At 48.3% G+C, this 71728-nt stretch overlaps 1 protein-coding gene across 1 annotated transcript; it reads left to right on the forward strand.

The window, feature by feature from the left end:
- Positions 1 to 4623: 4623 nt before the first annotated feature.
- On the forward strand, positions 4624 to 47227 carry chmp6b (charged multivesicular body protein 6b). The gene is made up of 8 exons (XM_070858229.1): positions 4624 to 4883; positions 36966 to 37075; positions 39275 to 39362; positions 40771 to 40857; positions 41026 to 41091; positions 41207 to 41287; positions 42898 to 42961; positions 45067 to 47227. The coding sequence occupies exons 1-8, from the start codon at positions 4821 to 4823 to the stop codon at positions 45117 to 45119; spliced, it is 612 nt and encodes a 203-aa protein (XP_070714330.1). The 5' UTR covers positions 4624 to 4820; the 3' UTR covers positions 45120 to 47227.
- The last annotated feature ends 24501 nt before the right edge of the window (positions 47228 to 71728 follow it).

Consider the following 71728-nt stretch of genomic DNA (forward strand, 5'->3'; position numbering starts at 1 on the left):
CTCCCGAGGCTGCTTGAAGTCTCCATACAGAAACAGCTGATTGAAGTTCCTTGAAGACCTGACTTTGCCTAAAATCAGCAGAGCTTTTAAATTGGTAAGCTTTGAACTGCACTAAATAGCTGATGTGCTTAACACATTTTGAGCAGCACCTTGGAACTGACTCCGACAGTACTCACAAATGGTGAGCGCCATTTGCCTGACATAGGCGGCTGTCTGTGATAAGTGTAGAGGGTGTGAACGCTGAGGACTGTACTTGGCTTTGACTAAGTTCTCCCAACTCAGTCTCCAAGGTGCGTTGCGCTATTTCTCATGGTGCTGCTAACTGCCTGAGGGTTTAAAGGTTGGGCCTCTCACCTGACACTTTGCGCTTGCCTGCTGCTTTCTGCCTCTCCCCTGCTCCTCAGCCCCATGGGCCCTGAAAGAAAGAAGAAAGAACGAACTTTACAGCCAATAAAGTACTTTTGGAGTGCAGTCCCTGTTGTAATGTCGGAAATGCGGTAGTCAATTTGTGCACAAGCAGAAATCAAGCACAGGCAGCGGAAAGAGCGTGCGGCAAACCAGTCCCACCCTCCCTTACCCTCAATGACTATCTGTCCCACCTGTGACAGGGACTGTGGACTGTTCAGTCACCTAAGGACTCATTTTAAGAGTGGAAGCAAGTCTCCCTCGATTCTGAGGGACTGCCTATGATGAATGACCAAATAATCTGATTTTTTTGTTATGTTGATTGAGGGATAAATATTGGCCAGGACACCGGTGATAACTCCCCTGTAGTGCCGCGGGATCTTTTACATCCACCAAAGAGGGCAGACAGGCCCTCGGTTTAACATCTCATCTGAAAGACGGCACCTCTGACAGTGTGGCGCTCCCTCAGCACTGCACTGGGAGTGCCAGCCTGGATTTATGTGCTCAAGTCCCTGGAGTTTTTGCCCAAGCCACTCTCCTGCCATCTCTTGCCACTCCTGCACCTCCCCATCCCTGGTGCCTGTGCTTTCCCTCAAAATAATTACATAACAACATAAGAAATAGGAGCAGGAGTCGGCCATTTGGCCCCTCGAGTCTGCTCCGCCATTCAATAAGATCATGGCTGATCTGATCCTGGCCTCAACTCCACTTCCCTGCCCGCTCCCCATAGTCCTTGACTCCCTTATTGTTCAAAAATCTGTCTATCTCCACCAGCCCAGCCTTCGGTCACCTGAGGAGGAGAATGTTCGAAGATCAGGCCCTCATCTGGCACCAAGGTCATGGTCTACAGGGCTGTCATAATACCCACCCCTCTGTATGGCTCAGAGACATGGACCATGGACAGTAGACACCTCAAGTCGCTGGAGAAATACCACCAACGATGTCTCCGCAAGATCCTACAAATCCCCTGGGAGGACAGAAGCACCAACATTAGCGTCCTCGACCAGGCCAACATCCCCAGCATTGAAGCACTGACCACACTTGAACAGCTCCACTGGGCAGGCCACATTGTTCGCATGCCAGACATGAGACTCCCAAAGCAAGTGCTCTACTCGGAACAACTTCATGGCAAATGAGCCAAAGGTGGGCAGAAGAAACGTTTCAAGGACACCCTCAAAGCCTCCTTGATAAAGTGCAACATCCCCACTGACACCTGGGAATCCCTGGCCAAAGACCGCCCTAAGTGGAGGAAGAGCATCCGGGAGGGCGCTGAGCTTCTCGAATCTCATCGCTGAGAGCATGCAGAAAACAAATGCAGGCAGCGGAAGGATCGTGCGGCAAACCAGACTCCCCACCCACCATTTCCTTCAACCACTGTCTGTTCCACCTGTGACAGAGACTGTAATTCCCATATTGGACTGTTCAGTCACCTGAGAACTCACTTTTAGAGTGAAAGCAAGTCTTCCTCGATTTTGAGGGACTGGCTATGATGATGATGTAGCAGGATTTCCCTACTTTTCTACTCCATCCCCCTTACAACAAAGGCCAACATTCCATTTGCCTTCCTAACTACTTGCTGTACTTGCATGCTAACTTTTTGTGCTTCATGTACAATTACTGTAGCAGTAAAAGCACAAGGAATGTTTCAAAAAACTTAAAGCCTGTTCCTGGTCCACAGCTGTAAACACAACTTAAAATGCTTTTCTCAGTGACTGGGGGGAGGGTGGGGGCAGGATTTCATTCAATTATTGACGGGGTTTGCAGAAAATTAATAAATAAATGATGGCTGTAAACCTCCATGCATTCGACCCCCATTCCCAAAGTTTTGAAAGAGTATTTTCCCAGCTGTCTTTGTTAGTTATTTAGAATTCAGGGTGCTTGTGCTTACACTATAAACCCAATAATTTGTTTAAATAACAAAAACCCTGTGCTGGGAAAACACTTGTAAAACCTCTGAGTGGGAGATTCAGTGAGACCTAGAGCCTTCATTGCCCTCTGTTCCCCGCCCCCCCCAAAAATACTATGGACACAATATTTACGGGGAGTCGGGGAGGGAGCGGGGATGAGTGTTTGTGAAAATTCTTACAGGGCTTGACAGGGTAGATGCAGGGAGGTTGTTTCGCCTGGCTGAGGAGACTAGAACCAGGGGTCACAGTCTCAGAATAAGGGGTCAGCCATTTAGGACTGAGATGAGGAGAAACTTCTTCACTCAGTGGCTGGTGGATCTTTGGAATTCTCTACGCCAGAGGGCTGTGGAGGCTCAGTCATTGAGCATATTCAAGACAGTGATCGCTAGATTTTTGGATATTAAGGGAATCAAGGGCTATGGGGATAGTGCAGGAAAGTGGAGTTGAGGTCGAAAATCAGCCATGATCTTATTGAATGGCGGAGCAAGCTCAAGGGGCCGAATGGCCTACTCCTGCTCCTATTTCCCTATTTCTTATGTTCTTAAATGCCTGAAACACGGAGGTCCTGCTGAATTTGGGGGACCGAGAGCAATCGCTGGTTTGGAGGGAAGGAGCCAGCGTATCTTGTTCGGCCTCAGCTGGAGTATTATGTCCAATTCTGGGCATTGCACTTTAGGAAGGATGTGAAGGCCTTAGAGAGGTGCAGCAAAGATTTACGAGAATGATTCCAAGGACGAGGGACTTCAATTACGTGGATAGACTGGAGATGCTGGGGCTGTTCTCCTTTAAGCAGAGACGATTGAGAGGGGATTTGATAGAGGTGTTCAAAATCATGAGGGGTCTGGACAGAGTAGATAAAGAGAAACTGTTCCCATTGGCAGAAGGGTCAAGAACTAGAGGATACAGATTTAAGAAAAAACATTTTTACGCGAGTGGTTAGAATCTGGAATGCACGGCCTGAGAGGGCGGTGGAGGCAGACTCAATCGTGGCTTTCAAAAGGGAATTAGATAAATACCTGAAGGAAAAATATTTGTGCAGGGCTACGGGGAAAGGGCGGGGGAGTGGGACTGGCTGAGGTGCTCTTGCAGAGAGCCGGCACAGGCTCGATGGGCCGAATGGCCTCCTTCTGTGCTGTAACCATTCTATGAGTCATACTCTACTTCTAAATCCTAGTTTTCAAATGTATTAAAATTAATATTGGTTACGTGATGTTAATTTGTATTTCTAATTATTTTCATTCTGATTTTGGCACCCGAGTACTTTCTCCAATTGTCACATCTTTGCTGATCCTTTAGAGTTTTATGCAAGTTTCCTTTCTATTTTGAGTCAACATTGGACAGTTTAATTTGTCTGTTTCTCATAGTTCTCAGTCCAAATTCAACTGCCCAAACCAGTGTTGGGCACCCAGTGAATTTGATTATTTCTCTCGTCCTACGCTGCACTCCGCTCCCAGCTCTGTGCAACAGGTGAGTGTTTCCAAATGGGGATAAACCAAAAATAGTAACCGTTACTTTTGCTTGGCGTACAAGTAAAGGAAGCCACCAGACACTGCGGAAACTTTTCCAACTTTTTAAACTGTGACTGGTTTGATTTGAAAGAAAAAAGAAAGCTTTGGAAATCAGGTGAGATGTGAATAGAAGCCTAATAGAGGCTTTAAAATTATGAAAGGTTTTAATAGAGTGGATACAGAGAGAGTGTTTCCACTTGTGGGGCAGAGCATAACTAGACGCCATCAATATAAGATAGTCACCAAGAAATCCAATAGGGAATTCAGGAGGAATATCTTCACCCAAAGAGTGGTGAGAATGTGGAACTCGCTACTACAGGGAATGGTTGAAGTGAATCGTATAAGAGGTATTAAAGGGGGTGGCTAGACAAGCATATGCGGGAGAAGGGAACAGAGGGTTATGCTGATAGATTTAGATGAGGAAAGATAGGAGGAGGCTCGAATGGAGCATAAATGCCGGCATAGACTGGTTGGGCCGAATGGCCTGTTTCTGTGTTGTGTATCCTACGTAAACAATGCAATGGATAGACAGAGAACACACAGAAATGCCTAGACAGCCTGATACTCTATTACTGTAAATTTGCAGAGCAAAAATCACTTAAAATAATCAGAATAAGTGCAAACTACTCCAAAATATATAATTGGTCTCACTCTTGGAATCCTTTCACCTCTTCTTTTGTCATATATAAAAATTGTAAACTACAAATGCAGCAATCCTTTATCACAAACAATGTAAACTACATATGCCCACAGTGACAATCTGTTGATGCTGATGCAGGTTGCGCGGTGGGGACGGCAGGGGATGATTTCGAGTTGAGGTGCGCGGTACAGTTTGTCCGGGGCGGCTCTCCGTCGGCCGGCCGGCCGGGGCTCCCGGGCGTGGTTACCGTGGGGACGCCGCGGCCGGGCCGGAGCCGCCAGTCAGTCAGTGAGAGAGACCCAGGCCGTGGCTCCCTCTGCACGGGCATGCGGCAGGCCTGGGGTCGCCAGCACCGCACTAATGGGTAACTTGTTCGGGCGGAAGAAGCGGTCCCGAGTGACCGAGCAGGATAAAGCCGTGCTGGTGAGTGAGTGAGAGGGGGAGGGGAGAGAGAGAGGGAGAGGGGCCGGGGATAGGGCTCGGGCCCGGGGCAGGGGGAGAGGGCCCAAAGTCCCCGACTCGAGGCTTTCCCGATCGCTGCATCTTCTGCTGTTCCTCTCACCCACCCGGGCCTGGGATTTAGGCTTCCTGCCGGACCTGCTGCTCAAAAGCTTCCCTCCCCTACACCAGAGGCCCCTATTTGCCCCCCCCGCCCCTCCTCCCGGTCTCTTCCCCCCCCCCCCCGGTCTCTTCCCCCCCCCCCCCCGGTCTCTTCCCCCCCCCCCCCCCCCGGTCTCTTCCCCCCCCCCCCCCCCCCCGGTCTCTTCCCCCCCCCCCCCCCCGGTCTCTTCCCCCCCCCCCCCCGGTCTCTTCCCCCCCCCCCCCCGGTCTCTTCCCCCCCCCCCCCCGGTCTCTTTCCCCCCCCCCCCCGGTCTCTTTCCCCCCCCCCCGGTCTCTTTCCCCCCCCCCCCCCCCGGTCTCTTTCCCCCCCCCCCCCGGTCTCTTTCCCCCCCCCGGTCTCTTTCCCCCCCCCCCCCCCCGGTCTCTTCCCCCCCGGTCTCTTCCCCCCCCCCCCCCCCCGGTCTCTTCCCCCCCCCCCCCCCGGTCTCTTTCCCCCCCCCCCCCCCCCGGTCTCTTTCCCCCCCCCCCCCCCCCCCCCCCCGTCTCTTTCCCCCCCCGGTCTCTTTCCCCCCCCCCCCCCCGGTCTCTTTCCCCCCCCCCCCCCCCCCCGGTCTCTTCCCCCCCCCCCCCCCCCCCCCCGGTCTCTTTCCCCCCCCCCCCCCCCCCCGGTCTCTTTCCCCCCCCCCCCCCCCCCCCCGGTCTCTTCCCCCCCCCCCCAGTCTCTTTTCCCCCCCCCCCCCAGTCTCTTTTCCCCCCCCCCCCCCCCGGTCTCTTTCCCCCCCCCCCCCCGGCTCTTTTCCCCCCCCCCCCCCCCGGTCTCTTTTCCCCCCCCCCCCCCCCGGTCTCTTTCCCCCCCCCCCCCCCCCCCCCCCCGGTCTCTTTCCCCCCCCCCCCCCCCCCCCCCGGTCTCTTTCCCCCCCCCCCCCCCCCCCCGGTCTCTTTCCCCCCCCCCCCCCCGGTCTCTTTCCCCCCCCCCCCCCCCCCCCCGGTCTCCTTCCCCCCCCCCCCCCCCCCCCCCCGGTCTCTTTCCCCCCCCCCCCCCCCCGGTCTCTTCCCCCCCCCCCCCCCCCGGTCTCCTTCCCCCCCCTCTTTCCCCCCCCCGGTCTCCTTCCCCCCTCCCCTTCCCCCCTCCCCTTCCCCCCTCCCCCCTCCCCTTCCCCCCTCCCCCCTCTCGGTCTCTTTCCCCCCCCCCGTCTCTTTTCCCCCCCCCCCGTCTCTTTTCCCCCCCCGTCTCTTTCCCCCCCCCCCCCCCCCTCCCGGTCTCTTTTCCCCCCCCTCCCGGTCTCTTTTCCCCTGCCCCCTCCCCTCCCCCTCCCGGTCTCTTTCCCCCCCCCCCCCTCCCGGTCTCTTTCCCCCCCCCCCCTCCCGGTCTCTTTCCCCCCCCCCCTCCCGGTCTCTTTCCCCCCCCCCCCTCCCGGTCTCTTTCCCCCCCCCCCTCCCGGTCTCTTTTCCCCCCCCCCGCCCGGTCTCTTTCCCCCCCCCCCTCCCGGTCTCTTTCCCCCCCCCCCCTCCCGGTCTCTTTCCCCCCCTCCTCCCGGTCTCTTTCCCCCCCCCCCACCCCCCCCCCCGGTCTCTTTCCCCCCCCCCACCCCCCCCCCCGGTCTCTTTCCCCCACCCCTCCCCCCTCCCGGTCTCTTCCCCCCCACCCCTCCCGGTCTCTTTCCCCCACCCCTCCCGGGTCTCTTTTCCCCACCCCTCCCGGTCTCTTTCCCCCACCCCTCCCGGTCTCTTTCCCCCCCCCTCCCGGTCTCTTTCCCCCCCCCTCCCCCCTCCCGGTCTCTTTCCCCCCCCCTCCCCCCTCCCGGTCTCTTTCCCCCCCCTCCCCCCTCCCGGTCTCTTTCCCCCCCCTCCCCCTCCCCCCTCCCGGTCTCTTTCCCCCCCCTCCCCCCTCCCGGTCTCTTTCCCCCCCCTCCCCCCTCCCGGTCTCTTTCCTCCCCCCTCCCGGTCTCTTCCCCCCCCCTCCCCCTCCCGGTCTCTTTTCCCCCCCCCTCCCCCCTCCCGGTCTCTTTCCCCCCCCTCCCCCCTCCCGGTCTCTTTTCCCCCCCCCCCTCCCCCCTCCCGGTCTCTTCCCCCCCCTCCCCCCTCCCGGTCTCTTTCCCCCCCCTCCCCCCTCCCGGTCTCTTTCCCCCCCCTCCCCGTCTCTTTCCCCCCCCCCTCCCCCCTCCCGGTCTCTTTTCCCCCCCCCTCCCCCCTCCCCGGTCTCTTTTCCCCCCTCCCGGTCTCTTTTCCCCCCTCCCGGTCTCTTTTCCCCCCTCCCGGTCTCTTTTCCCCCCTCCCGGTCTCTTTCCCCCCCCCCCTCCCCCCTCCCGGTCTCTTTTCCCCCCTCCCGGTCTCTTTCCCCTCCCCCCTCCCGGTCTCTTTTCCCCCTCCCCCCTCCCGGTCTCTTTCCCCCCCCCTCCCCCCTCCCGGTCTCTTCCCCCTCCCCCCTCCCGGTCTCTTTCCCCCCCCCTCCTCCCCCTCCCGGTCTCTTCCCCCCCTCCCCCTCCCGGTCTCTTCCCCCCCTCCCCCTCCCGGTCTCTTCCCCACCCCCCCCCCCCTCCCGGTCTTTCCCCCCCCCCCCCCCGGTCTTTTCCCCACCCCCCCCCCCTCCCGGTCTTTTCCCCTCCCCCCTCCCGGTCTCTTCCCCCCCCTCCTCCCGGTCTCTTCCCCCCCCTCCCGGTCTCTCCCGTCCCACTTCCCCCCCCCCCCCCTCCTCCCGTCCCACTTCCCCTCCTCCCGTCCCACTTCCCCTCCTCCCGTCCCACTTCCCCCCCCCCCCTCCTCCCGTCCCACTTCCCCCCCCCCCTCCCGTCCCACTCCCCCCCCCCTCCCGTCCCACTTCCCCCCCCCCTCCCGTCCCACTTCCCCCCCCCCCCTCCCGTCCCACTTCCCCCCCCCCCCTCCCGTCCCACTTCCCCCCCCCCTCCCGTCCCACTTCCCCCCCCCCTCCCGTCCCACTTCCCCCCCCCCTCCCGTCCCACTTCCCCCCCCCCCTCCCGTCCCACTTCCCCCCCCCCCTCCTCCCGTCCCACTTCCCCCCCCCCTCCCGTCCCACTTCCCCCCCCCCCCCCCCCCCGTCCCACTTCCCCCCCCCCGTCCCGTCCCACTTCCCCCCCCCGTCCCGTCCCACTTCCCCCCCCCGTCCCGTCCCACTTCCCCCCCCCGTCCCGTCCCACTTCCCCCCCCCCGTCCCGTCCCACTTCCCCCCCCGTCCCGTCCCACTTCCCCCCCCCCCGTCCCACTTCCCCCCCCCCGTCCCACTTCCCCCCCCCGTCCCACTTCCCCCCCCCCGTCCCACTTCCCCCCCCCCGTCCCACTTCCCCCCCCCCGTCCCACTTCCCCCCCCCACCCCGTCCCACTTCCCCCCCCCCCGTCCCACTTCCCCCCCCCCCCCCCCCCACTTTCCCCCCCCCCCCCGTCCCACTTTCCCCCCCCCCCCCCCCCGTCCCACTTTCCCCCCTCCCCCCCGTCCCACTTTCCCCCCCTCCCCTACCCACTTCCCCCCCCCCCTACCCACTTCCCCCCCCCCCCCTACCCACTTCCCCCCCCCCCCCGTCCCACTTCACCCCCCCCCCCGTCCCACTTCACCCCCCCCCCCCCTGTCCCACTTCCCCCCCCCCCTGTCCCACTTCCCCCCCCCCCCGTCCCACTCCCCCCCCCCCCCCGTCCCACTCTCTTCCCCCCGTCCCACTCTCTTCCCCCCGTCCCACTCTCTTCCCCCCGTCCCACTCTCTTCCCCCCGTCCCACTCTCTTCCCCCCCGTCCCACTCTCTTCCCCCCCGTCCCACTCTCTTCCCCCCCGTCCCACTCTCTTCCCCCCCGTCCCACTCTCTTCCCCCCCGTCCCACTCTCTTCCCCCCCGTCCCACTCTCTTCCCCCCCCGTCCCACTCTCTTCCCCCCCGTCCCACTCTCTTCCCCCCCGTCCCACTCTCTTCCCCCCCGTCCCACTCTCTTCCCCCCCGTCCCACTCTCTTCCCCCCCGTCCCACTCTCTTCCCCCCCGTCCCACTCTCTTCCCCCCCGTCCCACTCTCTTCCCCCCCGTCCCACTCTCTTCCCCCCCGTCCCACTCTCTTCCCCCCCGTCCCACTCTCTTCCCCCCCGTCCCACTCTCTTCCCCCCCGTCCCACTCTCTTCCCCCCCGTCCCACTCTCTTCCCCCCCGTCCCACTCTCTTCCCCCCCGTCCCACTCTCTTCCCCCCCGTCCCACTCTCTTCCCCCCCGTCCCACTCTCTTCCCCCCCGTCCCACTCTCTTCCCCCCCGTCCCACTCTCTTCCCCCCCGTCCCACTCTCTTCCCCCCCGTCCCACTCTCTTCCCCCCCGTCCCACTCTCTTCCCCCCCGTCCCACTCTCTTCCCCCCCGTCCCACTCTCTTCCCCCCCGTCCCACTCTCTTCCCCCCCGTCCCACTCTCTTCCCCCCCGTCCCACTCTCTTCCCCCCCGTCCCACTCTCTTCCCCCCCGTCCCACTCTCTTCCCCCCCGTCCCACTCTCTTCCCCCCCGTCCCACTCTCTTCCCCCCCGTCCCACTCTCTTCCCCCCCGTCCCACTCTCTTCCCCCCCGTCCCACTCTCTTCCCCCCCGTCCCACTCTCTTCCCCCCCGTCCCACTCTCTTCCCCCCCGTCCCACTCTCTTCCCCCCCGTCCCACTCTCTTCCCCCCCGTCCCACTCTCTTCCCCCCCGTCCCACTCTCTTCCCCCCCCGTCCCACTCTCTTCCCCCCGTCCCACTCTCTTCCCCCCCGTCCCACTCTCTTCCCCCCCGTCCCACTCTCTTCCCCCCCGTCCCACTCTCTTCCCCCCCGTCCCACTCTCTTCCCCCCCCGTCCCACTCTCTTCCCCCCCCGTCCCACTCTCTTCCCCCCCGTCCCACTCTCTTCCCCCCCGTCCCACTCTCTTCCCCCCCGTCCCACTCTCTTCCCCCCCGTCCCACTCTCTTCCCCCCCGTCCCACTCTCTTCCCCCCCGTCCCACTCTCTTCCCCCCCGTCCCACTCTCTTCCCCCCCGTCCCACTCTCTTCCCCCCCGTCCCACTCTCTTCCCCCCCGTCCCACTCTCTTCCCCCCCGTCCCACTCTCTTCCCCCCCGTCCCACTCTCTTCCCCCCCGTCCCACTCTCTTCCCCCCCGTCCCACTCTCTTCCCCCCCGTCCCACTCTCTTCCCCCCCGTCCCACTCTCTTCCCCCCCGTCCCACTCTCTTCCCCCCGTCCCACTCTCTTCCCCCCCGTCCCACTCTCTTCCCCCCCGTCCCACTCTCTTCCCCCCCGTCCCACTCTCTTCCCCCCCGTCCCACTCTCTTCCCCCCCGTCCCACTCTCTTCCCCCCCGTCCCACTCTCTTCCCCCCCGTCCCACTCTCTTCCCCCCGTCCCACTCTCTTCCCCCCCGTCCCACTCTCTTTCCCCCCCGTCCCACTCTCTTTCCCCCCCGTCCCACTCTCTTTCCCCCCCGTCCCACTCTCTTTCCCCCCCGTCCCACTCTCTTTCCCCCCCGTCCCACTCTCTTTCCCCCCCGTCCCACTCTCTTTCCCCCCCGTCCCACTCTCTTTCCCCCCCGTCCCACTCTCTTTCCCCCCGTCCCACTCTCTTTCCCCCCCGTCCCACTCTCTTTCCCCCCCGTCCCACTCTCTTTCCCCCCCGTCCCACTCTCTTTCCCCCCCGTCCCACTCTCTTCCCCCCCGTCCCACTCTCTTCCCCCCCGTCCCACTCTCTTCCCCCCCGTCCCACTCTCTTCCCCCCCGTCCCACTCTCTTCCCCCCCGTCCCACTCTCTTCCCCCCCGTCCCACCTTTCCCCCCCCCGTCCCACCTTTCCCCCCCCCCCGTCCCACCTTTCCCCCCGCTCCGTCCCTCTCTTCCCTTCCCTGCCCCGTCCCTCTCTTCCCTTCCCCCCGCTCCGTCCCTCTCTTCCCTTCCCTGCCCCGTCCCTCTCTTCTCCTCCCCGCTCCCCCTTCTCTTCTCCTCCCCGCTCCCCCTTCTCTTCTCCTCCCCGCTCCCCCTTCTCTTCTCCTCCCCGCTCCCCCTTCTCTTCTCCTCCCCGCTCCCCCTTCTCTTCTCCTCCCCGCTCCCCCTTCTCTTCTCCTCCCCGCTCCCCCTTCTCTTCTCCTCCCCGCTCCCCCTTCTCTTCTCCTCCCCGCTCCCCCTTCTCTTCTCCTCCCCGCTCCCCCTTCTCTTCTCCTCCCCGCTCCCCCTTCTCTTCTCCTCCCCGCTCCCCCTTCTCTTCTCCTCCCCGCTCCCCCTTCTCTTCTCCTCCCCGCTCCCCCTTCTCTTCTCCTCCCCGCTCCCCCTTCTCTTCTCCTCCCCGCTCCCCCTTCTCCTCTCCTCCCCGCTCCCCCTTCTCCTCTCCTCCCCGCTCCCCCTTCTCTTCTCCTCCCCGCTCCCCCTTCTCTTCTCCTCCCCGCTCCCCCTTCTCCTCTCCCCCCCCCCCCAGTCACTGCTTCGCCTGGAAGGAATGTTTGGGGCCCTGGACAGTGGGAAGGGAGGTGGTAAAAGGGCAGGTGTTGCATCTCCTGCGCTTACATGAGAATGGGAAAGGTTGTTGGGTGATTGAGGAGTGGACCAGGGTGTCGTGGATGGAGCGGTCCCCTTGGAATGCTGAAAGGGGACGGGAGGGGAGGAGAAGATGTGTTTGGTGGTTGGATCAGGCTGGAGGTGTTGGAAATGGTCGAGGGGAGGAAAGAACAAAAGGGAAGATCTGTGGTAGGATGGAAGGCAGGAGAGATTAAAAGACAAAAGGAATGAATGTGGAGACTTATGAAAGATGAGGACAGGTTCTGGTTCTAGGAGGGCGGGGTAGGGGTGATGGCAGAAATGCTGGAAACGGAACGAACATGGTCGAGGGCCAAGTCAACCACAGTGCCTCATGCATGCCGAGTTTTGAGCTGCTAGATCTGCTCTGAATATATCCCATTTAGCACAGTGGTAGTGTCACAACATGATGGAGTGTGTCCTCAGTGTGAAGACGTGACTTTGTCTCCACAAGGACTGTGTGGTGGTCACTGTTACCAATGTTATCATGGACAGATGCATCTGCGACAGGTAGATTGGTGAGAACGAGGTCAAGTAGGTTTTTCCCTCATGTTAGTTCTCTCAGATAGAAACATAGAAAATAGGTGCAGGAGTAGGCCATTCGGCCCTTCGAGCCTGCACCACCATTCAATGAGTTCATGGCTGAACATGCAACTTCTGTACTCCATCCCTGCTTTCTCGCACCACCTGCACAGGCTCAGTCTGGCAGCTATGTCCTTCGGGACTTGGCCAGCCTGGTCAGCAGTGGTGCTGCCGAGCCACTCTTGGTGATGGACATTGAAGTCCCCCACCCAGAGTGCATTCTGTGCCCTTGCTACCCTCAGTGCTTTTTCCAAGTAGTGTTCAACATGGAAGAGTACTGATTCATCAGCTGAGGAAGAGCGGTAGGTGGGAATCTGCAGGAGGTTTCCTTGCCCATGCTTGAGCCGAAGCCCTGAGACTTAATGACGTCCGGAGTTAATGTTGAGGACTCCCAAGGCCATTCCCTCCCGACTTGTATACTACTTCGCCAGCACCTCTGGTGGGTCTGTCCTGCCAGTGGGACAGGACATACCCAGGGAGGAGTCTGAGACATTGGCTGAAAGGTATGATTCTGTGAGTATGGCTATGTCAGGCTGTTGCTTGACTGGTCTGTTGGCTAGCTGTCCCAATCTTGGCACAAGTCCCTAGATATTAGCGAGGAGGACTTTGCAGGGTCGACTGGGCTGGGTGTGCCATTGTTGTGTCCAAAGCCAAGGTCGATGCTGGGTAGTCCGTCCAGTTTTATTATTCTTGTTTTTCGTAGCAGTTTGTTACAACTGCTTGCTAGGCCATTTCAGAGGGCAGTTAAGAGTCGACCACATTGCTGTGTGGATCTGGAGTCACATATAGGATGGCAGTGAAGGATGGGTTTCATGGTCACCATTACTGATACTAGCTTTTTATTCCAGATTTATTTAATTAACTGAATTTAAATTCCTCAATTGCCGTGGCGGAATTTGAACTCGTGTCTCTGGATCATTAGTCTAGCCTAGTCTTTGATCTTCCATTCACCACAATATTTCTGTAGCTGTCGATCTGCCAACCCAATCCCTTGCCCCAGTAATACCTTTAATCTCTGCCGCTCTGATTGTTTCACATGATTTGTCCCTCATAACATAAGGAATAGGAGCAGGAGTAGGCCATATGGCCCCTCAAGCCTCCTCCGCCATTCAATACGATCATGGCTGATCCAATCATGGACTCGGGTCCACTTCCCTGCCCGCTCCCCATAACCCCTTATTCCCTTATCATTTAAGAAACTGTCTTAAATTTATTCAATGTCACAGCTTCCACAGCTCTCTGAGGCAGCGAATTCCACAGATCCACAACCCACTGAGAGAAGAAATTTCTCCTCATCTCAGTTTTAAATGGGCGGCCCCTTATTCTAAGATTATGCCCCCTAGTTCTAGTCTCCCCCATCAGTGGAAACATCCTCTCTGCATCCACCTTGTCAAGCCCCCTCATAATCTTATACGTTTCGATAAGATCACCTCTCATTCTTCTGAATTCCAATGAGTAGAGGTCCAACCTACTCAACCTTTCCTCATAAGTCAACCCCCTCATCTCTGGAATCAACCCAGTGAACCTTCTCTGAACTGCCTCCAAAGCAAGTATATCTTTTCATAAATATGGAAACCAAAACTGCACGCAGTATTCCAGGTGTGGCCTCACCAATACCCTGTATAGCTGTAGCAAGACTTCCCTGCTTTTATACTCCATCCCCTTTGCAATAAAGGCCAAGATTCCATTGGCCTTCCTGATCACTTGCTGTACCTGCATACTAACCTTTTGTGTTTCATGCACAAGTACCCCCAGGTCCCGCTTTACTGTGGCACTTTGCAATCTTTCTCCATTTAAATAACTTTCTCTTTGATTTTTTTCTGCCAAAGTGCATGACCTCACACTTTCCAACATTATACTCCATCTGCCAAATTTTTGCCCACTCACTTAGCCTGTCTGTCCTTTTGCAGATTTTTTGTGACCTCCTCCCATCTTTGTATTGTCAGCAAACTTGGCTACGTTACGCTCGGTCCCTTCCTCCAAGTCGTTAATATAGATCTTTTCTTCCAGTCCAAGGGGTGTAGATGAGCGTAGCGTATCTGGCACACAACGGGTTTAGCCAGTCATCACCAGACCTGGCTGGACCACATCGAGCACGATCGGGCCTCACTCTCCCCTGCCAAAATTGACCATTATTCCAGGATGATCTCGGCTTCTTTTCTCCACTATCAACCATCTCCTTAAAAAATTGCAGTTCCCGTACCTTCCACCTTCACCCCCAACAAAGTGCGAGAAGCTCATGGACTTCTTTGTCAGCAAGATTGAGACCATATACAGGTTGAACTTCCCTTATCCGACACCCTCGGGACCTGGCCTGTGCCGAATAAGAGATTTTGCCGGATGAGGGGAGGTCAGCGGCCTGAGGTCGGGGTGGAGGGGGAGGAGGTCGGCGCCCCGGGCAGGTGTTGGCGGGCCGCAGAGGAAATGTCCGCGGGCCAAGTGTCGGTGCGGCCCCAATGGGTGTCGTCACTGGCCAGGTGCCGTCGCGGCCCCAAAGTCGAGGTGGAGGTCGGCCGCTTTCTGCGCATACGCCCCAGACCGCCGAAATCTTGCCGGACGAGGGGTAGTGCCAGATAATGGAGTCCCGAATAAGTGATGTCCAACCTGTATTTAGCTGCCTGTACCCTTCCCCAACAAGGCAATATTCCCTCGTCTTGCCATGATCCCACATATTTCTCTAACTCTCTCCACGCTCATCTTGTAAATGAGCCCAACTTCCTGCTACTTTGATCCTTTTCCGACTAAACTGCTGACCACCCAACTTTCCTTTCTGGTCCCCATGCTAGCTGACAATGTAAATGTTTTCCACTTCATGGGCACTGTTGCCCCTTCCTTCGAAAACCACTGTAATCGCCCTTTCCCCCTCTGAAGACACTGGATCAGCTATCCAGGTGTACGCTGATGATGCGCAGCTCTAACTCTCCACCACCTTTCTCGCCCTTTCCGCTGCCTCTGTGTTCACAGACTGCTTGTCTGACATCCTGTCCTGGATGAGCCGCAGTTTCCTCTAGTTGTGCAGTGGGGAAGTGCACAGCCGTTGTCTTTGGCCCCCACTGCAAACTCCATACCTTTGCCACTGATGTTGTCCTCCTCCCTGTTACTGGCAGAAGTGAAGCCATTGCTAGAAATGTTCTGCCTATGAATGGATAGGTAAGATTGGAACCAAGCAAGGGCAGTCCCACTGAGCTGGGCAACAAAGGGGCGGTGTGGCGCTGGATTTGGAGGACAAGGGGAAAATGCATCACGGTCGTAGCCACAGAATATGTAACATGTCTTTGTAACACAACTTCAGCTTAATCAGCTTCGAGCTGAGCTTCTGACCCTGCGTCCTCTCTATCACAAAGGCCGCTTACTTCCACCACCGACATTGTCCGCCTCCGACCATCTGTTGAAACATCCCATCAATGCCGTTGTCATTTCCAGACCCGGCTATTCCTGTGCCATCCTGGCTAGCATCCCATCCTCTGTAGGCTGTAAACTTCACTTTTGGCTCATCCAAAACTCAGCAGCCCATATTGTAATCCGCTGCAAGTCCCACTCACTCATCACCCTCTGTCCCAGCTGACCTACATTGGCCTCCGGTTCCCCAAAGCTTCCAGTTTAAAATTATCAATTCATGTTTAAGATTTTTAAATTATTTTTATTGTATCAAATTTGTGCGCTTGTTAGCATCTCATCAACAGCAACTTGTATTTATATAGTGACTTTAACAGTGAAACATCCCAAGGCACTTCACAAGAGCATTATCAAACAAAATTTGACACTGCGCTGCATAAAGAGTGTTAGAAAAGATGCACAGATTGGTTAGCACCTGGAATTCTCTACCACAAACCATTGTTGGAGCAAAGTGTTAACCATGTGGCTCAGTGATCTGAATCCAGGCCTCTGGACAGTCCTGCTGAGTGCTCTGCTTTTTCTTCACCATGTGAGGAGATTAAACCTCTCTCCATGCATTCTGTGCTATTGTGTATTGGTGCTATAATATGCGGTGATCATCATCATCATAGGCAGCCCCTCGAAGCGAGGATGACTTGCTTCCATGCCAAGGGATGAGTTCACAGGTGTTTCAGTGAAGGACCTAATATTCCAGATCCCGAACAGACATCTTGAAGGGTGGAAGATGTGTCTGCGTGGATTTTTTTTAACGTGTGGTGGCCATTGCACACCAGCCACCACACGGGCTTGACAGAGCTAGGTCTTTATCCGGTAGCAAGGATTATCCAGCTCTGCTGCACGGACCTAGTGCACGCATACATCGCAGTGTGAAGTCTATCACTATCCACCTCATTTACATTCCAGAATGACAAGTGTGGATGCTGTGATACAGTGCTGCTAAACAGGTTAATTGTTTTTCTTTATACTTCCTAAAGTGTTAGTTGTGTTGCACTCTGAGTCCTCTGTAAAAGTTCTGCAGGCCCATAGTGTACTTGGGGCAAAAATTGATTCTGTTTCCCTGTGTTGGTAGTTTTAACCTGTAAATTGTATTGCTTAGAAACTGTGTGTAAAGGGTTACAACAGTGACTACACTCCAAAAAGTACTTCATTGGCTCTAAAGCACTTTGAGACATCCGGTGACCGTGAAAGGCGCTATATAAATGCAAGTCTTTCTTCTTTCTTTCTTTTTGTAGCGCCTTTCATGACCACCAGATGTCCCAAAGCGCTTTACAGCCAATGAAGTACTTTTGAAGTGTAGTCACTGTTGTAATGTGGGAAACGCAGCAGCCAATTTGTGCACAGCAAGCTTCCACGAACAGCAATGTGATAATGACCAGGTAATCTTTGTGATGTTGGTTGACGAATAAATATTGGTCAGGACACTCCCTGCTCTTCTTTGAAATTGTGCCATGGGATCGTTTACATCCATGTGAGAGAGCAGACTCGATTTAACGTCTCATCCGAAAGACGACCCCTCCGACAGTGCAGCACTCCCTCAGCACGGCACTGATTTTCTAGTCCGCCTAGATTTTCGTTCACCAATCTCTGGAGTGTTGAACGCACAACTTTCTGACTCAGAGGCGAGGGTGCTACCACTGAGCAATGTCATCATCATCATCATCATAATAGGCGGTCCCTCGAACCAGGGTGACTTGCTTTCACGAGTTCACAGGTGTTTCGATGAAGGACCCGATGTTCCAGTCCTGAACTCCAATTGAGTGGGTGGAAGATGCTTGTGCGTGAATGTTTTTAACGTGTGGTGACCGTTGCACACCAGCCACCACACGGGCTTGGCAGAGCTAGGTCTTGTTCCAGTGGCAAGGATTAACCAAGACGACTGGAGACCTGCTCTGCTGCTCGGACCTAGCGCACACATATCTCAGTGCGGGCTGACCTGTGCTGCCCCGGGCCCTCTGCTCTTCTGGGCCCCGTACCTTCATCTGTCGCACCTCCGCCACGATCTCTCGCCGCTCCTCTGCCACAAACATTCACCGCATCTCGCCACAAACACGTGCCGCTCATCCGCCCCGACCTTCCCATTCCTCTGTACCTGGGTCCTGCCGATGTTCCTGCCCACGCTCCAAAACGGCGACCAGGATTTTGATACCCAGTCGCCCATCTCAAAATCAGCTGTTCTCTCACAGGTCGGGGGGCCACGATGTTCCAAGGCCCGTCGCTCCAGCTCTTATACTTGCCGACCATTATTAAGGAACATTTGAAAAAACATGATTCAATCAAGCAGAGTAAGCATGGTTTTATGCAAGGGAAATCATGTTTGACAAATTTTCTGAAATTCTTTGAGGATGTAACGAGCAGGGTGGATAAGGGGGAACCAGTGGATGTGGTGTATTTGGATTTCCAGAAGGCATTCGATAAGGTGCCACATAAAAGGTTACTGCTCGACCAGGCTAACATCCCCAGTATTGAAGCACTGACCACACTCGGATCAGCTTCGCTGGGCAGGTCACATAGTTCGCATGCCAGATACGAGACTCCCTAAGCAAATGCTTTATGTGGAGCTCCTTCGTGGTAAACGAGCCAAAGGAGGACCGCGAAAACGTTATAAGGGCACCCTCAAAGCCTCCCTGGTAAAGTGCGACATCACCACTGACACCTGGGAGACCCTGGCTGAAGACCGCCCGAGGTGGAGAAAGTGCATCCGGGAGGACGTTGAGTTCTTCGAGTCTCGACGCAAAGAGCGTGAAAAGGCCAAGCGCAGGCAGCGGAAGGAGCGTACGGCAAACCAGCCCCTTCCCTCGACGAATGTCTGTCCTGCCTGTGACAGGGTCTGTGGCTCTCTTATCCGACTGTTCAGCCATCAAAGAACTAACTTAGGGAGTGGAAGCAAGTCTTCCTCGATTCCGAGGGACTGCCTATGATGATGATGATACTGCACAAGATAAAAGCTCACGGGGTTGGGGGTAATATATTAGCATGGATAGAGGATTGGCTAACTAACAGAAAACAGAGAGTCGGGATAAATGGGTCATTTTCCGGTTGGCATACAGTAACTAGTGGGGTGCCGCAGGAATCGGTGCTGGGGCCTCAATTATTTACAATCTATAATGACTTGGATGAAGGGACGGAGTGTAATGTAACCAACTTTGCTGACGATACAAAGATGGGTGGGAAAGCAAATTATGAGGTGGACGCACAAAATCTGCAAAGGAATATAGACAGGCTAAGTGAGTGGGCAAAAATTTGGCAGATGGAGTATAATGTGAGAAAATGTGAGATTATCCACTTGGCAGAAAAAAATAAAAAAGCAAATTATAATTGAAATGGAGAAAAATTGCAACTTGCTGCAGTACAGAGGGGCCTGGGGGTCCTTGTGCATGAAACACAAAAAGTTATGCAGGTACAGCAAGTGATCAAGAATGCAAATGGAATGTTGGCTTTTATTGCAAGGGGGATCGAGTATGGTCTCCGTATTTAAGGAAGGATATACTTGCATTGGAGGCTGTTCAGAGAAGGTTCACTCGGTTGATTCCGGAGATGAGGGGATTGACTTATGAGGATAGGTTGAGTAGGTTGGGTCTATACTCATTGGAGTTCAGAAGACTGAGAGGTGATCTTATTGAAACATGATAATGAGGGGGCTCGACAAGGTTAGAATAAGGGGTTGCCCATTTAAAACTGAGATGAGAAATTTCTTTCCTTTGAGGGTTGTAAATCTGTGGAATTCTCTGCCCCAGAGAGCTGTGGAGGCTGGGTCATTGAATATATTTAAGGTGGAGATAGACAGATCTTTGAGCGATAAGGAAATAAAGGGTTATGGGGAACGGGCTCCTCTTTGTTATGTTCTTATGTTCACACCAAGCACTGAGAGAGGTGGAGTCCAGGGACACACCAAGCAGTGTGAGAGGGGGAGGGAGGGATACACCATGCAGTGAGAGAGGGGGGTGCCCAGGGGCACACCATGCAGTGAGAGGGGGGGAGGGGGAGCCAGGGGCACACCATGCAGTGAGAGAGGGGGGGCCCAGGGGCACACCATGCAGTGTGAGAGGGGGAGGGAGGGAGAGACACATCACGCAGTGTGAGAGGGGGAGGGAGGGATACACCATGCAGTGAGAGAGGGAGGGAGGGACACATCACGCAGTGTGAGAGGGGGAGGGAGGGATACACCATGCAGTGAGAGAGGGAGGGAGGGACACATCACGCAGTGGGGGAGGGAGGGACACACCATGCAGTGAGAGGGGGGGAGGGGGGGCCAGGGGCACACCATGCAGTGAGAGAGGGGGGGCCCAGGGGCACACCATGCAGTGTGAGAGGGGGAGGAAGGGAGGGACACATCACGCAGTGTGAGAGGGGGAGGGAGGGATACACCATGCAGTGAGAGAGGGAGGGAGGGACACATCACGCAGTGTGAGAGGGGGAGGGAGGGAGGGAGGGACACACCATGCAGTGTGAGGGGGGGAGGGAGGGAGGGACACATCATGCAGTGTGAGAGGGGGAGGGACACACCATGCAGTGAGAGGGGGGGCCCAGGGGCACACCACGCAGTGTGAGAGGGGGAGGGAGGGACACTTCATGCAGTGTGAGAGGGGGAGCCCAGCTGTCACAGGGTCTTGAGAAGTGGTTGCAGAGATAGTGGATGCACTGGTTGTAATCTACCAAAATTCCCTGGATTCTGGGGCGGTTCCAGGAGATTGGAAAACCGCAAATATAACACCCCTATTTAAAAAAAGGAGGCAGACAAAAAGCAGGAAACTATCGACCAGTTAGCCTAACATCTGTGGTTGGGAAGCAGTGTAATGGAGATGCAGTCATTTACTGCCCGTTGTTCCATATGACTATGGCGGGTGTCATGCCGCTTTGACACAGGACAAAGAATCGGGCCCCAGCCTGGGGCAGTAGGTTTGATTTATTAGTTACGTTTTGAGAAGAGGATCTGGGCCATTTGCTGTAGTACTCTCAGGTGGACAGTTCAGTGGCCAGGGATCTCCAATTACAGATTACTCTCCGACTCAGTTTCAGTTCTGCAGCCAGCAGCCTAAGGCCAGCTAGCAGAATATACATGGTAGTGTGCTCCACAGAGAAAGAAGTTAATTTATATTTTAAAGTTGTCCTGTTTAGAGGGAGAAAGTAAGTAGCGTCTATTTTATATTGTCGAGACTAGAGAAGTATATAGTTCACTGTTGATCCGTTATCTTTTTATGTAAATGAACTTGTTGGTTCAGACCACTGGTCTCTCTGGAAACGATTCATATTCAGTGTGTTTTCAAAAAAAAAAAATCACGTGATCCAATGTACAGAGCAAGAGTTCTGTTACAATCCCTGGGTCTCCGTATCATGTATCCAAATATAGAACAGAAACGGGTGCACTTTGGACTGTAGGAACCTGAGTGAACCATGGTATTGAAGCTGAGAAAATATCTTGTGTAAATACCCCAAAATGTGATTTTGTTTGATTGATTCGGTTTCAACTAATCTTTTCAAACTCCCAAATTCTGTAACAGTGCACGTTTTAATACATTCTCTGACTCGGCATATGGACCTTGCCGAACTTGCATGAACCCATCTGTATACTTCACAACAAACAATCTCAGTCTGAAGACTTCTTGAAGATGCTTGGAATGAATGGTTTCAAAAGATGAAGAAAATCTGCCCTGGTTGCAAAACAAGATTCTAATTTGTTTCAGAACTTGACCTCTGTCTGCCATTATTAACAATCCAAAGTGATAGTTGGACCTTGACTCCAAGTCCAATCTGCTATCTTCTCCCCGCTTATGTTGCACTTTGGAATTCCAATAAAGCAAGAAACTACATGTTCAAAACCATATTAACACAGAATAAACATGGGTTACTTCAGTTCTGTATTTTCTATGCTGGTTTGACTCCAGTAACTTAACAACAACAACTTGTATTTATATAGCGACTTTAAAGTAGTGAAACGTCCCAAGGTGCTTCACAGGAGTATTATGAGACACAAAATTCAACACCGAGCCACATAAGGAGAAATTAGGGCAGGTGACCAAAAGCTTGGTCAAAAGGTTGGTTTTAAGGAACGATCTTAAAGGAGGAAAGAGAAGTAGAGAAGTAGAGAGGCAGAGAGGTTTAGCCAGGGAGTTCCAGAGCTTAGGGCCTAGGCAACCGAATGCACGGCCATCAATGATTGAACGATTATAATCAGGGATGCTCAAGAGGACAGGATTAGAGGAGCGCAGACACCTTGGGGTGGGGGGATGCTGGAGGAGATTGCAGAGATAGAGAGGGGCGAGGGCCATGGAGGGATTTGAAAACCAGGCTGAGAATTTTGAAATCGAAGCATTGCTTAACCGGGAGGTCAGCGAGCACAAGGGTGATAGGTGAGCGGGACTTGGTGCGAGTTAGGCCACGGGCAGCCGAGTTTTGGATCACTTCTAGTTTACGTAGGGTAGTATATGGGAGGCCAGCCAGGAGTGTGTTGGAATAGTCAAGTCTAGAGGTAACAAAGGCAATAAATTAAACTCGTACTCCAACTTGCCCCTTTTTCTTGGGTAGCCCTACAGTATCCCTAATTTTGGCAGACCTGGTTTCTAAACAAACAGGCTAGTTAGTAAATGCTGTATCTGTTATCTTTCACTCCTCAAGTAAGAGTTAGAGGCCATCTAAGCCATTTTGTGTTTAGTTTGTCACAAAGAAGAAACTGAGGTGTTTTGTTCAAATTTCTCAGCTCTCCTTGCTTTTTTTTCCTTAAGCTGACGGTGTCTTGCTACAGTCCTTTAACTCCTCCAGTGGGAATTGAATGATTTAATGCATTCATTTCTCTGGAGCACAAATGGGACAAAATGACCAAAATTGGTTTGTTCTGGCCTTTGGTGATAGAGAATTCAAGAGACATTTCAAACAGTCCTGGCTGCATTGTTTTTTCTTTACTTTCCAGAGTTATGAAGTTGTTACCATTTTGGCTGCAGATATCGTGGAAGAGACCAACCTGTTGGCTGGTTGTCATACAATCATAGAAATTTACAGCACAGAAGGCCGCCATTTTGGCCCATCGTGCCCGCGCTGGCTGACAAAGAGCTATCCAGCCTAATCCCACTTTCCAGCTCTTGGTCCGTAGCCCTGTAGGTTACGGCACTTCAAGTGCACATCCAGGTACTTTTTAAATGTGGTGAGGGTTTCTGCCTCTACCACCCTTTCAGGCAGTGAGTTCCAGACCCCCACCACCCTCTGGGTGAAGAAATGTCCCCTCAAATCCCCTCAACCTCCTACCAATTACTTTAAATCTATGCCCCCTGATTGTTGACCTCTCTACTAAGGGAAATAGGTCCTTCCAATCCACTCTATTTAGGGCCCTCTATCTAGGCTCCTCTTATACACCTCAATAAGGTCTTCCCTCAGCCTCCTCTGTTCCAAAGAAAACAACCTCAGCCTATCCAATCATGCTGCAGTTGTTAGATACTTGTAATAGAAAATAATGGATTCACTGTCGGGTTAGTAACAGAATAGCAGAGCAGGTCTCCAGTCGTCCTGGTTAACCCTTGCCACTGCTAGCTCTGTCAAGCCCGTGTGGTAGCTGCCGCGCAATGGTCACCACACGTTAAAAAAATCCACTCCCTCAATTGGAGTTCAGGACTGGAACATCGAGTCCTTCATTGCAACACCTGTGAACTCATGTGGAAGCAAGTCATCCTCGTTCGAGGGACCGCCTATGATGATGATGAGTAACAGAATGTTGATGAGTTGGTCATTGGAAAAAAAAATCTGCACTTATTTTACCCCTCCCCCGGCAACCATCCTTCAATTTGTAAGGTAGTCTTCACTTTCCATAACTGTTCAACTGCTATCTTGAAAAAGAGTTTTTTTCTCTTCCCTCCCCTCTAATAAGATGTACCTAATTGTATTACAGGTCCCTGATCTAATGACATTGGTTTTATAAATCGGGCTTTCTGCTAAACAGTGAAAGTGAGCAGCCTTCCCTGAATTGTCAGAAGCAGAACTGATTTTTGTTAGTGGGTGGGGGCAGACTGGTTGGAAGATGTATTCCTGTTGCTATGAGGCTGAAATGTAACACCGTCATTTGAGTCTTATGAACAGTTATATAAATACAGGATGATATTAGATCCCAGTAGTTATTGATCACCAGTCACTAAACTTGTGATATTGGGGATGTGGAGCATTCTGGCCATTAGCACCTGTCCCATTGGCAGAAGAGCCAGAACTTGGGGTGGGCTAACAAATCCGTTGTGTACCAGCTTGTAGATTTGACTTCCCACCCATGTCGGGTTCTTGGTCTTTGCTGGGGAGTGGAGGAATGCCAGACATCTCCCCACTCTCAGCCATGTGATTGTGCCTCCAATTAGCTGGCTTTGTGGCCTGGGGCGGATAGCCAACCCACAGCGTCAAGGGTGATACACAGCCTACACTCTGCAGATGCCAGAAAGAAATGGTAAGGATTTGATACCGTCACTAAAACTAATAAACCCATGAGCAACTTTATATAAATTACGAAAAAAGCCCAGAAGCGATTCAATAGACACAGTTTCATTTTAATGTATTAATCGTTCTAAATGACACTCTGTTTATAATGAATTTGTTTGCTATGTTTTTACTAATTACATGATATGCGTTGGTCTCCATAAAGTGCAGAAGTTCTTGTACCTAAATCTTGTGTCAGCTGTGGCTCAGTGGGTAGCACACTTGCCTCTGAGTCAGAAGGTTGTGGGTTCAAGTCCCACTCCAGAGATTTGAGCACATAAATCTAGGCTGACACTCTAGTGCAGCGCTGAGGGAGTAATGAAGTGTCGAGAGGTGCCGTCTTTCAGATGAGACCTTAAACCGAAGCCCTGTCTGCTTTGTAAAGTGGACGTAAAAGATCCCATGGCACTATTTCGAAGAAGAGCAGGGGCGTTATCCCCGGTTACCTGGCCAATATTTATCCTTCAATCAACATCATTAAAAAAACAGATTATCTGGTCATTATCACATTGCTGTTTGTGGGCGCTTGCTTTGTGCAAATTGGCTGCTGCGTTTCATACATTACAGTAGTGACTACACTCCAAAAAAAAGTATTTCATTGGCTGTAAAGCACATTGGGACAGCCTGCAGTTGTGAAAGGTGCTATAGAAATGCAAATGTTTTCTTGTTTCTAAATAAGTGAAGTGTTGAATAAAATTAATCAGCTTGTATAGACTGACAGCTTCTGTGTTGTCAGTGTCTAAACCATACAACAAAACTGCCCTTGCTGTTTTAAACCTGATTATTTAGATAACTCCATGGGCTTAATTTTCCTCAATTATCTATGCTGTTTTTTTGGTGTGCAGTTTTTTTTTGGAGTAAATACAAATTTCCAAGTTTCCCCAAAGTTTCTGCGCCAGTTAGATAAAACTTTTTTTGGTTGCGACTTTTTTGCATCATAGGGAGCGTAACCTGATGTCTGCGCCAGTTTTTCCACATTTAAGCAAGTTTGGTCAACTTAAATTTTTCCTAGGACGTCGTATGTGATCACTCCCAAAAAAAAACCTTCTGGGCACTTAAGAAAAAGCAGCACCTATTACAAAATCGGCGCAGAAAGACACCATTGTTTTTAGGCGAAGTTTTGGAGGGAGTCAAGAAGGCAAAGAATATGCATCATAAATTGTTTCAAATTCAAAAGGGAGAAAATGGAAGTCTAATGCAATTCTTTAATTTTTGATTTTTTTCAAAGTGCCACCCCACCACCGAACGTCTCCTCACTGGGCTCAAGGGTTGGAGCATCAGCCGGCAGAATCGCTCCCTCGCCGGGACACAGGATCTTGGGGCTCGGCTTCAAAAGAAGTTTGGCGGGGGGGTGGGGGTGGGGTTGGAAGCCAGGCGAGGGTGCGATTCTGCCGGCCGACCCTCCAGCCCGGTGAGGAGATGTTCGGTGGTTGGGGTGGTACTTTGGGGGGGAAAAAAATCAAAAATTAAAGAATTGCATTCGACTTTGTTGCCCCAAATGTCTTCATTGAATGCCTAGCTTCCCATTCTAAGCAAGCCTATTGCGCATGCGCAAACCAGGGTGTGGTTCATACTAGAGCGTGCACCTTGGAGAGAAAGAGGAAAGAAGAGGTGCGAGTGTTTTGTCCTGCTGTTTTGAGCTTGTTGCAAAGGTACAATTAAATTATGGGGGCCATATTGACAATGCCACACCTCGTGCAAGCCTTCTGCATGATGGTGCTGCAGAGGAGAAGATTGCTTCATCACCTGAGGAACCTCCGAGCACGTAGGATGATGGGCAGGAGGCCTTACCCACATCAGCTATATCGAGACAGGCGTTCATACCTGCACCCGAGTGATGCAGACTGTGAGAAGGCTGCGTTTCCGCAAATAAGTTGTAACCGAGATCTGTGAGTTAATAAAAGCAGACCTGCACCCTAGAAGCATCAGGAGGACTGCTTTGTCAGTTGAAGTGAAGGTTACAGCTGCACTTTCATTTTATGCATCCGGGTCATTCCAGGCCACAACTGTGCGGCATTTCTCAACATGCAACACATATCTGCATTTGGCAGGTGACTGCTGCACTATATGCCCGGAGGAATGACTACATAAAGTTCCCCATGACCGCCCAGGCAATGCGTGACAGGGCTGTGAGATTCTTCAGGATTGCTGGCATCCCAAAGGTACAGGGATTGCACCCACATCACCTTGTGAGCACCTTTGGAAGATTCCGAGATGCCGCTCCATGAACGTGCAGCTCGCGAGATACCCTGGGGAGCACCATGATGCGTTCATCCTACACGAGAGCACTATATTTGCCATGTTTCAGCAACAGCCCAAAGGCAGAGCTGGGTGATGAAGGGTATGGCTTCGCCACCTGGCTCGTGACGCCCCTACGCGTAACCCGGACAGAAGCTGAGCGGGACTACAACATATCGCACGTTGCAACGTGCAGAGAGGACCATTGGCATCTTGAAGCAGCGTTTCCGATGCCTGCACCATTCCGGAGGCTACTTGCAGTACTCCTCTGAGATTGTCGGTCAGTTCACTGTTGTGTGCTGCATGCTGCACAACTTAGCCATCATGAGGCAGCAGCAGCTGGTAGTAGAAGACCCATCTGAAGTGAGAGTGGCTGATGATGATGAGGAAGATGCAGATGATGAGGAGGACGAGGAAGCCATGCAACTGCCTGAACCTGGAGCACGGGTGGAGGAGGGCGGGCCGTTGTGCCCCTTTAACGATTGCTCGAGCCTTGCGCCAGCAGCTCATCTATGAACGTTTTGCTGCCTGAAGGCTCAGCGACAACTATTCCACATGGACCATGTTTACTGTTTGGACCTGTTCTGTAATGTTGTGTTGTGTTAATGGAACAAATAATGTAAATGATTCAGTTATAATTTAAAATATATTTTATTCAAAATGTTAACACTTGTTTGTAATTAACTTTAATAAAAAATATTATTGTATCGAACTTTAAAGTATTCAGTTAAGATCACTTTCAAACTTTTAAACTTGTAAATTTACATCACTTACAAAAAAACTTTTAATTTGAGAACAGTTACAACAGTCATCATCATCATCATCGACAGTCCCTCGTATCGAGGATGACTTGCTTCCACGCTAAAAAGGATGCGTTCACAGGTGTTTCAATGAAGGACCTAATATTCCAGGTCCTGAACTACATCTTGAAGGGTGGAAGATGCGTGTGCATGGATTTTTTTAACATGTGGTGGCCGTTGCACACCAGCCACCACACGGGCTTGACAGAGCTAGGTCTTGGTCCACTGGCAAGGGTTATCCAAGACGACTGGAGACCTACTCTGCTGCACGGACCTAGTGCGCACACATATCGCAGTGTGGGCTGGGCCCGTGCTGCCCCTGGGCCCAAATTCACGCCTCTCCTGGGCCCCGATCACATCCCTCCACAGTCTCTCGCCACTCCTGCTGTATCTGCCTACGCTTCAATCACCGATCACAGCATGGAGGCCCCGACCTGTGTGAGAACACCAGCGGCAGGTCGGGGCCATAAAAGGTGCAGTGGCCCGAGAACAGCGTAGAGGCAGGCCACTCCAGGGAGCAGCGCGGGCTCATCCTCCTGCCCTCATCACAACGCAACGTCAAGAGGAGCTGAGCCTTGCTCTTCCACCGAGACGGACTTCGGCTCAGACTGGGACTCGCATACCGTTAGGCCGGTGCAGAACCAGGTAGCTGAGACGTACGGGAAGAAGCTGCAAGCAAGATCAAGGGCAATCTAGGTGAGTATTACCAAGCCTACACCCCCCACAGGATCGCTCCTCACTGACACACTCACTCACTCCTCACTGACACACTCACTCCTTACTGATACGCTCACTCCTCACCGCGCACACACTCTTCTCACCGACAAGCACGCTCGCTCCTCACACACGGCGTCCTCACTCAGTAACTAATAATAACAACTACAGCAGCAGCAGCAAAGAAAGGCTGCACCCATCTCTGCTCCACCTTTTTCTAAGACTGCCTGCTGCGTTTGGTCTTGGTGACTCCACCCCTGCCCGCAGGCGGTGCCGCAGCGTTTCTCGGGTTGGTATCAAGCTTATTCTTTCGAGCATCTTGGATAATGTGATGGGGGGTTGGAGAGGGGTGGGGGGGGCGTGGGCAGGCGGTAATGTGGAAGGCCCGGCTTGTAAGTAAGTAACATTTAGCATTGTTGTTGCCAATTTAAGTGTATCTAAGGGTTAAGTCATGGTAGGACAGCTCGGACACGTGTTTATGCTCCTCCTGTACTATGTGGGAAGTCAGGGACGCCTCTGGTGTCCCTGACGACTACGTGTGCGAGAAGTGCATTCGCCTCCAGCTCCTGACGGACCGCATTGCGGCACTGGAGCTGCGGGTGGATGAACTCTGGAGCATCCACGATGCTGAGAATGACGTGAATAGCACGTTTAGCGAGTTGGTCTCACCGCAGGTAAAGGGTACACAGCCAGATAGTAAATGGGTGACCTACAGGAAGAGCAGCGCAAGGAAGGTAGTGCAGGGGTCCACTGCAGTCATCCCCCTGCAAAACAGATATACCGCTTTGGGTACTTTTGAGGGGGATGACTCATCAAGCAAGGGCAGCAGCAGCCAAGTTCATGGCACCTTGGGCGGCTCTGCTGCACAGGAGGGCAGGAAAAAGAGCGGGAGAGATATAGTGATAGGGGATTCGATTGTAAGGGGAATAAATAGGTGTTTCTGCGGCCGCAACTGAGACTCCAGGATGGTATGTTGCCTCCCTGGTGCAAGGGTCAAGGATGTCTTGGAGCTGGTGCAGGGCATTCTGAAAAGGAAGGGTGAACAGCTAGTTGTCGTGGTGCATATAGGTACCAACGATATAGGTAAAAAACGGGATGAGGTCCAACAAGACATATTTAGGGAGCTAGGAGCTAAATTAAAAAGTAGGACCTCAAAAGTAGTAATCTCAGGATTGCTACCAGTGCCACGTGCTAGTCAGAGTTGGAATCGCAGGATAGCTCAGATGAATACGTAGCCTGAGGAGTGGGGCAAAAGGGAGGGATTCAAATTCCTGGGACATTGGAACCGGTTCTGGGGGAGGTGGGACCAGTAAAAACCGGACGGTCTGCACCTGGACAGGACCGGAACCAATGTCCTGGGGGGGGGGGGTGGTGTTTGCTAGTGCTGTTGGGGAGGAGTTAAACTAATATGGCAGAGCGATGGGAACCTATGCAGGGAGACAAAGGGAAATAAAATGGAGTCAGAAGCAAAAGATAGAAAGGAGAATAGTAAAAGTGGGGGGCAGAGAAACCCAAGGCAAAAAACAAAAAGGGCCACATTACAGCAAAATTCTAAAGGGGCAAAGTGTGTTAAAAAGACAAGCCTGAAGGCTCTGTGCCTCAATGCGAGGAGTATTCAGAATAAGGTGGTTGAATTAACTGTGCAGATAGCAGTTAACGGATACGATGTGATTGGCATCACGGAGACATGGCTCCAGGGGGACCAAGGCTGGGAACTCAACATCCAGGGGTATTCAGCATTTAGGAAGGATAGACAGAAAGGAAAAGGAGGCTGGGTGGCGTTGCTGGTTAAAGAGGAAATCAATGCTCTTGTAAGGAAGGACATTAGCTTGGATGATGTGGAATCGGTATAGGTGGAGTTACGGAATACCAAAGAGCAGAAAACACTAGTGGGAGTTGTGTACAGGCCACCAAACAGTAGTAGTGAGGTTGGGGACAGCATCAAACAAGAAATAAGGGAGGTGTGCAATAAAGGTACAGCAGTAATCATGGGCGACTTTAATCTACATATTGATTGGACTAACCTAACTGGTAGCAATGCGGTGGAGGAGGATTTCCTGGAGTGTATAAGGGATGGTTTTCTAGACCAATATGTCGAGGAACCAACCAGAGAGCTGGCCATCCTTGACTGGGCGATGTGTAATGAGAAGGGACTAATTAGCAATCTTGTGCGAGGCCCCTTGGGGAAGAGTGACCATAATTCCTTATTAAGATGGAGAGTGACCAAGTTAATTCGGAAACTAGGCTCCTGAACTTAAGGAAAGGTAACTTCGACGGTATGAGGCATGAATTGGCTAGAATAGACTGGCAAATGATACTTAAACAGTTGACGGTGGATAAGCAATGGCAAACATTTAAAGATCACATGGATGAACTTCAGCAATTGTACATCCCTGTCTGGAGTAAAAATAAAACGGGGAAGGTGGCTCAACCATGGCTAACAAGGGGAATTAAGGATAATGTTAAAGCCAAGGAAGAGGCATATAAATTGGCTAAAAAAAGCAACAAACCTGAGGACTAGGAGAAATTTAGAATTCAACAGAGGAGGACTTAAGGGTTTAATTAAGAGGGGGAAAATAGAGTACGAGAGGAAGCTAGCAGGGAACATAAAAACTGACTGCAAAAGCTTCTATAAATATGTGAAGAGGAAAAGATTAGTGAAGACAAACATAGGTCCCTTGCAGTCGGATTCAGGTGAATTTATAATGGGGAACAAAGAAATGGCAGACCAATTGAACCAATACTTCGGTTCTGTCTTCACGAAGGAAGACACAAATAACCTTCCAAATGTACTAGGGGACAGTGGGTCTAGTGAGAAGGAGGAACTGAAGGATATCCTTATTAGGTGGGAAATTGTGTTAGGGAAATTGATGGGCTTGAAGGCCAATGTATCCCCGGGGCCTGATAGTCTGCATCCCAGAGTACTTAAGGAAGTGGCCCTGGAAATAGTGGATGCATTGGTGATCATTTTCCAACAGTCTATCGACTCTGGATCAGTTCCTATGGACTGGAGGGTAGCTAATGTAACACCACTTTTTTAAAAAGGAGGGAGAGAGGAAACGGGTAATTATAGACCGGTTAGCCTGATGTCAGTAGTGGGGAAAATATTGGAATCAATCATTAAGGATGAAATAGCAGCGCATTTGGAAAGCGGTGACAGGATCGGACCAAGTCAGCATGGATTTATGAAAGGGAAATTATGCTTGACAAATCTTATAGAATTTTTTGAGGATGTAACTGGTAGAGTGGACAAGGGAGAACCGGTGGATGTGGTGTATTTGGACTTTCAAAAGGCTTTTGACAAGGTCCCGCACAAGAGATTGGTGTGCAAAATCAAAGCACATGGTATTGGGGGTAATGTACTGACATGGATAGAGAACTGGTTGGCAGACAGGGAGCAGAGAGTCGGGATAAACGGGTCCTTTTCAGAATGGCAGGCAGTGACTGGTGGAGTGCCGCAGGGCTCAGTGCTGGGACCCCAGCTCTTTACATTATACATTAACGATTTAGATGAAGGAATAGAGTGTAATATCTCCAAGTTTGCGGATGACACTAAACTGGGTGGCGGTGTGAGCTGTGAGGAGGGCACTAAGAGGCTGCAGGGTGACTTGGATAGGTTAGGTGAGTGGGCAAATGCATGGCAGATGCAGTATAATGTGGATAAATGTGAGGTTATCCATTTTGGGGGCAAAAACACGTAGGCAGAATATTATCTGAATGGTGGCAGATTAGGAAAAGGGGAGGTGCAACGAGACCTGGGTGTCATGGTTCATCAGTCACTGAAAGTGGGCATGCAGGTACAGCAGGCGGTAAAGCAGGCAAATGGTATGTTGGCCTTCATTGCTAGGGGATTTGAGTATTGGAGCAGGGAGGTCTTACTGCAGTTGTACAGGGCCTTAGTGAGGCCTCACCTGGAATATTGTGTACAGTTTTAGTCTCCTAATCTGAGGAAGGACATTCTTGCTATTGAGGGAGTGCAGCGAAGGTTCACCAGACTGATTCCAGGGATGGCTGGACTGTCACATGAGGAGAGATTGGATCAACTGGGCCTTTATTCACTGGAGTTTAGAAGGATGAGAGGGGATCTCATCGAAACATATAAGATTCTGACGGGACTGGACAGGTTAGATGCGGGAAGAATGTTCCCGATTATGGGGAAGTCCAGAACCAGGGGACATAGCCTTGGGATAAGGGTTAGGCCATTTAGGACTTAGATGAGGAGAAACTTCTTCAGTCAGAGAGGTGTTAACCTGTGGAATTCCCTGCCGCAGAGAGTTGTTGATGCCAATTCATTGGATATATTTAAGAGGGAGTTAGATATGGCCCTTACGGCTAAGGGGATCAAGGAGTATGGAGAAAAAGCAGGAAAGGGGTACTGAAGGAATGATCAGCCATGATCTTATTGAATGGTGGTGCAGGCTCGAAGGGCCAAATGACCTCCTACTGCACCTATTTTCTATGTTTCTACGTTTCAGAGGCTGATCTAAGGATTGGAGTGGGAGTGGCAGTTGATTGTCAATAGGCGTGGGGTCTGGGCGTGTTCCCTTATTTCAGCAGCTACCTGAGAAATTCCATCCCTAGTGTACTCAGACTGTGTTTCCATTTCTCGCGAGTGTTGTTACTTCTCCCGACAGTCCCGCTACCTCATCACCCACCCCATTGATGGTGTCCAGGAGTGATCGGGTAAGGTCAATGCTCTCGCTACTCATTGCCATCATCTGAACCACATCTGTTATATCTTGCACTTCAGGAGAGCGCCGTCGAGCTCTCCTTCCCCTCCTCACACTGGGTGTGGCTCGCTGCACCCCATTGGGTCTCGCAGCCTCGGACTGTATTGAAACCATAAAACGTCCCAACACTTGCACCACTCAGGAAAGGGGCTGGCACCTCCATGGGCGGCACCAGCACCTCCTCCAGAATGAGTACAACTTTTTTCGGCGCAGACATTCGCTCCACCGCCCCTCTTCTCCCCACCCCCCCCCCCCCCCCCCCGCCCGCAAAGCTAAAGGACAGGCTGTGTGGCGCCAATTTCAAAAATTAGAATGGGGAAAGTTTTAATGTTTTTTTTGGCATAGTCGGGCCCAAAAAAAACGGGCATAACTCTTGAATTACGCCAAAAAACGGCATTGGGGAAAATTGAGCCCCATGTGTTGTGCTTGGCACTTGAGTGAACGTTTACAATGGTGACCACTGGGCTGAGACTGGTAGCTACAGTTCAGGTTTCAGCCATGCTGAACCCTGTTTCACTCCTGTTTAAGTGTTTAGGGAAGATCTGCGTGCATGCTTAGATACGTACTAAGTAGGTTGAAGAAGTGCACTCTAAGCCAGATTTGGCGTCCCACTGGGTTTAAATTAAATGCTGTGTCAAACAAGGTGATTAACATCGCTGGGAATCTCTTGTCACTTTGTTTTGGAGTCAGATCGTGCCTGAACAAGTACACTAGCTGCTCCTGGTTGGATACAAGGTGGTTTTCCAGACTAAATCAGATTTTCAGCATTGGTCATCAACCTGAACTCCTTGCACATGCTACCCTTGTGTCTCATCTAGTTTTATGCCGTATAAAAAGGAAGACACTGCAATTATATAGCGTCTTTCACAACCACAGGATGTTCCAAAGCGTTTTACAGCCAATGATGTACTTTTTGAAGTGTAGTCACTGCTGTAATATAGGAAATGTGACAACTAATTTGCGCACAGCAAAGTCCCACAAGCAACAATGAGATAATGACCAGATAATCTGTTTTAGGCGTCGGTTGACAATATATACACTTAAAGCGATGCTTTGTATTGTTCTGTAAAAATGTATTGGCCCGGATTTTGCGGTGGTAATGGTGGCGAAACTGTCAGCGTTTGCCGTCATTACCCCTCTGAAACTGACAGCAACTTCAGGATTTAGCGCGTGCGCAGATAAATGTGGAAATCCTGAAGTTGCAGTCAACCATTCCCAGCTCAGCCACAGGCTGCGCTGTGGAGCTCCCCAGAGCCAGCAATCAATTCAATCACTTCTTTTACACTGGAGAATCGCTGATAAAACTCCCAAAACGTCAGCCTTGTTGAAAGAAGTGTAACTCGGTTTTTAATACTGCATTGACTGGTGAACAACCGTTTTGGCCCTGAAAAATGAATTTGCTATTTGTGGAATGTCAAATTTTTCCATTAATACGATTAAGAATTATAAGTTTTTAATATAATTGTTTTTAAAGTTTGTTTGATATTTCAGCTACAACTTTAATCATATGTGTATGTCCCAATCTTTATTTCTCTAAGATTTATTACAATTTCAATTTATAATCTGTGCACTTTACTTCCTAGTTTGCTCTGTGAGAATTCTTCAATGTGATTGGCTGCTTAACCAGCTTGATGACATCACTGTTGCTGGACGCTTGATTTAGCGCCAGATTCAAACTGAGGTCGGGAGAGCTGACATTCATGCCACAGAGATCGCAAGATCTTTGTGGGCAGCTTTTTTCGAGGTCAGCAGCGAGTGCCGTCGCATTCCGTGCCATTGTATTTGTTTATCTTTCTATTAGTTGTGATCTAAATGTATTAAAATTAATTTTTGAAACAGTACTCCAAGTGTTTTATGCTATGTGTTGTATAGAAATCCAATTTAAACAGTGTGTATGTGTATATATATATTTCCACCACTGGGAGATGCCATTGCTTTGCTTCACTAATTTACATCGCATTCAGATAACCTCGCTATGGGTGGTTGGTATTCTGTAATTGTGCTGTATGACATTTAGCTGAACGTTACCTCTTTATTCTTGGTGAACCCACTTCTGTCAGCGAGTCGGATTGTTATAAAAAATTATAAATGCATATGAAGCAATGACTAAACTTCTAAATGTCAAAACTGATCTGGAAATTCTACTGTTCAGGATGTCACCTCATTATATTGTAAACATCCAGTTTGCTTTCACTCCTGCGATTCTTGAAAGGATGAGTAAAGGAGACTGCATGCTTGTGAAAGAGTTACTCGGGCACCCTTATTCATGGGATCATTCTATTCAACTTCTGTGCAGCATTCCCACAATTTGAGTGTCCAAAGCCAACTGAGCTTTGCGTCAGTTGGCTCAATGGTAGCACATTTGCCTCCGGGTCAGAAGGTCATGGGTTCAAGTGTCATCCCAGAGACTTGAGCACAGAACCTAGACTTGCACTTCAGTGCAGTACTAAGGGAGTGCTACTTTGTCAGAGGTGCCATCTTCCAGAAGAACCATTAAACTGAGCTTAAGTAGATATAAAAGACTTGAAGAGCAAATTAACTCAGCTGGTGTCCTAGCCAACATTTATTATCCTACCAACACCCTCCAACTGGTGATTTATTGCATTGCTGTTTTTGGGACCTTGCTTTGTTCAAATTGGCTTCCGTGTTTACCCTGCAACAGGGACTATACTTCAAAATGAATGAATTGCCTGTAAAGTGAAAGGTGCTTTGTAAATGCAAGCCTTTTCTTTTCTTTTGTTTTCGATGAAAAAAACATTAACTGATGATTCATTCAGTTGTTGTTGTATCTTACTTTGTGCAAATTAGCTACGTAACTCACTCTCCTCCAAAACAATTGGCTGTGAAACATGGGTATGTCCTGAGGACATAAAAAGTGTTCTATAAATGGAAGTTCTTTTGCTCGCTCTCCTCCGCATCTTGTAGATTTTTTCATCTCTAGCGTCGAGGCTCAGCTACCTTGTCCTTTCATCTTTTTCCCCCATCCACAATTCCACTCCGAACTGCATATCATTCTCTAACTTATTCCTCCCACGCATTTTCCTCCGGGAGACCCATCTGCAGATCCCTTGATTCAAATCCTTTCCTTGTAACTATCTTTCATTTGTCTCATGCTGGCTGACATCAATAACTTCCTTTCTTCAGGATCTTTCTCTTCAAACTGTCAGAGTCAATTACCCCAATCCTTAACAACTCAAGCTCAATCTCCCGTCTTCAGCTTCGACCCATCTTTGAGGTCCTTTTTGAATGTGTCCTCTCTATCCAGCTCAGTGATCACCTTTCCTGTCACCCCTTGTTCAAATCCATTAGTCTGATTTCAGTCCTGCACACAAAATCAAGACATCCTATATGATTGTGACCATGGTACCTCTGTGCTCTCTGACTGACAATGGCTTCCAGTTAAGCAATGCTTCGATTTCAAAATTCTCATCCTTATTTTCAAATCCCTCCATGGCCTCATCCCTCCCTATCTCTGTAATCTCCTCCAGCCCCACAATGCCCCTGAGATGTCTGTGCTCCTCTAATTCTGCCCTCTTGAGCATCCCTGATCATAATCGCTCAAAACATTGGTGCCCGTGTCTTCTGTTGCCTATGCCCCAAGCTCTGGAAATCCCAGCCTAAACTTCTCCACCTCTCTACCTCTCTTTCCTCCTTCAAGACGCTCCTTAAAACATATCTCCTTGATCAAGCTTTTGGTCACCTGCGCTAATTTCTACTTATGCGGCTCGGTGTTGATGTTTCTATCTCATAATACTACTGTGTAGCACCTTGGGACATTTCACTACATTAAAGGCGCAATATAAATACAAGTTGTTTTATTGTCCTGCACTATGTCTCCACTGTAGTTCAACTACATGGTACCACCAATGCTTGACTCCATTCCGACCTATCCCAATGTACCCTGTATAACTTCTGCCTCCACACGGTCACCTGAGGCGTGCCCAAGCTTGTATCCTTGAGCCATTTTTGTTTTACCCCATCTGCACACTCCCTTTGATATCTGTAGGCATGGGGTCAGCTTCTGTGTGCATGCTGATGATACCAAGCTCTACCTCGCCATCAATATCCTACTCTGCGGCCGCTGACTGCTATCCAACATCAAGTCAGGGATTGGCAAGAATTTTCTCCAACTCAACGACAGCAAGACCAAAGCCATCCTGTTCAGCTCACGCCAAAAGCTACACACTTTAGTCAACTGATTCCATAGGCTGAGCCTGATGGTATTCAAGCATGGTCTGACCATGAACTCAGCTTCAGATAGCATGGTGGGCGGGTGGGATTGCGTTAAGGTGGCCTCCTTCATCTGTATCTAACTTGTGAATAAAGGTTTGTCATTCAAGCTCACTGAAGCCAGTTGATGCCCATTAGTTAAAGCACTGCTTTTATTTTAAAAGCCTGGGGAATCCCTGAAATCCAAATAAACTGAACACAAAGTGCTGCATTAAGTGAACTACTTTGTCTGTTCCAGCACGTTGTTAAATTGGTTGATGAAATGGGGATATATTTTCATCTGTATTTAATTCTTTCCACTTTATTTTTCTAGCAACTAAAACAGCAACGTGACAAGTTGAAGCAATACCAGAAGAGAATTGCTATTCAGCTGGAAAAGGAGCGGGAGCTAGCTCGGCAGCTGCTACGTGGTGGCAAGAAAGAGTGGGTATCGCAGGATTGGATCAAGTGTTTTGTAAACTTGTGACATTTACTGACTTGTTAAAATTCAACAATTAAGTGTATTATTCTGTAGCAGTCCATATCAGTCTTGCAGCTGTAGTACAGGATTATATAGGATATACAGCACAGAAACAAGCCTTTCGGCCCAACCAGTCCATGCCGGGAATGTTTCACCCTTTCTAAGTTTGATTCTTCATATATTTTGTTTTAAATCCCTTTTCCTCACAACACAGGAACAGGAGTAGGCCATTCAGCCCCTCAAGTCTGTTCTGCCATTCAGTTATATCATGGCTCATCTGTACTTCAACTCCATCTACTCGCCTTGGTTCCATAACCCTTAACATCCTTGCCTAACAAAAATCTATCAATCTCCTTTTCGAAATTTGTTATTGACCCCCAGCCTCAACAGCTTTTTGGAGAGAGTTTGAGATTTCCACTACCCTTTGTGTGAAGAAATGCTTTCCGACATCAACCCTGATCGGCCTAGCTCTAATTTTAAGGTTCTGCCCCCTTGTAATGGACTCTCCCACCAGAGGAAATAGTTTTTACCTACCCTATCAAATCCTTTAATCATAAACTCTTCAATTAGATCATCGCTTAATCTTCTATATTCAAGAGAATACAAGCCTAGTCTATGCAACCTGTCCTCATAATTTAACCCTTTTAGACCTGGTATCATTATGTGAATCTGTGCTGCACCCCCTTCTAGGCCAATATATCCTTCCTGAGCTGTGGTGCCCAGAACTGAATGTAAAACTCCAGCTGAGGTCTAATCAGAGCTCTGTACAGCTGTAACATAACTTCTACTTCTTTGTATTTCAGCTCTCTTAAAATAAAGGCCAACGTTCCATTAGCCTTTTAAATTATTTTTTGTATCTGTCCACTAGCTTTTAGTGACTTCAGTACTTGGACCCCTAAATCTCGCTACTCATCCAAATTCCTATCTTGCCATTTAGAAAATACTCCCGATCTATCATTCTTGGGTCCAAAGTGATGAGGTCAGACTTCCCGACATTGAACTCCATCTGCCCACTCACTTAATCTATCACTGTCTGTTTGTAACTTTTTGCTCCCATCCACACTGTTTACCATGCCACCTAACTTAGTGTCGTCAGCAAACTTAGATATATGGTTTTCCATTCCTTCATCCAAGTTATTTGTAAACATAGTGAAAAACGGTGGCCCCAGTACACCATTAGTCAATTTGAGTGCTAGCCCATTACACCTACTTTCTGTCTCCTACCTCCTCACCAATTCCCTGTTCAAGCCAATAGGTTGCCTCCAATTCCATGCACAATTCCTCCTCAAAAAATTCAACGAGGTTTGTTAGACATGACTTGCCCTTTACAAATTCATGCTGATTCTCTCTGATCAGCTCATATTTCTCCAAATGCTCAGTCACTCTGTCTCTCTCATCTCACCTCTGCAGATTTAAGTCCATTAAGGAAAGCAGGTGAGCAGGACTCTGAGGTTTGCTATCCAATTTCTCAAAGATAAGTACAGATAAGGAAGCTCAATTGGCTCATCCAGATCATCCTCCTGCGGAATTCTCTTCAGTTGATCTGAAGTAGCAGATATGGGTCACTTGGAATATTCAGTCCCTGATTTCAGCCGGAACAGGTTACTACACTGGTTAAAGTACTTTATTGTGTATTACAGTCACAGCTTTGAAGATTTTGTTTTAGTTGTATTTGACCCCTTGATTGATTTTCATTAGAGGTAGATTATAATTCAGATGTTCAAATAAATGTAAAATTTCCACAACAATGTGGTGGGAGAGAGCGACCGTAACAAATTTTTTCAGTTTCTCTCTTGCACACGTGTTCAGTCATAAAAGCTAGCAGCAATAATTACTTGTATTTATATAGCGCCCTTAACGTAGTGAAATGTCCCAAGGCGCTTCACAGGAGTATTCCCCGATAAAAATTTGACACTGAGCCACATAAGTAGAAATTAGTGCAGGTGATCAAAAGCTGGTATGTTTTAAGGAGCGCTTTGAAGGAGGAAAGAGAGGTGGAGAGATTTAGGCAGGGAGTTCCAGAGCTTGGGGCCTAGGCAACAGAAGGCACGGCCACCAATGATTGAGCGATTATAATCAGGGATACTCAGGAGGGCAGAATTAGAGGAATGAGTATTTAAGATCTGAATGCCATTTGCTTAAGAGATTTTTTTGTTCTTCAGGAAAGCCAAACTTCTGCTGAAGAAGAAACGGTATCAGGAGCAACTTCTTGATAAAACTGAAGTTCAGATTAGCAACCTTGAACAAATGGTAAGGAACAGTTTTCAGTTCTGGATAACAACATGGAACATAAATGCATCAGATCATGATAGGAAAAATTGTCTGTGGTTGTGATCTTGATTTAAGTGTGCATACACACACCCATTTTGAGTTTGTTAGGAATCGTGGGTTACCTTGCTGGGCGAATTCGTCTGAGTTTCTCTATAGAAATTCTCTCCCTTGCCTTCTCATCTCCCCAACCCTCACTCTGCTCTTCCTCCCTTTCTCTTGCTTCCTTCCCTTCTTCCTTACTCTTTCATCCCCCATCACTTTGTTTTCCTCTTCCTGTCTCCATTCCATATTTCCTCCTCTATTTCTGCCCCCACTCCATGCCTCCTTCATCCTTGTCCCCCTCATCCTTCTATTTAACCCCTCTTTCTCCCTGTTTTCTCCTCGTCGTCTCCTTATCCCATTCAACTTTTCCTTACTTCAATTAATTATTTAGATGTCAATATTAATTAAAGCAAAATAAATTGATGGGCAGGAAGATGTGCAGTGAATTAGATACTGGACCTCCTTTTAAAAAGTGGTTTAAAATCTCCCCCCGAATGATGGGTTTAAGAGCCGTCTGGCTGTTTGTACCTTGCATGAACTGCATATGAACAGATTTAATCCAGTTCCCAGTCAGCATTGGTACAAAATACAAAACTGCCCTAATTTGCACTCACTCAGAATAGCTGTTGAGAAATGGAAAAATATCACACTTATACTGTCGATGCTTACACTGAGTATCGAGTGTTGGAAATGGATAATATTCGTATAGCAGTAACATCCCTTGTCTTGATGAGCACACAAACAGAACAGGTTGCTTGTTAATTTTGTTGATGAATTAAGTAGATTAATGTGTCTAATGATGGCTAAGTAACCAAGAATGTTTCCCAATTGTCCCTTTTCTGATAGGAAGCTGATATTTCCTGCTCTCTTAATTTCTGTTTCTCTACTGCCTCTTTCTAGCACTAGAGGGAATAGTTTCAGAAATCTAGAACTAGGGGGAATAGTTTCAGAATAAGGTGTCGCCCATTTAAAACGAAAATGAGGAATTTCTTCTCTCAAAGGGTCGTGAATCTTTGGAATTCTCTGCTCCAGGGAGCGGTGGAGGCTGGGTTACTGAATATTTTTAAGGTGGAGATGACAGATTTTTGAATGATAAGGGAGTCAAGGATTATGGGGCATGGGCAGGGAAGTGGAAGTTGAGGCCAAGATCAGATCAGCCATGATCTTATTGATCTTATTGAATGGTGGAGCAGGCTCGAGGGGCCAAATAGCCTACTCCTGCTCCTATTTCTTATGTTCTTCTTCCCCACTCCAAATACAGGCCTTGCTGTAATGAATAAAACTGGTCCCTTTTTTTGAAACGTGAAAATATTGCATTTTTACTTTATTCTTGTTTGTTTTAAAGGTTCAGGACATTGAATTTACTCAAATAGAAATGAAAGTTATTGAAGGGCTAAAAATTGGAAACGATTGTCTTCAGAAGATGCACGAGGTATGTATCTGAAAAGTAGGGGCTATTGCTACATTTGGTGAAACCTCCTAAATGTTAAATATTTCTCCGAGCAACTAAAGATATCTTCCCTTTGGGTCCGAATAATACCATAATGTAAAAGTTCTGAAACTGGTGCAGTAGCAAACTAAAGAAACGTTTTCTTTTCAGGTCATGTCTATTGAAGAAGTAGAACGAATAATGGATGAGACCCAGGAAGCTGTTGAATACCAGCGGGTGAGTAATGTGATGCACAGCCAAATCTTTCTACTAATGCCAATATATGTAGGATTAAAACCAAAACAATGAAAGGTTGCCAAATGTGTCCTAACACGGCTTTTTGTTATTTCAGCAAATTGATGAAATTTTAGCTGGAGGTTTATCTCAAGATGATGAGGATGCAATTCTGGCCGAACTAGATGCTATAACTCAGGTGAGGATATGCATTCATCTAATTACTCAACGATTAACACCTGAGGTTTGCCAGCCCCTTAACACACAACCTGCTCTTCTCCCTTGTTCGTTCATTTTCACGGATTTAATCTCAGTAACATCGACATTTAAATGTTCTTTAATACTCACTCTTAAGTTTATACTAAAACTAAAGCTAATCCTATGAATATTGGCCCGTTTGCGCGTTAAGAATAACAGTGAGGTAACAGCGTTCACCATTATAATAGAGAAAATCGGACAGCAACTTCCAGGGTCCACAAATGCGTTGTTAAACACAGAAATGAGGACGATGCTGTCTGATTTCCCCTGCTCCTCCACAAGCTGTGTGTATCCGGTACCTCGTCGAGAGACTCGGCTTTGAAACCCATGTAAGGGTGTGAAATTGCAGTAGTTACCCAATAAACGCGCCGGAAAAAGTTAGGGCTGGTGCATACAAGTGTAAGTGAATTTGTAACCTCGTGAGAAGTTCCCTGTAAATTTGTTTTTGGGCTGTGCGCCCATTCAAAAGTCCATACAAGCGTGTTTTTTTTTCAATTTAAAAGCCGGCTCACCGACTGTGAGGGACCCCAGGAGCGCTGCGTGGCCATGCAGCTTAAGGGTAACATTGGTGATCAGTCTTAATTTCGGCCAAACAACCTCTCTGACACTGAAAATGTAATTTTACAAGTGTAAAGTCTCAATCAGTATTTAATCATTGATGGAGATTTTTAAATGTTTTTTAATTTTACTTTCTGGCTCTTATCTCTTCCTTTCCCCCCCCCCCCCCCCCCCCCTCTCTCAATTGCATCTTTCTTGCCCCTTATTTCGCTTTCTGTCGATGATTCTACAATTAAATAAATATTCTAATTTATACTTCCCGGTATCTCTGAGGATTCTTCAGTTTGATTGGTTAAAAAGGCACGCTGTTGCTTGACATGCTCACACGCGACAGATCCCACATAGAGGGCGCTGCGCTATGTGATCGGGGCCCAGGAGAGGCGCAAATTCAGGGCCCAGAAGAGGCGAGGGCCCAGGGGCAGCACAGGCCAGCCCACACTGCAATATGTGTGCGCACTAGGTCCATGCAGCAGAGCAGGTCTCCAGTCGTTTTGGTTAATCCTTGCTACTGGACCAAGACCTAGCTCTGTCAAGTCCGTGTGATGGCTGGTGTGCAGCGGTCACCACACATTAAAAAAATCCACGCACAGGCATCTTCCACCCTTCAAGATTTAGTTCGGACCTGAAATTTTAGGTCCACCATTGAACACCTGTGAACTTTTTGACGTGGAAGCAAGTCATCCTCGATTCGAGGGACTGCCTATGAGGACGATGAAGATCAAATGCCCAATGACAGCAAGTTGCCGCTCAAAAGCCTGTGAAAAGTCTGTGGGCAGTTGTAAGCACAGTGAACGGCGAGTGCTGCTCCTTTGCCGCTGACCGGCATAAGTTTCATATAATGTTCGTATCTAAATTTGTTTTCCTCCAAATGTGAATCTCTGTTTTGTAGGCTAAATGCATAATCTTATTAACGCTTTTGTAGGATGTACAAGTATCCCGATCCCTGCTTTGACATCAGTTACTAATAGAAAAAGTTTTCTTTAAACTTTTCAGGAAGAAGTTGAATTCCCAGAAGTTCCTGCAGAACCATTACCGAATATCCCTGCAAGAGAAAAAGGTACGCACAAAATTTCAAATTTACAAGCTGAATTCAGTTTTGCAGAAAATCTTTAAATTTGTGGCTTTTAAAGAGCTTGTGTGTTTTGTTTTGGATATTTTGAGCTGCAGAATTTCCTGTAACATAGAAACACAGAAAATAGGTGCAGGGGTAGGCCATTCGGCCCTTCGAGTCTGCATCACCATTCAATATGATCATGGCTGATCATGCAACTTCAGTACCCCATTCCTGCTTTCTCTCCATACCCCTTGATCCCTTTAGCCGTAAGGGTCACATCTAACTCACTTTTGAATATATCTTACGAACTGGCCTCAACAACTTTCTGTGGTAGAGAATTCCACAGGTTCACAATTCTCTGAGTGAAGAAGTTTCTCTCCATCTCGGTCCTAAATGCCTTACCCCTTATCCTTAGACTGTGACCCCTGGTTCTGGACTTCCCCAACATCAGGAACATTCTTCCTGCATCTAATCTCTCCAATCCCGTCAGAATGTTATATGTTTCTATGAGATCCCCTCTCATTCTTCTAAACTCCAGTGAATATAAGCCTAGTCGATCCAGTCTTTCTTCATATGTCAGTCCTGCCACCCTGGGAATCAGTCTGGTGATGTAATGTTCACTTATTCCATTTGGAAAAATGAATGAACAGCAAATGATGGGTAGGTTACCAGTGGATTCCTAATGTGTGTGGTCAGTGGGCAGTAGCACGAGCTCGGGAAAAGTACCCTCGTGCATTTTTGCTTCTTGCTGGGTTATATGCTGTATTCTGACAGAAAGTTGATGCAGCTCCGCTTTGTATCTAATAATCCTTTTAAATATATTGTGGCCATGAATATAGTTCAAGAGGGAAGTCATTTTCCTCCTTTTTGAACTATTTTCTTACAATTCGAAGGTCTTAATTTGCTCTCACACTAACAGTGGGCTAATGGAGCTCGCCATTATTTATGCACCAATGCTACAGCAACTGCAGGTAAGGTGCAGATGTGCAGATAAACTCAAAGTTGCTGTCCAAATTGTGCCGCTCTGCCGTCAACTTTACGAAAACGGGATCTCACTGTCTACCTCTCTCACCATTGAAATGCATTGAATGGTGTGAAGTTGCTGTACCTGCGCAATAGATACAAACTCAACTCGCCACAGAAAATTAAGTCTTGTCTATTTCAGTCTAAGTATGCTTTTAACGACGTGATAGATGTTAATTACTGTCAATCAACCTCTCTGGCACTGAAAATTAACTATCACAAGTGTGGCGTCTTATTCCTTCAGGTTTTAATTGCTGTTGGAGTTGCAAATCATCCCAGTTTTTCATTAGGAGCGAATTTAGCAATTGAATAGGATCTGAGAAGAAAAGGCAAAGAATAATACCATTTCAAATAAATTTGGGAGTCAAAGCCTGCCTGTCTCTATCCACAGTTTTGTGTGAGGCCTATTAGAGTCTGCTCCTTTTTGATATGGTCTAAAAGGAGCAAAGGATATTTTTTAAACTACCTGCAAAATGTTGGTAGATGGAGTTTTGTCAACTTTTTTTTTACAATCTGCAATCCCTCTTGCAGTTTGAATGACAGGTGGCATAAATGAAAGAACAAAAGCAAAATAAGTTTGCGGTTGTTAAAGTGGAGTGCTTGGCTTTATACTGTGCATGTGAGGTGGAATGTTAACTTTTGAGCACGTCCCTTTTGCGCAAGTGCTTAACAAATGTTGTATGCTCGGACATCTGTTCCATGCCAAAATAATAAATGGACATCATTGAATCTTTACAATTTTTCTCTCGTTAAATTCCACTGTACAAATGTGGCTTGGTACACCGCTACATATATGGTGCTCTACCAAGCAATTTTTTGAACAATGGGATTTAATTCATTGGATAGCTGGGATGGGAATAGGAAATGGTCCACTGATGCAGTAAAGGATGGAGCATGGCACATTGGGACACAGTGGAGAGAGCTGTTCCCTCATTCTGAACTGGGAATGGTTGATGCTGACAATTGGATTTTAAAATTCAGGTACCATTTAGTTTGTACCTGTGTAGATTTTTTAAATTGTATTCTTTCAAGAAAATTCAATTGGGAATTAACTTTTTTTTATTTTCTTTTTTCTTCTTGAACAGAAAAAGCACCTGTTAAAAACACGCCGAAACAAGAGATGGTGGCAGCATCATAACTGAAATTTGTTTTCATCATGGACATATATGATTTCTCTTCAGTATATTTTCTAGAGTTGATCATGACTCGCAACCCCTTTGGAGGGTTGAAAAGTTCAGACTCTACATGCATATCAGGAGAACCTTTACTCTTTCGTGAAATCACTTACTTTTTAATAATGAAAGCTCTGTCGACATTTTTTTTTACTTTAAAAAGAAAAGTCCAAAAAATGAGCAGTGCTGTAGAATCTTAGAGCCAGTGTTTCTTTGGTATTCCTAAATGGGATGCAGTCACCATCAAGCTGACGTGTTCATTTTCAGTATCTGCTTAGTCCTAAAATTTGAAATGGTTTCCAGATAAACCTGTACTGACCTAGTAGTGGATAAACAAGGTGAGATACATTTATGTCTGCAAACCATTAACTTTTTTTTTTAAGATTTCAGTCAGATTCTGAATAGTGCAAGACAGAATAAAATGTCATCCGGAAGGACAAAAAGAGTCACTTGTGCAGAAAGTCCCTGGAGATGTAGCACATTTGGCACTGCGATGGGATAATTATTGTAAATATATTCTGTTCTTTTAACAAATTCTCTGACATGAAACATTTAGAAATTTGAATTGTATTTAAAAATGCTTATACCGAAGATTTTTAATTTATAGGGCTAAAAGCAGTAATGTAAAATGTTTGTCGTCTCCGGAATCTCCGCATTCAAGAGCCTCAACTGAACTCCTTTGTAACACTGTGCAGTGGAATCCTGTGTACAGTGCTTTATGCTGGGCATTATTGCTAGATTTCTAAATGGATAGAATTGAAATACCAATAACAAAATGGGATATGAAAATTGATCAAGTTTTCATATGGTTTCCACTATAATTATCCACTTTATTAAAAAAACACACACACAAGCACACTTTGGAACTACAGTGTAATTCCACTATGTACTTTTAAAAACTCTTGCTGTGCGATACTGGATTTGAAACAGAAGGCTTGCGCTTTGTATTTAAAGACTGACAGTGATTTTTTTTTTGAGTTGCTAATCTAACTTTCATTGTTCTATTTTATAATCATGTCACAAACATGTCATTTAATTGCGGCTTGATTTCCTCACCCACCAAACAGAATCGCTTTGCACCAGAAGGTTAAATTATATGTTTCTTGACTTGCACTTCCTGTATTGGATGGCATTTGGACACATTATTCTGGGTTCTATCTGTATGTGATAAATATCTGTTCAAAATGGAACTATTCTGTTAAAATCACCTCCAGAAACAGTGTGAAAACTCGTCATTCTCCGAGTGTATATTCAGTTTTGCCCTAACTGTTCAAAATACTATTGTGCACGACCACAGTTTACTGTGAAACATTTTGTCTTATGATAAAGTAAGTTTTACATACTGCCAGTTGATGAGAGGAAAATGATGGTTGGTATTTGCACTAACAATCTTGTACAAGTGGAAAACGAGATGATAGATGAGAGATTCATGATCAAGCTTGAGGCGTGAGGGGATATACTGAATAGAGGCCAAGCATTTCTCCACAGGGAAGAGAACAGGAGGCCGAGTCACTCAACTGCTGTCCTAGGCAGCTCAAAGTGATCATTGGCAAAGGACCTGATGAGGTGTGTGCCTCTCAGTGGGGAAGAGGAACTTTTTTTTCTTACAAACTCGAATGAGTCAAAAGTCGTGGAAGTGGCAAAATTACTTGTATATTTATTTTTAATCACCCATAGTAGATACTCTTTAAAAGAGGTAAGCTTGCTTTCATACCTAAAATAAATGTTGTTTTTTCTTTATGTAAATTTTGAAGATCATAGCCTGACTGAAATTCCTATCTATAGCACATAACCGATAAATTTTTGGGCATGTATCAAACAATATACTTTTATTTGAATACATGAATGGAAGGATCTTTAGAGTTGTTTTTGCAGCTGAATTTTGCAGAACAAAATTTAAATTTCTATCAAGGGTGATTTGACAGTTGTGGCAATTGCCTTATAATCTTGGTGTTCTGACCTTTTTGGTACCATGCTTTAAAACGTACAAATACACACCTTTTTTGACCTCTGTAATAAATTTCTACAAACTGTCTTTGATATTACAAAGTAGAATAAAAGAATTTAACCATAATTTGACTTTTTTTGCAGTTAAATATGTTCTCAATAAATAAACACTGGAACGCAGGTTGTTTTCTGTTTGGAAATGCTGTAATAGTCTTCAAAACATGCGCGACATTCAGTTTGGAAGTGAAATAATGCTGGTACCTCTAGTGCCTGTTGCTGTTCAAAGCAACAATGTCAATGTTATCATACTGGAGAAGGATGCTGTGGAGGTCACTCAAAATCGAACTACAGAAAGAAAAAAAAATAGGGAGGCTAATGTTCTTCAAATTATTAAATGTACTTTAGCTGTGACGTCAATTCTTTGTGCCTTTTTAAAAGAAATTGTAAAATCATTATGACTAACCATGACTAACTATCTCTTGCAGTGTGGTATATGTGGGATGTATGTTTAGACAATGTTGTAAGGTTTACAGGGGCTGATAATGTAATCTGTCCCTGAGTCTTCATTTAAATGAGTCTTGATAACCAATGATGACTCACAAGAAAGGTCGGGGCCAATTAAGGGTTTTTTGGCTCATCAACATTCATGCCTTTAATATCTCAAGTCTTTATATCCTCCAACTCCATTTGAACTATGCTCTTCTTGTTTGCTGCTAATATCATGTCTAATATTTAGTCACTGAAGAAGCATTTTCTGATGTCTTATCTTAATTTTACGTTTCACCTGATTTCTATTTTGTGCTCTCTGGTCTTAATTCCCTGATTTACTTGGAAGTAGTAATTTTGAGTTACATTATTTATAACTGTTTTCAGCGGTGCTCCATTTCAGCTTGTTGCTCAGATTTTTGTTGCTTTGTTTCAAATTATTTCTTTGATTTGCTTGCAGTTTTTGATACATATATATGCTTTGCTTTTACACAGTCATTGCGATTCAGATCTCGCCTGCTGGTTTAGAGTAATAATTGCTCTGTTTGACTGCTATGGGATGTCTACGTTCTCAGTGGCCTGGAGTTTCCTGGATCGGTGCGAAGTGAGAAATATGCCCGAATTTACACCAATTTTGACGCTAGTTTTGATGACTGGCACTTATCACTTATGCCAATCTTGTTAGCATGTGCCGGAAAGTAAAAACCAGCATAGCCCAGCTTTCTTTAAGACCGAGAAACGGGACTTCAGAGATCGGCTCTGATCCATTGCAACAAAAGTAGTTAGTGCCAACTCCCAATACCCTGTGCATGGCTATTCTGTGCCAGAAAAAAATGTATGACCTTACCAGAGAAGCAAAGTAACAGAAGTCAGACCCACGGTCCAACAATACATTATACTAATCATGTATGCCACTTGTGTTGACCCCTTGCTCTCTTTCCCCCCCCGGCCCCTCCAATCTGCTGTGTTAATGTGCTCGAATTGCCCGTGGGGTAGGATGGTGCGTTTGCATCCCTGCCTTTACCTGGAAGTGTTTCTTCACGCGCATCCTTGCATATATTCATTCTACAAATGTCTTGTATGGAATGTAATTGTTGGCCACATTCACCTGTAATCACACCCATTATAGGCAGCTTGCTGATATATGGCTTTTACTGCATGCTAGGTAACCCTTAGTTTATTGTGTTTTTCAAGGAGAAGACAACCTGTGATGGGTGAGAAAGCTGTGACATGAGGTCCCACCCCACCCACCCCAATCCTAAAGGAGCAGCAAAAGCTTGGAATGGAGGCCAAAAAAGGTGGTGGATGGGAAGTAGGAGGATATGTTCTGTACCTATTGCAGCCTACATTAATTAGTGAACCATGTCGTGAAACTGTTACTTCACTCCTACTAAAAGTGATGTGAACTATGCGACTGAGAAAACCATACTACTCTCCCCCCAATCCTAGAGGTGTCAGAGAAAACATAGAAAGTAGGTGCAGGAGTAGGCCATTCGGCCCTTCGAGCCTGCCCCACCATTCAATATGATCATGGCTGATCATGCAACTTCAGTACCCCATTCCTGCTTTCTCTCCATACCTCTTGATCCCTTTAGCCGTAAGGGCCACATCTAACTCCCTTTTGAATATATCTAACGAACTGGCCTCAACAACTTTCTGTGGTAGAGAATTCCACAGGTTCACAATTCTCTTGAGTGAAGAAGTTTCTCCTCATCTCAGTCCTAAATGGCTTACCCCTAATCCTTAGACTGTGGCCCCTGGTTCTGGACTTCTCTAACATCGGGAACATTCTTCCTGCATCTAACCTGTCCACTCCCGTCAGAATGTTATATGTTTCTATGAGATCCCCTCTCATTCTTCTAAATTCCAGTGAATATAAGCCTAGTCGATCCAGTCTTCATATGTCAATCCTGCCATCCCGGTTGTCAGGCCGGTGAACCTTCGCTGCACTCCCTCAATAGCAAGAATGTCCTTCCTCAGATTAGGAGACCAAAACTGCACACAATACTCAAGGTGTGGTCTCACCAAGGCCCTTACAACTGCAGCAAGACCTCCCTGCTCCTATACTCAAATCCCCTCGCTATAAAGACCAGCATGCCATTTGCTTTCTTAACCGCCTGCTGTACCTGCATGCCTACCTTCAATGACTGATGTACCATGACACCCACGTCTCGTTGCACCTCCCCTTTTACTAATCTGTCACCATTCAGATGATATTCTGCCTTCCTGTTTTTGCCACCAAAGTGGATAACCTCACATTTATCTACATTACACTGCATCTGCCATGTATTTGCCCACTCACCTAACCTGTCCAAGGCACCCTGCAGCCTCTTGGCATCCTCCTCACAGCTCACATTGCCACCCAGCTTAGTGTCATCTGCAAACTTGGAGATATTACATTTAATTCCTTCGTCCAAATCATTAATGTATATTGTAAATAGCTGGGGTCCCAGCACTGAACCCTGCGGTACCTCACTAGTCACTGCCTGCCATTCTGAAAAGGACCCGTTTATTTCCACTCTTTGCTTCCTGTCTGCCAACCAGTTCTCTATCCACGTCAATACATTACCCCCAATACCATGTGCCTTAATTTTGCACACTAATCTGTGTGGGACCTTATCAAAAGCGTTTTGAAAGTCCAAATACACCACACCCTTATCCACTCTACCAGTTACATCCTCAAAAAACTCTAGAAGATTTGTCAAGCATGATTCCCCTTTCTTAAATCCATGCTGACTTGGACCGATCCTGTCACTGCTTTCCAAATGCGCTGCTATTACATCTTTAATAATTGATTCCAACATTTTCCCTACTACCGATGTCAGGCTAACCGGTCTATAATTCCCTGTTTTCTCCTTTTTTTAAAAGTGGGGTTACATTAGCTACCCTCCAATCCACAGGAACCGAACCAGAGTCTATAGAATGTTGGAAAATGACGACTAATGCATCAATTATTTCTAGGGCCACTTCCTTAAGTACTCTGGGATGCAGACTATTAGGCCCTGGGGATTTATCGGCCTTCAGTCCCTTCAATTTCCCCAACACCATTTCCTGACTATAAAGGATTTCCCTCAGTTCCTCCTTCTCGCTAGACCCTCGGTCCCTTGTATTTTCAGGAGGTTATTCGTGTCTTCCTTAGTGAAGACAGAATCAAAGTATTTGTTCAATTGGTCTGCCATTTCCTTGTTCCCCATTATGAATTCCCCTGATTCTGACTGCAAGGGACCTACATTAGTCTTCACTAATCTTTTTCTCTTCACATATCTATAGAAGCTTTTGCAGTCAGCTTTTATGTTCCCTGCAAGCTTACTCTCATACTCTATTTTCCCCCTCCTATCCTTAGTCCTCCTATGCTGAATTCTAAATTTCTCCCAGTCCTCAGGTTTGCTGCTTTTTCTGGCCAATTTATTTGCCTCTTCCTTAGATTTAACACCTTCCCTAGTTTCCCTTGTTAGCCACGGTTGATCCACCTTCCCTTTTTTATTCTTACTTCACACAGGGATGTACAATGGTTGTAGTTCATCCATGTGATATTTAAATGTCTGCCATTGCCTATCCACCGTCAACCCTTTAAGTATCATTCTCCAGTCTATCCTAGCCAATTCACGTCTCATACCATTGAAGTTTCCTTTCTTTAAGTTCAGAACCCTAGTCTCTGAATTAACTGTGTCACTCTCCATCTTAATGAAGAATTCTACCATACTATGGTCACTCTTCCCCAAGGGGCCCCGCACGACCAAATTGCTAATTAATCCTCTCTCGTTACACATCACCCAGTCTAGGATGGCCAGCTCCCTAGTTGGTTCCTCGACATATTGTTCCAGGAAATCCTCCTCCATAGTATTGCTACCAGTTTGGTTAGCCCAATCAATATGCAGATTAAAGTCACCCATGATAACTACTGTACCCTTATTGCACACGTCCCTAATTTCCTGTTTGATATCATCCCCAACCCCCCTAATACTGTTTGGTGGTCTGTACACAACTCCCACTGATGTTTTCTGCCATTTGGTGTTTCGCAGCTCTACCCATATAGATTCCACATCATCCACGCTAATGTCCTTCCTTACTAACTATTGCGTTAATCTCTAACCAGTAATGTTACCCCACCTTTTCCCTCCTGTCTGTCCTTCCTGAATATTGAATACCCCATGATGTTGACTTCCCAGCCTTGGTTACCTTGGAGCCATGTCTCCGTAATCCCAATTACATCATATCCGTTTACAGCTATCTGCGCAGTCAATTCCTCCATCTTATTATGAATGCTCCTCGCATTGAGACTCAGAGTCTTCAGGTTTGTTTTTTTAACACTCTTTGTCCTTTTAGAATTATGTTGTAATGTGACCCTTTTTGATTTTTGCCCTTGATTTCTCTGCCCTCCCCTCTTGCTTATCTCCTTTCTACCTTTTGCTTCTGCCTCCTTTTTACTTCCCTCTGCCTCCCTGAATAGATTCCCATCCCCCTGCCTTTTTACTTTAAACCCTCCCCAACAGCACTAGCAAACATTCCCCCTAGGACATTGGTTCCGGTCCTGCCCAGGTGCAGACCGTCCGGTTTGTACTGGTCCCCCAGAACCGGTTACAATGTCCCAGGAATTTGAATCCCTCCCCTTTGCACCATTACTCAAGCCATGTGTTCATCTGAGCTATCATGCAAGTCCTACTCTGACTAGCACGTGGCACTGGTAGAAATCCTGAGGTTACTACTTTTGAAGTCCTACTTTTTAATTTAACTCCTAGCTCCCTAAATTCAGCTTGTAGGACCTCATCCCGTTTTTTTACCTATATTGTTGATGCCTATATGTACCACGCCAGCTGGCTGTTCACCCTCCCCCTCCAGAATGCGCTGCAGTCGCTCCGTGACATTCTTGACCCTTGCACCAGGGAGGCAACATATTATCCTGGAGTCTCATTTGTGGCTGCAGAAACACCTATCTATTCCCTTTACAATAGAATCCCCTATCACTATAGCCCTCCCACACTTTTTCCTGCCCTCCTGCAGCAGAGCACTCATGATGCCATGAACTTGGCTGTTGCTGCCTTCCCTTGATGAGTCATCTCCCCTAACAGTACCCAAGGTGGTATATCTGTTTTGGAGGGAGATGACTGCACTACCTTCCTTCCACTGATCTTCCTGATGGTCACCCATTCCCTATCTGCCTGTGTAACCTTAACCTGCGGTGTGACCAACTCACTAAGTGTGCTATTCATGACATCCTCAGCATCGTGGATGCTCCACAGTGAATCCATCCGCAGCTCCAGTGCCGCAATGTGGTCTGTCAGGAGCTGCAGCTGGATACACTTCTTGCACATGTAGTCGTCAGGGACACTGGGGAGCGCCCATGACTTCCCACGTAGCACATGAGCCTCTAACAAAGCAGGCACTTTTTAGCATGCTCCCATCAGTCGTGAAGGGTTAGGAGTCATCACCTCCTGCATGAGGAGGCTGGGGCGTTGGAGCTTCTGGGTCCTGAGTTTAAAATAATGATGCTGGCGGAGCATCAAGCTTTGGCTCAGGCTATGGGAAGCTGTATCAGATAGTGTGCTGGAGATCGTGGCTCAGAGTCCACTGGCAGCACGCACAGTGTGATGGATGGTTTAACAAAACTGCAGGTTACCATGGAGTATACAGCAGCTTCTGTAACATTGTTGCAGAATGGGCAGTCTGCATATCCTTCATCGGTGGTTAGACTGCAGTCAGTAAGGGCGTATTCTGCCAGACTGTTTCTTCTGGCTTCAGCAGGCTTGATGAGTTGCAGAAAAGCAGCGCCTGGGGCTTCTGATGTCACTGGAACTATTAGATTTGTTTTCTTATAGATCAGTGACCATGCGGAGGCAGTGCCAAGTACTAATGTTATGGGAGGCATGTGCACAGCTGATGGTGCTGTTTATCGATCTGCAGAAATGAGTATCTTTTTGCCAGTATTCAATGCCTCCACGTGTGGTAGGAAAGAGGCAGGGATAGGCTGCTTGTGCAGCAACACAAGTTATGCAGCCTACAGCAGGTCCAATGTGGGACCCACCTGCTGAGAGATTCTAGCCATCTTAATCCCTGCTAGACTGCAGCGGCCAAGTACTGCACACTCCTGCCACTCAAGTAGCACCAGGTTAGGTTGAGGTGTTCACTGGCACCAATGGAAAGCAGGAAGTAGGCACGTGCCAATGATTATGCTGGCATTATGCTTGTGGGTGCAGGTATTGTTTGTGGAATGATCTAGAAGTTGCTTTCTTAAGGTTGCATTAATGGGAACTTGGTGAATTGCTGCATTTAGACAAGGGACTTTGGATTAATGCAGTGTGTCACCAATCGGAGAAGTGAATATTTCCTTGCATGACATACAATCTGCTCGTCGGGAATGATTTTCTTCCCTATAAACTCAGGTGGTGGTATTGAGCAAAGGAGCTATCAATAATAGGAGGAGGCCATTTAGCCCTTCAGGCCTGTTCTGTCATTCAATGAGATCATGGCTGATCTGTGACCTAACTCCATATACCTGCCTTTGCCCCATATCCCTTAATACCTGTGGTTAACAGAAATCTATCAATCTCAGATTTAAAATTAACAATTGATCTAGCATCAATTGCTGTTTGCGGAAGAGAGTTCCAAACTTCCACCACCCTTTGTGTGTAGAAATGTTTCCTAATTTCACTCCTGAAAGGTCTGGCTCTAATTGTTAGACTGTGCTCCCAGTCCTAGACTCATCATCATAGGCAGTCCCTCGGGATCGAGGAAGACTTGCTTCCACTCTTAGCATGAGTTCTTAGGTGGCTGTACAGTCCAATACGAGAACCACAGTTTCTGTCACAGGTGGGACAAATAGTCGTTGAGGGAAAGGGTGGGCAGGGAGCCTGGTTTGCCGCACACTCCTTCCGCTGCCTGCGCTTGATTTCTGCATGCTCTCGGCGACGATACTCGAGGAGCTCAGCGCCCTCCCGGATGCACTTCCTCCACTTAGGGCGGTCTTTGGCCAGGGACTCCCAGGTGTCAGTGGGGATGTTGCGCTTTATCAGGGAGGCTTTGAGGGTGTCCTTGTAACGTTTCTTCTGCCCGCCTTTGGCTCGTTTGCCGTGGACGAGTTCCGAGTAGAGCGCTTGCTTTGGGAGTCTCGTGTCTGACATGCGAACTATGTGGCCTGCCCAGCGGAGCTGATCAAGTGTGGTCAGTGCTTCAATGCTGGGGATGTTGGCCTGGTCGAGGACGCTAATATTTGTGCAGGATCTTGCGGAGACATCGCTGGTGATATTTCTCCAGCGACTTGAGGTGTCTACTGTACCTGGTCCACGTCTCTGAGCCATACAGGAGGGCAGGTATTACTACGGCCCTGTAGACCATGAGCTTGGTGACAGTTTTGAGGGACTGATCTTCAAACACTCTTTTCCTCAGGCGGCCAAAGGCTGCACTGGCAGACTGGAGGTGGTGTACCCAACCAGTGGAAATAGTTTCTCAACCCTATCTGTTCCCCTTAATATCTTGAAAACTTTGATCAAATCACCCCTTAAACTTCAAGATTCCAGGGTATACAACCCTAGTTTGTGTTATCTCGCCTCATCATTTAACACTTGGGGGCTGATTTTCAGCAAGGCCTCCACCCGCCCAAGTGCCACCAAGGTACTGAATAGTACTCTGGGCGGGATATTCATTAAGAAGGTCCCTCAGTGGGCGGCAAATGGAAGACGTACACCGCCAATCTGGTTGGCCGTGAGCGGGAGGTCACGTTCTTGGCGGCAGAGACGCTTTGCCGCCCAAGTGCCGCCAAGGATGGAGTCGGGGCCCACGGAGGGGAAACAAAACAACAAAAATTTTAAAAAGTATCCGAAGACCATCAGGGGACCCCATCCAGGTCAGTCGCTGTTGGATTAAAAAAAAGTATTAAAATGTTCATTTACCTTTTTTTGTCAGGTTCTTCATACTCACGGTCGAGGACAGACCAGCCTGCAGCCAGCGATCCACCCCCGTTCTGCCGCCGAGTCCCGCCCGCAGAAATCTGGGAGCTCGGCAGGCAGGAGCTCAGTTGCGCTACTCGGCCGTCCGCTGACGTCAGCGGGGGCGGTTCCTGGTGGCTCTCCCCTCCCGCCCGCTCCTGGCCACCCCGAAAGTGGCACTGGGCGGATCTTCAGGAGGAATGTCGGCGGCAGCGGACGGTGAGGTGCTGAAAATCGGCCCCTTGAAGTACAGGTGTCGTTCTGGTAAACCTACGCTGCACTCCCTCCAAGGCCAATGTATCCTTCCCAAGGTGGGGCATCTAGAACTGCTCACAGTACTCTCTAACCTTTACAATCACTATTACTTCCAAAAGGGAGATACAGGGGTACCCCCAATGAGCACCTATAGTCTGGTGGGAAGGGCAGAAAAATAGCAGTTCCACAACAAATGGCACAAAGGCAGATGTGAAAGTATTTAGCAACAGCAAAATAAACACCAAGATGGGGTCACAACTAAGGTTTCTGCCTACGCTACCACTCTGATTGTTGGCCTCATTACATTTTCTTCTGCTTTTAGTCCAGCTCCCAACCCCGGATGCTTCTTTTTATACTGCCAAGAACATCAACTGGTGCTAACGAGATGGAACTGGCATGAAATAGGACTTTCTGTCCTATCCTCTCCTACAGTACTGTCCATCCCAAAAATGGATATGCCCATCCAAAAATGTTCCTGTCTGCCAGAAATGCTAGTGGAAAATGGGGCAGGTGCTAAACTGAGCAGAGCAGAGTTCCTGTCCACTTCCCACTACCCAGTTTGATTTCTTCGCTCTCTCGCTATTCCACCAGGATATTCTTCGCCTCCTCGCCACCCTGTATTTTGAAAAATAAAATCACTCGGGGTCGGCCCTATTACCTCATTTCTTACTGATACATTTTTTTAAATGTGTTCTTGAGAGTCAGCGTCACTGGCAAGGCCAGCATTTATTGCCCATCCCTAATTGCCCTCAAGAAGGTGGTGATGAGGCGCGGCCTGGAACTGCTGCAGTCCGTGTGGTGAAGGTGCTCCCACAGTGCAGTTAGGGAAGGAGTTCCAGGATTTTGACCCAGCGATGATGAAGGAAGGGCCGATATATTTCCAAGTCAGGATGGTGTGTAACTTGGAGGTGATGGTGTTCTCATGCACCTCCTGCCCTTGACCTCCTCAGTGGTAGAGGTCGTCTATTTGAGAGGTGCTGACAAAGGAGCCTTGACGAGTTGCTGCAGTGCATCTTGTAGATGGTACACACTGCAGCCACGGTGTGCCGGTGGTGGAATTTAAGGTGGTGGATGGGGTGCCAATCAAGCGGGCTGCGTTGTCTTGGATGGTGTCGAGCTTCTTGAGTGATGCTGGAGGTGCACCCATCCAGGCAAGTGGAGAGTATTCCATCACACTCCTGATTTGTGCCTTGCAGATGAGGGAAAGGCTTTGGGGAGACAGGAGGTGAGACACTCGCTGCAGAATACCCAGCCTCTGACCTCTTGTAGCCACAGTATTGACTCTGTCCAGTTAAGTTTCTGGTCAATGGTGACCCCCAGGATGTTGATGGGGAATTTGGCAATGGTAGTGCTGTTGAATGCCAAGGTGCAGTGGTTAGCCTATCGCTTGTTAGAGCTAGTCCTTGCACTTGTGTGGCGCAAATGTTACTTGCCACTTAATCAGCCCAAGCCTGAATGTTGTCCAGGTCTTGCTGCATGCGGGCATGGACTGCTTCATTATCTGAGGAGTTGTGAATGGAACTGATAAGAAATAGGAGCAGAGTAGACCATGTGGCCTAATAAGATCATGGCTAATCTGATCTTGGGCTCAGCTCCACTTCCCTGCCTGCTTCCCATAACCCTTTATTCCCCTATCGCTCAAAAATCTGTCTATCTCCACCTTAAATACATTCAATGACCCAGCCTCCCTCCACATCTCCCTGGGACAGAGAATTCCACAGATTTACAACCCTCAGAGAAGAAATTCCTCCTCATCTCAGTTTTAAATGGGCGGCCCCTTATTCTGAAACTATGCCCCCTAGTTCTAGATTCCCTCATGAGCGGAAACATCCTCTCTGCATCTACCTTGTCAAGCCCCCTCATTATCTTTTATGTTTCAATAAGATCACACCTCATTCTTCTGAACTCCAATGAGTATAGGCGCAACCTATCTTCTTAAGTCAAACCCTTCATCTCAGGAATCAACCTAGTGAACCTTCTCTCAACTGCCTCCAGTGCAAGAATATCCCTCCTTAAATAAGGAGACCAAAACTGTACGCAGTACTCTAAGTGTGGCAACTTGTATAGTTGTAGCAGGACTTCTCTGCTTTTATACTCCATCCCCCTTGCAATAAAGGCCAACATTACATTTGCCTTCCTGATTATTTGCTGTACCTGCATACTAACGTTTTGTATTTCATGCACAAGGACCCCCAGGTTGCTTTGTACTGCAGCATTTTGTAATTTTTCTCCATTAAATAATTTGCTTTTATTTTTTCTGCCAAAGTGGATAACCTCACACTTTCCCACATTATACTCCATCTGCCAAATTTTTGCCCACTCACTCGCCCACTCACTATGCAATCATCAGAGAACATCCCCACTTCTGACCTTATGATGAAGGGAAGGTCATTGATGAAGCAGCTGAAAATGGTTGGACCAAGAACACTGCCCTGAGGAACTCCTGCAGTGGTGTCCTGGGGCTGGGATGATTGACCTCCAACCACCACAACCATCTTCCTTTGTGCTAGGTATGACTCCAGCCCAGTGGAAAGTTCCCTGCCCCCCCACTCCCTCCCCCCACCCGATTCCCATTGACTTCAATTTCACTCAGGCTCCTTAATGCCACACTCTGTCAAATGCTGCTTTGATATCAGGAGCAGTCACTATCACCTCACCTCTGGAATTCAGCTCCCTTGTCCATGTTTGGATCAAGGCTGTAATGAGGTCTGGAGCCGAGTGGTTCTGGCAGAACTCAAAACTGAACATCAATATACCTCTAGCCAGAGTTTCTTATTCTCAATGCTTCCATTCGTGTATGTATGCTTAATAATCCTTTAACTTTGTTTCCTGATTGTTTAGTCTCTCTCTCCTTTACCTTCATTTACTTTCTCCTTTCATCTTGCTCACCCCTCTTGATTACATTTCGAGCTCTTTAAAGTCTCAGCAACCTCACCTCCTTATCTAGTTGTGATGAATCTCAGTTCTGTATATTGATAGCTAGTCTTTCAGCAGCCACCAGCCAGGTTGAAAACGGCCCATCTCTCCCTTACCAACATGCTTTACCCCAAAACACTCATGGCTTTAAAGCCAAAATCTTTTACTGCATTGGTTGACTAACCACTCATTTCTTCTCATAATTCTATTTGTGAGCTGTCTAACGGACTGGACCTGAGGATGTGAAAAGCGCTATATAAGGGCAAGTTTGTTCTTTAATAACTCAGGGAATGCAGCTTTACAACTCCTTCAATTTTCAGGCATTATGTTGACAGTTTGTCTTACTATTAGAACTGCTGAGGTGATTTTCTGCTGTGCTTCAAAAGACAGCATTGATAGCTGGGTGGGTGCAGCAGCATTGAAATGGTAATGCCTTGGGATTCCCTCATGGCTTAACCAGTTAACAGGATGAATAGCTGAGCTACACAGACTGGGAGTACCTCAACATCAACCCCCAATCTTTCCGGAGTGAGTTGATCTCAGCCAGGTTGGTAGTTCGGAGTGCAATGATTATCTTCAGTACCTCTGGGCTAAGGAGGGAAAAATCCGTCGGGGTTTGTGCTCCTGATGAAACTACCTGTCTGTGGATATTGGGCAAAATCTAGAGCAACTGTATAACTGGAGTCTTTTGAAATGAAGTCTTGTTGTCCAATATGTGTAACCTTCACTATAATCACATGGATACACCGGTTAAAGTGAAGTATTGTCAGTGACTACCAAATATTTTCCATCCATCTGACTTTTTTCACCCCTCTGAGTCAGAAGGTTGTGGGTTCAAGTCCTGAGACCTGAGCACAAAAATCTAGGCTGACACTCCAGTGCATCACTGAAGGAGAGCTCCATTGTCGGAGGTGCCGTCTTTCGGATGAGGTGTTAAACCGAGGCCTGGTCTGCCCCCTCAGGTGGACGTAAAAGATCCTGTGGCATTATTTCGAAGAAGAGCAGGGGAGTTATCCTGGCCAATATTTATCCTTCAATCAACATCACTAGAAACAGATTATCTGGTCGTTACTGAATTGCTGTTTGTGGGAACTTGCTGTGCGCAAATTGGCTGCCGCATTTCCCACACTACAGCAGTGACTTTAAAAAAATGTATTTAATTGGCTGCAAGCACTTTGGGATGTCTGGTGGTCATGAAAGGTGCTATAGAAATGCAAATCCATTCTTTTCCTTGGTTTTCTGCCCTTACAAATTGCTGCTGTATGGTTCAGAGAACCCCACTAGAATATCCACTCCATGTGTGAATCAAAGCAGTGCCATCGGGTGTTTTGATCACAGGAGAAAAACCTGATGCTGTCTTACCTGAATCCACTTCTGGTCAGGGTTGCGGAATGGTGATCAGGAGCAGAAACTGTCCCCTCCCCTTCCCTTCCCCTCCTTCCCCTCTTTCCCCCCCGCCTTCCTTCCCTCTCCCTTCTCCCTCCTCCCTCTTTCCCCCTCCCACCCCCCAGGAATATTTGATGGTTGCAAAGCTACCACACTAACTCATCGCAGACCAGAGATTGATCTTCGTTCTCGTGTCTGGGTAAGCTACATAACCAGGTGAGCTACATCATCATCATCATCATCATAGTCAGTCCCTCGAAATCGAGGAAGACTCGCATCCATTCTAAAAGTGAGTTCCCAGGTGACTGTACAGTCCAATGCAGGAATTGCAATCTCTGTCACAGTTGGGATAGACAGTGGTTGAAGGAAAGGGGTGGGTGAGGAGTCTGGTTTGCCGCACGCTCCTTCCGCTGCCTGCGTTTGGTTTCTGCATGCTCTCGGCGACGAGACTCGAGGTGCTCAACGCCCTCCCGGCTGCTCTTCCTCCACTTAGGGCGGTCTTTGGCCAGGGATTCCCAGGTGCCGCTGGGGATGGTGCAGTTTCTCAAGGAGGGTTTGAGGGTATCCTTGAAATGTTTCCTCTACCCACCTGGGGCTCACTTGCCGTGTAAGAGTTCTGAGTAGAGCGCTTGCTTCGGGAGTCTCATGCCGGGCATGCGGACGATGTAGCCCACCCAATGGAGCAGGTCGAGTGTGGTCGGTGCTTCGATGCTGGGTATGTTGGTCTGAACACTGACGTCGGTGCGTCTATCCTCCCAGTGGATTTGCAGGATCTTGCGGAGGCAGCATTGGTGGTACTTCTCCAGCACTTTGAGATGTCTGCAGTATATGGTCCACGTCTCTGAGCTATATAGAGTGGGTATCACTACTGCCCCATAGTTTGGTACCAGATTTGAGGTCCTAGTCTTCAAGCACACTCTTCCTCAGGCGACCGAAGTCTGCGCTGGCACACTGGAGCCGGTGTTGGACCTTGACATCAATGTCTGTCCTTGTTGATAGTGGGCTCCTGAGTAATGGAAAATGGTCCACGTTGTCCAAGGCCGTACCGTGGTTTTTGATGACTGGGGGTGGCAGGGGAGTGATGTGTGGCAGGGTCAGGTTGGTGGCGGACCTTTGTCTTATGGATGTTTAGTGTAAGGCCTATGCTTTCGTACGTATTGGTGAAGATGTTAACAATGGCTTGGAGGTCAGCCTCTGAATGTGCGCAGACTCGAGCGTCGTCCGCATACTGTAGTTCGGCGACAGAAGATAGGACAACCTTGGATCTAGCCTGGAGACGGCGAAGGTTGAACAGGTTTCCACTGGTTCTATAGTTTAGTTCCACTCCAGCGGGGAGCTTGTTGAGAGTGAGATGGAGCATAGCATCAAGGACGATCGAGAAAAGCGTTGGTGCGATGACGCAGCCCCTGCTTGACCCCAGTCTGGACATAGATTGGATCTGTGATGGATCCATTGGTCAGGATCACGGCTTGCATGTCATCGTGGAGCAGGCCGAGGATGATGACAAACATTTGGGGGCAGCCGAAACGGAGGAGGATGCTTCATATTCCCTCACGGTTGACAGTGTTGAAGGCCTTTGTGAGGTCAAAGAAGGCCATGTACAAGGGTTGGTGCTGTTGCCTGCATTTCTCTTGTAGTTGTTGCATGGTGAAGATCATGTCCGTTGTACCCCTTAGTGGACTGAATCCACATTGCGACTCTGGGAGGAGCTCTTCAGCCACGGGAGAATTATAGAATCACGCAGCACCGAAGGAGGTCATTCGGCCCAGCGTACCTGTGCCAGTTCTTTGAAAGGGCTATCCAATTACCCTCACTCTGCTGCTTTTCCATGTTTGAATCCCTTCAATCCGGCTTTCATCCCGCCACAGTACCGAATCGGCTCTCATCAAAGTCACAAATGACATCCTTTGTGACTGTGACTAAGGCAAACTATCCCTCCTCGTCCTTCTTGACATGTCTGCAGCCTTTGACACAGTTGACCACTCCATCCTCCTCCAACGCCTCTCCACCGTCATCGAGTTGGGTGGGACTGCACTCGCCTGATTCCATTCTTATCTCTGTAATCATAGCCAAAGAATCACTTGCAATGGCTTCTCTTCCCATCCCCGCATCGTTACCTCTGTTGTCCCCCAAGGGTTTATCTTTGGCCCCTTCCTATTTCTCATCTACATGTTGCCCCTTGGTGACATCATCTGGAAACACAGCACCAGTTTCCACATGTACGTCGATGATACCCAGCCCTACCTCACCACCACTTCTCTCGACCCCTCCACGGTCTCTAAATTGTCAGACTGCTTATCCGACATCCAGTTCTGGATGAGCAATTGAAATTATCTACAATTGAATATTGGAAAGACCAAAGCCATTGTTTTCAGTCCCCGCCACAAACTATATTCCCTAGACACTGACTCCATTCCTCTCCCCAACTTCTGTCTGAGGCTCAACCAAACTGTTCGCAACCTTGGTGTCATATTTGACTCTGAAATGAGCTTTCGACCATATATCTGCAGCCTAACTAAGACAGCCTATTTCCACCTCTGTAACATTGCCCGTCTCCGCCCTTGCCTCAGCTCATCCATTGCTAAAGCCCTCATCCATGCTTTTGTTACCTCTAGACATAACTATTCCAATGCACTCCTGGCTGGCCTCCCACATTCTACTATTAGTAAACTAGAGGTGAACCAAAACTCGGCTGCCCGTGTCCCAACTCCCACCAAGTCCCGCTCACCCATCACCCTTATGCTCGCTGATCTACAATGGCTTCCGGTTAAGCAACGCCTCGATTTCAAAATTTTCATCCTTATTTTCAAATCTCTCCATGGCCTCACCCTTTCCTATCTCTGTAATTTCCTCCAGCCTCACAACCCAGCAAGATATCTGCGCTCCTCTAATTCTGCCCTCCTGAGCTTCCCTGATTATAATCGCTCAACCATTAGTGGTCGTGCCTTCTATTGCCTAGGCCCCAAGCTCTGGAACTCCCTGCCTAAGCCTCTCCGCCTCACATCCTCTCTTTCCTCCTTCAAGAAAGACGGTTGTGGAGGATTCTTGCAATGACTTTTCCAGTGGCCAACAGCAGGGAGATTCCTCTGCAGTTACTGCAGTTGGACATGTCCCCTTTTTTGAAGATGGCCACGATTATGGCATCTCTGAGATTTGGCACACTCTCCTCCTTCCAGATAAGAGAGATGAGGTCATGCATTCATGCCAGTAGTGCTTCTCCACCATACTTTAGTACCTCGGCGGGAATTCCATCTGCTCCTCATGCCTTGTTGTTCTTGGGCTGGATGATGGCCTTTTCTACCTTGTGCAGGGCTGGGGTTTGCTGAGATGGTGGTGGGTAGCATGCTGCGGGGTGGAGTCGACACTTGCGTCGAAGGCAGAGTCTCGGTTAAGGAGATCTTTGAAGTGCTCCTTCCAGCGGGCCCTGACTGCCTCGGTGTCCTTAATGAGTGCCTCTCCATTCTTGGCCAGCAGTGGGGTGGGGCCTTGGGTGCTTGGGCCGTAGGTGGACTTGACTGCGCTGAAGAAACCTCAAACATCGTGGTTTTCGACCAACTTCTGGATCTTCTGTGCTTTCTCCACCCACCAACTATTCTTTAGGTGGTAGTTTTTTGTTGGACCTTGGCCTTTAGCCGCCTGTAGAGCTGCTTAGCTGCTCCCGAATTAGGTTGCTGCTTTAGTTTCAGAAATACCTTGCGCTTGGGGCTTATTAGTTCCTGGATCTCCTGGTCGTTCTCGTCAAATCAGTCCTGGTGGTTCCTGGTTGAGTGACCGAGCGTCTCTTCGCAGGCACTGATTATGGTGGCCTGGAGGGCAGACCAAGCGCTGTGGGCATTCTGCATCTCAGGGTCGTCGAGGGTCGGCAGTGAGATGCTGGCTGTATAGGGCTTTCTTAACTGGGTCTTTGAGTGCCCCAGCGTTGATTTTTCTCCTGCATTGTTTCTGTTGCCGTCACTGTTTTGGGGCTATATTGATGTTAATGACGGAACGGATTAGGCGGTGGTCCGTCCAACAGTTGTCAGCTCCTATCATGGCACGGGTGATGCGCACGTCTTTGCGGTCTCTCGCTTAGACGATGACGTAGTTGAGCAGATGCCAGTGCTTGGAGCGAGGGTGTTGCCATAATGCCTTGTATTGTCCCTCTGACAGAAGAAGGTGTTGATGATGACCATGTCATGTTCTAGGCGTTTTGTCAGGAGGAAGGTACCGTTGGAGTTGGTTTTCCCTGCCCCCTCTCTGCCGATCACGCCTCCCCAGAGGTCTGTGTCCTTACCGACTCTGGCGTTGAAGTCACCAAGGAGGATCAGCTTGTCGTCCATGGGGACTCGGGACAGGGATTGTTTGAGGCTGGAGTAGAATTCCTCTTTGATCTCCTCTGTTGCATCGAGTGTTGGGGCGTACGCACTGATGACTGTGGTGCACTGGTTCTGGGCTAGGGTGAGTCAGGGAGTCATGGGACGTTTGCTTATCCCGAAGGGGGGAGTCTCTGAGACGGCCCATCAGCTCATTCTTGATGGCGAAGCCAACTCCATGAAGACGGCGTTCTTCTTCTGGTTTGCCTTTCCAGAAGAAGTTGTAACCACCACCTTGTTCTTTGAGCTGGCCTTCCCCTGCCCGCCAGCTCTCACTTAGGGCGGCGATGTCAACGCCGAAGCGTCTGAGCTCCCGGGCAACGATAGCTGTGCACCGTTCCAGTCTGTCGCTGTTGGGGTTGGCCATGAGGGTTCTAACGTTCCAGGTCCTGATCTTCATTTTGAAGGGTGGAAGATGCCTGGGGGTGAGTTCTTTTAACACCGGCTACCACACGAGCTGAGCAGAGCAAGTTCTTGGTCCACTGGCAAGGGGGTCCGAGACGACTGGAGACCAGGCTCTACTGCACGGGCCTAGTTGCCTACGGTGGGATGTGAGCCGTAAGCTCGGCATTGGCAGCGCCTTTAGGAAAGGTGGTGGGAGATCTGAGGTGTGATGAAGGGTGGGGATGAGGGACACTCCATTTTAGCTTCTCGAGGGGTCGTGAGAGAAGTCAGAGTGGCGGTGGCCATTACCCGCGCCTAACAGTGGCTGTACTGCAGCTCCTCCAGCTGCTTTCGCCTCCACAGATTGGGCTGCCGGTCGAAGGGACTCTGGGGTCACCGCCGAGGCCAGCTCCGAGTTGGCCGAAGGGACTCCGGGGCCGGCGTTGAACCGGCCGAAGGGATTCTGAAGGGCACCGCCAGATCGGGAGGACAGAGTTCAGCCCTGGGGGATTTGTTCCACATCCTCGGAATCCGGAGAGGGAGTGAGTTCCAGGTGCACTGGAGAGGTCCAGGAGGTTGTTGGTACTGCGGAGAGGACCGGTCGGTGGACCCAGGTTGTTGTCCATGCAACATGGGTTTGTGTTTTCAGGGCGGGGTGGGGGGAATGCACCTGCGATTAGGGCCAGAGGGAACTTAAGCTTAAGATTAAACTTTATACGGTGGTGGGGGAAGAGAATGGAGGCGAGAAGGTGTACGGTGGCATTGGATAGCCACGGGTCAGCACAGCTGCCATTCCGGGCACCATCTTGGTATCGTTGGCTACATAACCAGGTGAGCTATCTGCAGTAATACTTAATAAACAGCACACAGCCTGCTCAGGCAAAAGCTCTTTAACTTCATCACACTTGAGTAGTGAGAAGTTGGTTAAGCACTAAGTGGTATTTCACGACTGGTCATGGTGCACCAGACATGTTACATTCGGGTTTAAAATCAGCAGTCAAAAGGTCCACACACACTAATGCAATCGTCAGTATTTGAAAAAAAATATTCGGATGACACTCTGGCATATGTCTCCTCCGTAAACATGTGCGCTCAGTATCTTGCTAGTGGTGACTAACCCTCTTGTAAAATAATGCAAAGCAGCCAGTGGGTGGCTGTAAGGGTAGCGATGTTCTGTACTCTTCCCACGGTGAGACATTTTTTTCCGACGTGCAGCCTGAGTCAGCCATCGCACTTTCAACACCCCGGAGCACTCCACACATGTCACAAGAAGTGCACCCGTGGGCACCCTCCAGCGCCACACTAACGGTGACCGCTTTCTCGCTGGCAATTCCTGCTGCTCGTCACTTTGAAGAGCAGGAGTCAAGCGCGGAATACTAACCTGTCAACTCTGACATTTATTTGCAGATGAAACAAGTGTAATCTACTTTTTTGCGCATCATTGGAAATATGCGTATGCATTTAAACGGTTTGCTGTCTGGCTCGGTGCTTTTTTTGCTGCAGAATATCACTCCCTGATAATATAATCTTGACATCTCTATGATTTCATCCCACTTCCGCTCTGCAGAAATTGGATTCTGGCTTCAGTCGCACTATTCCAGGATTGCATCTTATACTTGCATTTATATAGCGCCTTTCACAACGTCCCAGAGCGCTTTACAGGCAATGAACTACTTTTGGAGTGTAGTCACTGTTGTCATGTGGGAAACGGGATAGCTAGCTTGCGCACAGCAAGCTCCCACAAACAGCAATGTGATAATGACCAGATAATCTGTTTTTTGTTATGCTGATTGAGGGATAAATATTGACCAGGACACCAGGGATAACTCCCCATGCTCCTTCATAATAGTGCCACGGGATCTTTTACATCCACCTGAGAGAGCGGACGGGGCCTCGGTTTAGCGCCTCATCCGAACAGCACCTCCAACCGAGCAGCACTCCCTCAGCACTGCACTGTCAGCCTAGATTTTTTTTTTGTGCTCAAGTTCCTGGAGTAGGACTTGAACCCACAACCTTCTGACTCAGAGGCGAGAGCACTACCCACTGAGCCACAGCTGACACTGTTCAGCAGTTTTTTTGCTGACTATTGGTGACCTTATAAGTTCCAATGTCATGTCATTTTATTTTAGTTTCAAACTTTCATTGAAACAGCCTTTAAATATTCCTAGCTGCAGTCACTTAACATAAATCACTTCGATTTATTATCTGGCCACTTGAAATTTGAATTTAAGCCTGGCCTGCTGCCATTCGTTCTTTGCAGGCTGAGTAAACTGTTGTCAGTTCCAGCATCCCTCCTACTGATTTTAATTGCTTATTCTCTCGCTGGGGCAGTAGGCTTCCCTACATCAATTAATTAACAAACAGCTTATTGGGAGGGAGAGAGTTCCAGATTTTCATCATCCTCATTAGCTAATTGTCTTTCACTCTCCTAAAGGAGTGTCAAAAATCTGAAATACAAAAGTAGACAAGCTGTCGCGAAAAAGTTACCGGAGAAAAGTTTCTACAGGGCTACGGGCCAATAGCTGGAAAGTGGGATTAGGCTGGATAGCTCTTTGTCGGCCGGCACGGACACAATGGGCCGACTGGCCTCCTTCCTGTAAATTTCTAGATTTCTCTGGGCTTTTTGTACTAGTGTTGTCTCCCAGCCAACATTACTTTACGATTTCAGGATATTGAATGTTTGGCATTGTGGTGTGATCTAAAGCGTGAAGTTTCAATATGCCATTGTTCTGGTGGTTTTCAAATGGTCAAATCTTTTTTTAAATGATATTTGTGGTGCTTGGCACAGAATGTTCCCTGTGCAGTCATCACCACAGGGCATGCTTTAATTTCTTTTGTCTCGTTTGGTTTTAACGTGCCAGCTTCTTACCCTTTCAGAACTACAGCAATCCTCCTTTTGCAAAACAAGATGCAATTTTGGGATGAGCTCAATGGCACCATGCTGTGTGTCTGTACATTTCTGTAATTTTACCTTATGCTGCACTCCTGTCATTCTCCCAGTTCTCACGATTCCACAGCAGAGAGACTTTAAATGTCAGGCATGGTCACTGCCCGGCAAGGCCCACCTCACAAAGGTGAGTATCCCAAGTACATGATATCACAAGGGTAAAGGAACGCCAAGAGCAGAGCAAATCGTGAAGTCTGGTCACCATGGAAACCACCAACATAAACTGAGAGCAGTCATAGTAGAAGACTTCAATTGCACTAATATAGATGATGAAAAACAACAACAACTTATAATTATATAGCGCCTTTAATGTGGTGAAACGTCTCAATGTGCATCACAGGAGTACTATTGTGATAAAAATTTGACACCGAGCAGCATAAGTAGAAATTAGTGTAGGTGACCAAAAGCTTGGTCAAAGAGGTTTTGAAGTCTTGAAGGAGAAAAGAGAGGTAGAGGGGCGGAGAGGTTTAGACAGGGAGTTCCAGAGCTTGGGGTCTAGGCAACAGAAGGTACGGCCACCAATGGTTGAACGATTACAATGAGAGATGCCCAGGAGGGCAGAATTAGAGGAGCACAGACATCTTGGGGGGGGTTGGAGGAGATTACACAGATAGGGAGGGGCGAAGCCATGGAGGAATTTGAAAATAAGGATGAAAATTTTGAATTCGAGGCGTTGCTTAAATGGAAGCCAATGTAGGTCAGCGAGCACTGGGGTGATGGGTGAGCAGGACTTGGTGCGAGTTAGGACATGAACAGCCGAGTTTTGGATCACCTCTAGTTTACATAGGGTAGTATGTGGGAGGCAGAGTGAAGGGCGAGGAAGGTGAAGAATTCCTAAATGTGTACAGGAGAACTTTCTTGATATGTTTCGAGCCTAACAAGGAATGAAGCAGTGGATCTAGTTCTAGGGAATGAAGTTGGGCAAGTGGAGTGTGTTTCAGTGGGAGAGCATCCAGGTAATAGTGATCATAATATAATTAGGTTTTTAAAATAGGTACGGAAAATGACAAAGGGAAATACCCAACTAGAAGAGAGCTAATTTCAGTGATTTGACAAGGGATCTAGCACAGGAGTACTGGAATCAAAGATTGGCGAGGGAAATAATCAATGAGCAATGGTGGACTATCAAGGTGGTGATAGTTCAGGTACAAACCAAGCATATTTCCATAAGGAAGAAAGATGGGGCATCCAAAGCTCGAGCTCCCTGGATGAAAAAGGAAATTGAAGTTAAAATAAACAGAAAAAAAGGACATTGCACACGATACAATCAAAAACCAGGCAGAATACAGAGAATGCAGGGGGTCACTGAAAAAGGATATAAAGAAAGAGTATGAAGAGTATGCAAGTAACATAAATGGGAACCCAAAAATCTTTTATAATTATATAAAAAGTAAAAGGATAATTAAAGGGATGGTGGGGCCGATTAGGGACAAAAAAGGAAAGCATCTTGTGGAGGCAGAGTGTATTTCTGAGGTACTGAATAAGTACAGTGCATCAGTCTTCACAAAAGATGTTGAAGTTAATGTCAGCATAGAGGAGGGGGGAGTAGAGATATTAGCTCGGGTAAAAATAGATACAAATGAGGTGCTAAATAGGTTCAAAATCATCACTCAACGTCAACAAGTCACCTGGTCCAGATGGGGTGCATCCTAGGTTGCTGAGACAAGCTAAGGTGGAGATAGCAGAAGTTCTGACCACAATTTTTCAATCTTCCTTGGATATTGGAATGATGCCAGAGGACTGGAGGATTGCAAATGTTAGATGCCTGTTCAAAAAAGAGGAGAGGTATTACATCTGATAACTACTGGCCAACCAGTCTAACGTCATTGGTGGGCAAACTACTAGAGACCATTGTCAAGGGCACAATTAATTCTCACTTGGCGAAGTGGGTTAACAAGGGACAGTCAGCATGGATCTGTTAAAGGCAAATCATGTCTGACTGATTTGATTGAGTTCTTTGATGAACTAACACAGATGGCTGTTGAAGTTGGTGCAGTAGATGTTGTATATAAGGGCCCCTGCCCAGGGGCAGCATGGGCCAGCCCACACTGCGATATGTGTGCGCACTAGGTCCATGCAGCAGAGCAGGTCTCCAGTCGTCTTGGATAACCCTTGCCACTGGACCAAGACCTGGCTCTATCAAGCCCGTGTGGTGGCTGGTGTGCAACGGCCACCACATGTTAAAAAAAATCCACGCGCAGGCATCTTCCACCCTTCCGGACGTAGTTCAGGACCTTGAATATTAGGTCCTTGATTGAAACACCTGTGAACACATCCTTTTTGGCAAGTCATCCTCGTTTCGAGGGACTGCCTATGATGATGATGATGTATATAAGGACTTTCAAAAAGCATTTGATAAAGTACCCCATAACAGATGTACTCAGAAAATAGAAGCACATGGTATTAAAGGTACAAAATTGGCTAAGGGAAATGAAGCAGAGCATAGTGGTGAACAGATGTTTTTCTGACTGGAGAGAAGAATGCAGTGGGGTCCCCCAGGGGTCGGTTTTAGGACCATTCCTATTTTTGTTATGTATAAATGACTTGGACTTGGGTATGGGGAGCACAATTTCGCAGTTTGCGGATGATACAAAACTTGACAATGTAGTAAATAGTGAGCATGACGGTGAGCAGACTTCAGGAGGACATAGATAGACAGACTGGCGAAATGGGCAGACACATGGCAGATGCAATTTAATGCGGATAAGTGTGGTGATGCATTTTAAGGGATAAATTGTAAGAGTTGCAAATAGGTGGTCAGAATTATGCTGAAGGTAGTGAACTTATCAGTATTAGGAGGGTCTGTATAATTGGCTATGTATGTAACACTTGCTTATGTAGGTATAGCACAAATGTATAATGCATTAAAGTGAATTCATAACCTCTGTAATACTTAAACAGCAAAATCAGCAGTTGTTGATCAGAAGTCTCCGAGCAAGAGATAAGGAAGCCAGTTTAGGCATCTATTATACTGTCGCAAAATGCAAGTCATGGAACAACACCATAGAAGATGGGCAATTGCATATACCACTCAGAGACAGTTTGATAAGAGTCGACAAATCAATGTAACTTCACTGATAGAATTAGACCTATGGAGGATTTTGTAGGAAGGTGCTCCTCTCCAAAACCTGTATAAATTATACTTGAAACCTCTTGTATTTCGGAGGTTTTAAGCTGAATCTTCCCGCGCATTGCTCGTAATAAAACCGGTAAACCTGAGGTTTCGTTTGTTTACTTCCGTGGTCGTTATGCAGTGGGAAACTGGGCGAGGTGACGATTAACTATATCAGTTAGTCCACCTTGAGGGGGAGATGCACTTTGGGTAAAACAACATGGGGCGGCAGTATAATCTAAATGGTATTATTTTGAGGGGGATGCATATTCAAAAATCATTGAAGGTGGCAGAGCAAGTTGAGAAGGTGGTTAGGAAAGCGTACGGGAGACTTGGCTTTGTAAGTAGGGGCATTGAATATAAAAACAAGGAAGTCATGCTAAACCTTTACAAATCTATGGTTAGGCCCCAGCTGGAGTATTGCGTACAATTCTGGGCACCACACTTTAGGAAGGATGTCAAGGCCCTGGAGAGGGTACTGAGGAGGTTTATCAGGATGATACCAGCGACGAGTGAGTTCAGTTGTGCTGAGAGATTGGAGAAGCTGGGATTGTTTTCCTTCGAGCAGAGAGGTTAAGGGAAGACCCAACAGAGGTATTTAAAAACTATGGGGGGTTTTAACAGAGCAAGTAGCGAGAAACTGTTTTCTCTGGCAAGCGGGTCGGTGACCAGAGGTCACAGATTTAAAATAATTGACAAAATAACTAGAGGGGAGATGAGGAGAAAGGTTTTCACACAGAAGGTTGTTAAGATCTGGAATGCACTGCCTGAAAGGGCAGTGGAATCAGATTCCACAGGAACATTTAAAAGACAATTGGACATTACCTGAAGAGGACTTATTTGCAGAGGTATAGGGGGAAAGCTGTGG

Source organism: Pristiophorus japonicus, chromosome 16 (assembly GCF_044704955.1).
Source record: "Pristiophorus japonicus isolate sPriJap1 chromosome 16, sPriJap1.hap1, whole genome shotgun sequence".
In the NCBI taxonomy this organism is placed as follows: domain Eukaryota; kingdom Metazoa; phylum Chordata; class Chondrichthyes; family Pristiophoridae; genus Pristiophorus; species Pristiophorus japonicus.

Coding starts and splice junctions, on each gene's coding strand:
- chmp6b (XM_070858229.1), top strand. CDS start 4,821: ATGGGTAACTTGTTCGGGCGGAAGAAGCGGTCCCGAGTGACCGAGCAG. Junction 37,076..39,274: donor CTACGTGGTGGCAAGAAAGA/GTGGGTATCGCA, acceptor TTTGTTCTTCAG/GAAAGCCAAACTTCTGCTGA. Junction 39,363..40,770: donor TTAGCAACCTTGAACAAATG/GTAAGGAACAGT, acceptor TTTGTTTTAAAG/GTTCAGGACATTGAATTTAC.